The following is a 71311-nucleotide window of genomic DNA, read 5'->3' as shown; positions in this document are numbered from 1 at the left end:
GAGGAAACTGAGGCACAGAGAGAGCAAGGAACCTGCCCATGTCACAGGGCTCGTCGGAGGAGGAACGTTGATCCCCAAGGCTCATGGCATAACTTTTGCATTCAGTGCCAGGTCACGGAAGGTGTGCTGTGCCTGTAGAAGGGGCAAGGTTTGAGCCTAATCCTTTGAGAGTGGCAACTCAAGGAAGGGTTTGTGACTGATGACAGCTGCGATGACTCCTTTGACATTCTATATTTTGGGTGGATGCTAGGTTTGGGGCCCACAGGGTTGTAAGACCAACAATAGCTCAGGTGAGAGGTGACAAGGGCTGGAATGGGGCAGTGGCAGGGGTAGGAGGTGCAAGGTCCTTCAGGAGGGGTATTAGGACATGAAGTAGTAGCAAGTGAGGCTTGGAGATCAGCAGGTGTGAAGGAGAGAGGGGTTACCCATGAGCCCCTGTTTCTGGCCTGAGTGATAGGGAGCATGGTGGTGTCACTGCTGGGGCAAGGCACACAAAAGAATGAGCAGGTCAGGGACAGAAGCTGGGGGAAATGTTGTATTGTATTTTGACATGTTGGATTTCAGGAGCCTGAGGAAAGTCCAGGTGGAGACAGTGTTTCTGTAGGTCTGAGGCTCAGGGGTTGATGTCAGGGTCAGTGATGCAATTAGGAAACCTAAGCATACCCTTGGTGGTTCAGACCCAAGGACAGCAATGACCATAACCAGTGGATAGGGTGGGAGTTGCATGTGGATGGGAACAGGAGAAAATGCTTGACTCCTGAATAGAGAAAGGAAAAAACCCACAAAAGAGTATGTATCAATCAGCTTTTGCTATGTAACAAACCACTCCCAAACTCAGTGGCTTAAAACAAGTATGGTTTCTTATTAGAGCTCACACATCTGTGGGTCAGCTGAGGCTTGGCTGATCTTGGTCGGCTCACTCATAGGTCTCTGGGTGGCCTGGGAGCTCACCTCCAGCCTGGGCTTGGCTGGGGCACCTTACAAGCTCTGCTGCACCTGGCTCACCCCCTCTTCCTGTGATCAGCAAGCTGTAAGGGGCATTCCCTTCTCATGGTGATGGTTGAAGGAAAAGAAAATAAGCAGAAATACATATACAAGGTGTATTGGATAGGTAAGCCCAGATTCAAGGGGTGGGGAAATACAGGGAAGGGTAAAGCAATGGCACCAGTGATGCAGTCAACTACTGAGTCCAAGAAGGAGAGATGGGAAAGGTAAATCAGGTGAGGATGGCCTCAGCAAAGGAAGAGAGTTTCAAGAATGGGGGATGGTAAGCACTGTTAAATGTCACCTGAAAATCCAGCAAGATGAAGACCGGGGCATATGGCAACTCAGGAGTCACCAGGGACCTTGGGGAAACAGCTTTAGAGGAGGGGAGTTTGGTAAGGATACCACCAGATCGTGGAGGGCTAAGAAATGAATGGGAGTGGAGAAGATAGAAGGAGTGTACATCCATTCATCTGACAGACGAATCCAGCTGAGGACCCACTACATGTCAGTCACTGTTCTAGGTGCTGTGGAGAGAGCCACGAAAAAAGGAAGGGTCTTCTCTCACGGAGCTCACATTCTAGTGGGAAGAGAGACAGTAGACAAAGCAACCAATAAATAAGTAAGATGAATTGAAGTGGTGCAATGGGCTACAAGGAAATGGGAATGGGCTCAGGTGATGGAGAGGGACGGGGATTTGGAGAGGGGGAGTGCAGTGGTTGTGAAGAAGATGGACAGAGAAAGCATCTCTGAGGAGGTGATGGTTGAGCTGAGACTTAAATGATGAAAAGAAGCTGATCTTGTCTTGGGAAAAGGAAGGGTAAGTTGAAAAATCCTGGGTCAGGGAGGATCTTAGCAGCTGGTTCAGGGAACAGAAAGAAGGTTGTGTGGCTGGAGCTCATGGGCAAGTGGAAGGGGGAGAAAGGAAGGGGGTCTGCAGGCAGGAAGGTCCCAGACCGTGGAGGCCTGAGGATACCATGGGAAGCTGAGGTTGGGTGGGAGCTTTAAGCAGAAGAATGATGCAATCTGATGTGCATTTTCAAAGATCACTTTAGCAGCAATATGCAGGATAGGTTGGACAGTGTAATGGGGGATTCAGGACTCAAATTAGGAGACTGTTCCAAGATTCCAGGCAAGACATGGTTGATGATGTGCTGGTAAATATTTAACAACTGGCTCTCGGGTGCAGATGGGGATGAGGGCACTCCCTGATTTACAGCATCTGCCAATTTCTGTGGTGTAAATATTCCCATCAGAGCCAATTGATTTCAAGCTATGGAGTCATTGAAGGCAAAGATGGGAAGAAATTTGCAGTAGCACACCACTGTCTACTATTTCTACCATAAAAATATGAGAGACACAAATCATTCCAAGAGTATAGATAATAGTAAAATGTAGTAATTAGGAAGTGATGGTTTTGAGTATTTATTACCTTTGTTTTAATATGATCTATTTCATTTTAAGTTTATATAATTTAATTTTTAATAATGACCATGTTTAACCAACTGCTGGAAAAATTCCTAAAAATGTAACAATCAGCTGTCATAAGCAGGCTGGCTCTACCATACCACTAAATACAATAGTCATGTGGATCAGAGTGGAATGTGTGTGTGTGTGTATCTGTGTGTGTGTGTGTGTGTGTGCATGCACACATGCATGCCTGAGTGCACGAGAAAGAGAGAGACCCAGCAGGATTTTTAAATGTTAGAAAAATGAGATGTGCATGTTCATGCTGGCATTTCTGCACACATATCATCTCCCTGTCTGAACTGTGGATTCATTAGGGTCAGTGGCTCTACTCAATGTTTAATTATGAACACCTAGTCCAATGCCTTTGTCCTGGTAAGAATTCGCCCTACCTAGTTTAGATCTCCCCAGAAGCAGACCCTGAGAAAAAGGGTTGGAGTGAAAGCAGTTGGAAGGTGATCCCAAGAATCACCAGTAGAGAAGTGGGGAAGAAAGACAGGGAATGTAAGAAAGTCAGTGAACAGTGCATCAACAGCAAGTTACCACTGTGAACAGCTGACGTGTAATCCCATTGAGGAACTCTCTTGCTTCCAAACTGAGAAGCAAGGAAGCAGAGTACTTATTCACCAATTCCTATTCATCACTGGTTGAAGGCTGCTCCTGGAGGCATTAGCTCTCTGGTATTTCCAGCCCACACCTCAGAGAAAGCACTTAGGAAGAAGGTTGCTGGTGTTTGCAATCACAGGCTGTTGATATGCACAAGAATGGCAGAGGGGATGTGGGCAAGGTGCCAACAGTGTCCGCTCCAAAACTCATAAATATTTATTTAATGAATGAACAAATAAATGAATGAGTGTAGGACCGTTTGAGCTTCTTTAAACACTGACTTAGAGTTTTAAAACAGAATGGAGGCTGGGCATGGTGACTCACCCCTGTAATCCCAGCACTTTGGGAGGTCAAGCTGGGCGGATCACCTGAGGTTAGGAGCTCCAGACCGGCCTGGCCAATATGGTGAAACCCCCTCTCTACTAAAAATACAGAAAATTAGCTAGGCATTGTGGCGGGAGCCTGTAGTCTCAGCTACTCAGGAGGCTGAGGCAGGAGAATAACTTGAACTCGGGAGGCAGAGGTTGCAGTGATCTGAGATCGCACCATTGTACTCCAGCCTGGGCAACAGAGTAAGACTCCGTCTAAAAAAAACCAAAAAGCAAAAAACAGAATGGAGAGCCTTCCATTCCATAGTCAGCACATGTATCATGCACTTTTGCAAAATTTAGATCAGAGGACCTATGTGATATCCCAGACAATTAAAATTCTGCAATAGTTTTACTCAAAACCGGAGCAATGTAGTTACACAACAAAAATCTCTATAGACTATAGTAATTGTTAAAACAAAAATAAAGTATACACAAAGGAAATAGATGTAAGTGTGAACCCAAGTTGCCAATTTTTGTGGCTGAAAGTGGTAGTAAAAGAGAACTTGGGAGAAGAATATTTGGTTTGTTCTGTGAGTGATGTTAGAAGTGAGCTTACAGATAGGAGTTTTTGCAAAAAATGACAATGATTGACTTAGTGGCTGGTGGTGAGTCCCCAGAGAAAACAAGAAAACTCAAAATAATAGATGAATGATATTTATCTGACACTTTTCTGTTTGTAAAGTGCTTTGTAATAATTGTTACTATAACTGTTATTATTATTATCCTCACTTCACAGGTGAGGAGTTGAGGTTTAGAGAAGTACAGTTGCTTGCTGAAGCCTTCACATTGATAGATAACAAAGTTAAATAAGCCCTGAAGACTCCAGAAATGGCACCTTTGTAGGATACATCTCTCTGCCTGTCCCACAGAAATGCCAATGGAAAAATGAGCAGGTATAACAGACCCTACGTGAGTTAACGAAACCTTTCTCCTTTCTATTGTCCTTCTAGGACGCCATGCATCTTCCCTTCAGTGCACTCATTGGATAGTAGCAAGCACTTAGTAAGCTGTCAAAAATGTTTTCATTGAACCAATGACACTGTCTAGCTGTGCTGTCCAGCTATGGTGCCTTAAGAATTCTGGATTCACAACTCCCTATCTCAGATGGGAAGTACCAGTTGGAAGAAACATTTCATGGCCCTGAGGTGTGCCTGGCTTGACTAGGTGCCTCACATTGGACATCTTGGGATAAAATCCAAGGTCCACTGAGTTGGAAGGCACAATAGGGCTTCATCTATCCATCCCTGAGCAGAAGGCATTCTTAACTAGTCCAGCTAGTTAGACAACTTGGCTCTTCTCTAAGATTACCAGAGATGAAGAGCTCAGAACTTCGACGTGTAGTCTAGAACTTCATCTACCATTCCTGGTTTAGTAAACACATTCATTCAATAAATATTTATAGAGCACTGCTGCACACTACAGTCTATATGAGCTGCTAAGAATTCAGCAGAGAACAAGACAAATAGGACCCCTACCCTCAGTGGGTTGATAGTCTAGTGGTGATGGGGGATGGGAGGAGGCAATCAGTATTTCAATAGATGGATGCTTAATTTGTGGTAAGCGCTCCAAAGTAAATTCACAGGGTGAAGTGGTATATGGAAACTGTGAAGGACCCAGCTGTCTTTTTCCCCCCTGCTTTCTCTTTCCAATCCATCCTGCTCACATTTAGGAAACTTAACATTCCAAAACCACTACTTCTGTCTATTCTTGTCTCCCCTTCAGGAGCCTAAAATTGTACCCACCATGTCAAGTCTCTGTTTCTCTGCCTGACTTTTGTGGACCTCCATATACCAGTGCCCCTGACATTCACCAAGCTCCTCCTCTTCCCGTTTGTACCCCATGTGCCTCTGCCCAAAGCACACTCCCTGTAGCCTTGCATGCCATTCTTGCCCTCTCATCTTTCAAGAGCTGTCTTTGGTCATTCATCCTGTAGTTGGTGCTAAGTTTGCCAGGTTTTAAAACAGAATGGAGACCCTCTTGTTGATAGGGGTGCAAAGTTGGATTGAACTTGGTTATTCTCTGCCCTTGAAGAGCCTATGGAGCTGATTCCTCCACAGGACTCCTGAATACATAGCTACCACTCTTTTCCTCTGCCCCACCAACTCCCTTTGGAGACCACCACAACACAACTGGGCACCTGAGTTCACTGCTAGATTCTGTACATAGCAATCCTGACTCTTCAGCAAAAAAGCTTATAAAAGGCCTGAGTCATACTTGTTTTTTCCTTCTGAACTCCCTGTGATTTCAGTTCTGCAATGAGTTAGTTTTAGCTTCAGGAAGTCCTTTCTTATGTCTACCTTAAATCACTTCTACATCACTGTGCACTTATTTCTTAAAGTCTTATTCTTCGTGGCTTTAGGGCAGAGCTTTGGCACTCTGCTCAATGCTGGGTCTCTGCTAAGTGTTCACAAAGTGCCTGTCACTTGATTAGTAAGTGCCTGGTACTTAAAAATCATTATTTGATTCCCTTCTCCAGGTTCTTCCCTCCAGACTTAAAAACTGCAGCTTCTTAAACCTTTCTTCCCCAGCCACTTAATCATCATGTGACACTTCTCAAATTCTGTTAATCAGCATTTTTTTCTTTATTTTTAAATGATTAGTGAGAGTTTTAAAGAAGGCCCTTAAACCAGAGGCAAAAAAAGAAAATATAGTAGAATTCAGAAAGGGTCTACCAGGGCAATTGAGTTCAGCTCCCTGTCTTTAGCCCTGCAGGCCCTTCTGCCAGCTAATAGATCAGGCCCACTGTCCCAGCTCAGCACAATCGTCCCAGCCTCTGATCTGAATGTGCACTGCAGAAAAACTAGATTTGGAGAGATGAGAGCATAGCCTGCAGCCCCATTGGTATTCTTCTTCAGAATGCTACTCATCACTGTGGTCAGAAAACTCCAGGCCAGGGCAAAACTTACTTAGGTGGTTGAATTTAGGCAACTTTTCATTCTTCCTTCCAGTGCCATTTCCTGGTGAATCCGCAGATTCTCATGAAATTTTAGGTGCTGTGTGTGTGTGTTTCTGTGTGTGTGTGTGTGTGTGAGAGAGAGAGAGAGAGAGATTACCTCAGATAGACTAATTTGCACTAAAGTTTTACTGACTTACCATGCAATGCCTTTCAAGCATTTTTGCCATAATACCTCTAATGTCACACAAGGGTGAATGTGGACACCAAGAAGGGGCGTGGCCTTTAAGCCGTCTGTCCAAGAAGACGTTGAAGTTACCATTAAACACCCATATGATTTTTTTCCCTTTTTCTGAGACACAGTTTCACTGTGGCCCAGCGTGGAGTGCAGTGGTGCGATCTCAGCTCACTGCAACCTCTGCTTCCTGGATTCAAGCAATTCTTGTGCCTCAGCCTCCCGAGTAGCTGGGATTACAGGGATGCGCCACCACGCCCTGCTAACTTTTGTATTATTAGTAGAGGCGGGGTTTCACCATGTTGGCTGGGCTGGCCTCAAACTCCTGACTTCAAGTGATCACCCGCCTCAGCCTCCCAAAGTGCTGGGATTAGAGGTGTGAGCCACTGGGCCCGGCCCTATGTGATTTTTTACTCTTCTTCAAGCTATTTCCACATAAGCTGGTTTTCTAAAAATGGACATAGTATCACTGTTTTTTTATGACATAAGAGTAATACATTTGAATGCATAATACAGATAATACAGGGCAAGATATCAAGAATAATGTAAAAATCACCAGAAGTCCCAACCCCCTGATGTCATAGTTTAATTTTTTTCCCTTCTACACTATTTTCTAAGACACATTCCTTGTTTTAATATAAAAAAAGTTTTAAATTACTTACCACTGCATGAAGAGATTCTGGCTTATCTTTGTGGTAGCATCAGGTCCAGGCCCTGGGGAGTTGGCCCAGCCTGATTTCCACTTGGAAAAGCTGGCACTCAGGTGTGATCTCTCCAGGAACCATGGACATTTCAGAAGAGGGGGAAGAGACAGAGCAGAAGAACTTTCTGGAAATGTACTGGATGGGCACTTTTGAGAGGAGTGGGTGCTTTCCTGCCTTTGCTCAAGTCACCCACAGGCAGCGGGCAGTCATTGGCGTGGACAAGGTCTTTTGCAGTGTGCTGGTGTTTCCCTGAATGACCTACCTACAAACCTAGATTAATCTTCCTTGCAGGGAGGCTTCACCCTGCTTCAGCAGAGCGCTAAACACGCCAATTTCTAAAGAAGTGTTTTCTTTCTTTCAGGCACGAAAATTAATGAGCTCCGTCTTTGGCATGGGCTAGAAAATTCCACTGTGACATTGGCAGGGTTTATGCAGCACCAGAACTTTAAAGCAACCCTGCACTGAACGCTGCGAGGAACAAAAGTAAGGCAGATTGGTCTGACTTCCTTGCTTACAGTGGGGAAGAGACGGGGCGGGGGGCGGGGGGCGGTGGGGGGTAGTGGGGGAAGGAGGCAAGGACAAATCACCTGGCTAGGAGAGGTGTGTCCAGTTGGAGGAGGTGCTTTCCCGAATTCTGAATTCTTTTCGGAACGTGTCTCTGCAGGCAGCACAATGCCCTCCTTATTCACCCATCTTCACACCATGGTGGCTGACTTGCAGCCTGACGGGCAGTGGCAAGCGTTCAGATCTGTGGCCGACGGGCACGTCTTGGATGGATTCCTTCAGCCACTGGGGTGGGAACAAGCAGCGTTTGCCTCACAGTCTCTCCTTGTTGCAATGAATTGGCAGATTGAACTGAATACATACAACGTGTGGCCTAATTGTCAATAAGTACTTGTTCGTTCATTCGGTAAATGATTTTTGAGCACCTACTGTGCTCCAGGGGGCTGGACATACAGCAGTGAACAAAGCCAGTGCAAACCCTCTCCACAAGGAGGTATGGGATGGGAGATGGACAGTCAGCACAAAACCAAGACAATTTCAAGCACTCATAAAACAGAGTGACGGGACAGAGTGGGAGGAGGCTATTTTGGGATGGTTAGGTAAAGCCCCAAGAGACACTGGAGCTGAAATCTGAATCACCTGAGGGAACCAGCTGTTGAAGATGCGGGAGCAGAGGTCTTCTAGGTGCAGGGATCAGCATGTGCAAAGGCCCTGAGGCAGGAGGGTGTTCGACAATCTTAGGAACTGAGTGGAAGCTGGTGAGGAAGTAGTGCTCATGAGCAAGGAGTTAAGAGGTCAGAAACAAGGGTAAGGCCTGGATTTATTAATATATTGTGTGAAACATTACATCTAACATTGTAGTGTTTTGCAGTTAGCAGAGGGCTATTTTTCTTTTCTTTCTTTTTTTTTTTTTTTTTTTGAGACAGGGTCTTGCTTTGTTGCCCAGGCTGGAGTGCAGTCATGCCATCACAGCTCACTGTAGCCTTGACTTCCCAGGCTCAAGTGATTCTCCTCCCTTAGACTCCCAAGTAGCTAGAAATAGAGGTTCGTGCCACCAGGCCTGGATAATTTTTTAAAATTTTTCTGTAGAGACAGGGTCTCACTTGGTTGTCCAGGTCGGTCTTGAACTCCTGGACTCAAGCAATCTTCCTGCCTCAGCCTCCCAAAGTGCTGGGCTTATAGGTATGAGCCACCACACCCTGCCTGCAGAGGGCTTTGAACATACACTATCCTAATTCAATCATCCCAACAAACCGATTATATAGATAAGAAAACTGAGGCTCAGGAAGTAACTTCCTTTAGGTCATAAAACAAGGAAGTAGTGGGACAGGGACTTTGACCAAGGACTCTGTTTGCACAACTCCAGAGTTGTTATAGACCACCATAAGCGCTTGCCTTTAGCAGCTTGAAATTTTAAAAAAATGAACATTTTTCATTCTGTTATTTAAAAAGTAAGGCTGGGTGTGGTGGTGTAATGCCAGCACTTTGGGAGGCTGAGACCAGAAGATTGCTTGAGCCCAGGGGTTTGAGACCAGCCTGGTCAACAAAGGGAAGACCCCATCTCTACAAACAATAATTAAAAAAAAAATTAGCTGGGCATGGTGGTGCGTGCCTGTAATTACTTGGGAGGCTGAGGCAGGAGGATTGCTTGAGCCTGGGAGGTCAAGGCTGCAGTAAGCCATGTTCATAACCCTGCACTCCAGCCTGGGGTACAGAGCAAGACCCTGTCTCAAAAAAAAAAAAAAAAAAAAAAGTAGAATCGCATAGGTAAAATTTTGGTGAATTTAAGAAGATACAAAAATTACCTATAATCTCATCTGTGAAACATAACAACTTGCGCATTTTAGTGTATTCTTTCTGGTTTTTTCCCCTAGAAAAACCTAGGGTGTGTGTGTGTGTGTGTGTGTGTGTGTGTATTACACATTACATATACACACACCACACATACATATATGTGTATATAGTCACCTTTATTTAGGTGTAATTTACATTCTCTAAAATTCACACATTAAGTGTACAAGTTGATGAATTTTGACAAATGTATACACTCGAGTAATCATTGCCATGATGGAGATCTGGAATATTCCCTTCATCCCACGGAGTCACCTGTGCCGTTTAACCTGTTCCCCCATCCCCCACTCCAGGCAATCATTGACCTTATCTCTGTAGCCTCAGATCAGTTTTGTCTATTCCAGGACTTCATGTAACGGGAACCATGTGTGTACTCTTTTATGTCTGGCCTCTGTTGCTCAGCATAATGTTTTCAAGGTTTATCATGTTATCATATATGCATCAATAGTTTGTCCTTTCGTTGCTGATTAATATTTCATTATAAGAATATACATTCGCCTGTTAATAGACATTCACCTGTTAATGGATATTTGGGTGTTTTTGGTTTGGGGCTATGATGAGTAAAGTGGTTATGACCATTCCTGCACAAATCTTTTTGTGGACATGTTTTCTTTTTTCTTATTTATTGTAGAGATAGGGTCTTTCTATATTGCCCAGGCTGGTCTTGAGCTCCTGGCCTCAAATGATCCTCCTACTTTGGCCTCCCAAAGTACAGAGATTACAGGCATGAGCCACCACACCCAGCTTGTAGACGTGTTTTCATTTGTCTTGGGTAAATACCCAGGAGTAGAATCCTAGCTCATAGGGTGGGTCTTTATGTTTAATTTTACAGGAAACTACCAGACAATTTTCCAAAGTGGTTATATTATATTACATTATGTGAGAGTTCCAGTTGCCCCACATCTTTCTCAACAGTTAGTATTGTTGATCTTTTTAATATTAGCCATTCTGGTGGGCATGTAGAGGTTTTAATTTGCATTTCCCTTATCGCTAATAATGTCGAACATTTTTTCACAGGTAAGTGTTTTTATAGTTGTAATTCTTTGTCTGGAGGCAGAGCTAAAGACTGTTTGAGGATATTTTTTGAGTCCTGGGTAATGCTGAAAATATCGATATTGTTATTGATGCAATGCTCTGGTACAGTAGGCTTCATTCTTCCTCTAGCCAAGTTGAAATGTGGAGGAAAATAACTCTGGGTGCCATGTTGCCCAAGAATGATTTGTGCGACTGACCAGCCAAGCCGCGATTGGATCTTTTCAGTGGCAATTCCAGAATTTTAGTACATGCCGTGTCTGATTGGAAGAATGAGAACTGGACTTGAAGAGTACTTTCTCGCCATATGGTGTTTTCATTTGGATTGTAGTGTGTTAGCAGGATCTCTAAGAGATCTGATGGTGATGATGATGATGGTGATGATGACGATGATGGGGAGGAGAATGTGGAAGGAGTTAGGGTGGAAACTAAGGCCCCCTGCAAAAGCAATGGCAGAGTTGGATTAATCCTACCATAGTGCAGGTGTGAGGCTGGGCATAGCATAGTATTGAGCAGAGCACCTAGGAGAGCATATTAATCCTAACAGGCCAGGAGATATCCCTAGCAAGCCTTCTCTAAGCACCTGAAACTCCCCCAAAAGCATGAACAAGAGCCATATTCTATATGGTGCTAACTCCACCTCCATATTCTTATTCTAGGAGGAATTTTCCAGGGAGGTGGAAAGCAGGTGGAATTTGTATAGCAAATCAGTCCCCTGGGGGTAGCACATTCAGGCCTCCCTGTGCAGAAGAAAAGACCTTTGGGCCAGGTTGCCAGGCCTCCCCCTGAGCATATCAGTTCATGTGTTTCCTCAAGACATTCCTAATGATACTCCAAAGGCCAACCAGCAGAACACCTCCATCTGCCCTGAGACCTGACACTCACCAGTTCTCAGACATTCTGAATTGTACCAAGCCAATTTATGTAGTTTCTCCATCTAAGTGTGAACTTATAAAGAACAGACACCATTTCTTATTTATAAAGTCTTAGTTTGGGATCCCCCTGAAGCAGACCCTGAAACAAGGATTTGAGTGGAGGTAGTTTATTTGCAATTTGATCCCAGGAAACATAGGGAGGGGACTGGGGAAGTGAGGCAGGGGATGGGGGCAGCAATGTGGGGTATGTTAGCAAGCCAGTTGCCACTGTGGGCATTGATATGGTTTGAATATTCGTCCCCTCCAAATCTCACATAGAAAAGTGATTGCAATGTTGGAAGTGGGGCCTGGTGGGCAGTGTTTGGGTCCTGGGGGCAGATCCCTCGTGAATATCTTGGTGTTGTACTCATGATAGTGAGTTATTGTGAGAACTGGTTGTTTAAAAGTGTGTGGTACCCGGCCGGGTATGGTGGCTTATGCCTGTAATCCCAGCACTTTGGGAGGCTGGGATGGGCGGATCATCTGAGGTCAGGAGTTTGAGACCAACCTGGCCAAAAAAGTGAAACCCCATCTCTACTAAAAATACAAAAAAAATTAGCTGGGAGTGGTGTTGGGTGCCTGTAATCCCAGTTACTTTGGAGGTTGAGGCAGGAAAATTGCTTGAACCCGGGAGGCAGAGGTTGCAGTGAGCCGAGATCACGCCATCGAATTCTAACCTGGGCAACAAGAGTGAGACTCTGTCTCAAAAATAAAAAAAATAAATAAAAAAAGTGTGTGGTACCTCCCTTGCCTTGTTCCCACTCTTGCCATGTAATACACTGGCTCCCTGTCTGCCTTCAGACATAATCGTCAGCTCCTTAAGGCCTCACTGGAAGCAAAGCAGGTGCTGGCACCATGCTTCTTGAACAGCCTGCAGAACTGTGAGCCAGTTAAACATCTTTTCTTTGGAAATTACCCAGGCTCAGATATTTCTTTATAGCAAGAGAATGGCCTAGCATAGGTACCTACGGGTGGGTCCTGTGGGTCCTCTGGGACATGGTACAGAACATGACTCCAAGTTATTCCACCTGAGCAGGGAGGGAGCTGGGGTATTTATCTACCAACTGATAATAGTCATTGAATGAGGACATTCTGGAACTTGCAGCTGCCCGCTTGTAGGCAGGGTGGACTCCAGCAGCCGGCAAAAGCCCCCAAGCAAAGATATGCAGGTGCTGGCAGCTGAGAGTCAGACTACCTTTGTCCAATGAAGTTGTAAGGCCAAGAGGCTATGGGCAGGGCACTGACAATGTCAGTTGTGCTTCCCCAAAACATGGCTCAGTTCTGGCAATGAATAGATCCTCAATAAAGCGTGCTGGTTGAACCCAGAGAGCTCAGCCAGCTTTGGCCCAAAGCTACAGCTCCTGTTTATTCTCCAGCAACCCCTGAATACTGCCAGCAGCTGGCAATACTATTTCAGGATCAAACCTAAGATGCCAGCACCCTTACATGTTCTTAAAGTGTGTAGTCTCAAAGCAAGCAGCCTCAAAGTCATGTGGGAACGTGTAAGAAATGTGAATTATTGGGTTCTCCCCCAGACCTACTGAGTCAGAAACTCTGGGAGTGGGGCCCAGGAATCTGTAGTTTAACAAGTCTTCCAGGTCATTCTAATGCAACCTAAAGTTTAAGACCCACTGTTTTGGACTCTAAAATTTAGGGCCACCCAACAGTTTCCAAAGCGAAGCTGTTTGCTCTTGGTTAGAACTCCTCCACCCCCAATCCCAAGCACCAGCAGCAAAAGGGAATGGAACCTCCAGAAACATTTTACACTTTGCCCCCTTTTTTGAGTTTTTCTTTTCTTTCTAGGCTTAGTAAATATATATTGTACCAAGTTACCAATTACTAACAACGGAAAGTAGCCCAGGCATATATGCTATAGAAGATAACCTAAAAGACACCTGTGTTGAATTTAACTTGAAGGTGGGAGGATTTATATTTCTGCTTGTTTTCCTGAGCTAATATTTAAGTTACTTCTCTTTCCTTGAGTCCCTACCAGGTGGGCAGTAGGGGGAAAGTCACGGGTATACCAGTAGAAGAAAAAGCTGCTCTGGAATTTTAAGTCCACCACAGAAGATGTGCAAGGAGCTGGGGATACCCACGGAAGTCACTTTGTGCAGGAAAACTGTATGAAGGATGGACCTGGTTTAACTGAATTGACCCAGGCCAGATGAGAATAAGAACCGTGGCAGCAAGTGGCATCAGGTGGATTCATAAGCAGTCTTCCAGGCTGATGTTTTCTGTACAGCAGACATCCCTCACTCCTTCCCAGCAACCCCAGCTGAGAACAGCACCTAGACATGCCGATTTCTTCTGGAGAGGCCTGAGGCTCTTGCTCCTGCCCTGCCCTGTGCCCTGATGCCAGCAGCCACTGCAGCCCTTTCTGTGCTCACCCCCGACCTGTGGTGTGACATCACAATATAGTCCATTCAGGATCTTGAGACTGATTTGCCCCATGGGCCTAAGACAGAAGCTGAACCTCTGGCCTGCAGCTCCAGATCCAAGGTGACTGAGACAAACTGCCAGCTGCCACTGGCTTATCAGGAGCACCTGGTGAGTATTCAGAACTTCCCCAAGCAGCATGGAAGGAGATACAGCCAACAGCTGGCTGTCTTAGCACTTTAGGGTCTCATTCTCACACAGGTTTAAATGGGCCAAACCGGTGGACAGGAGTTCACCAGGTAAGCCCCAAACTCTTCCTAGGAAAGCTGACTCACCTGATGCACACACCCCTTCCCAGCCTCTTCCTGCTGTGTCACCATCTGTGGGAGGTGGTACTCTAGTCTCCCCTAAGACTCGGCTTGCCACCTGCACCAGCTCCCTGGGCAAAGGTCACCTGTGTTCTTAATAGACAGAGCAGAGAGGCCAGGCTTTCAGATGGCAAATTCACTAGAGCATCACTTCTAGCCCTAATTGAGGTCAGGGACAGCCATTGGCCAAATGACACACCACATAGCAGGATGAGCAGAGGTAGCTGACACAGCCACCTCCCATCCAAAATGTGTACGACGGTCCTTCCTTTCTGTAAGAGGCCTTCCTGCTTTGGCTGTTTTTAAATCCACCTCCTGGTGACCTGCTGGTATATCAAATCGCTTCCTTTCCTTTTGGGACAGTAAGAGAGCTTTAGGATGGTGACGGGAAATGAGAAGATGGATTAGAACACCAGGAAAGTGGGCAAAATCTAAGGTAGGGGGGATGGGGACAGAGGCCAAAGCCATCTCTCAAAGAGGATGCTGGCTCTTTCCATACGGGCCACCTGCACTCGGTCGAGGGTGGTTTGAGACCCAAGGCCTTCTACAACAAACAGTGGGGACCCGTTCTGGACCCCAGGAGGCACAGCCGCCTTCCCTACCATGGCCCATTTGTGTTTTCCCACAGTCTGTCCACGGTCCATTCACTATCTGTGAGTGCCAACACGTCCACACAGCTGCAGCTGCGTCCCTTCTCCCATGAAGGAGTGACTTCTATAGGGACCCCATGATTTTGAGAAGGCTCCTGGCTCTCCCTGACTGTGTAAGGTAGAAAGGGAGGTCGTGGGGGGTGGATCAGAGAAATATTTTACCCTTAGACTTTGCCGTCCCTCCTTAGTTTTATATGTGATGGGCTGAAGCCAACCTCTGCTTCACACACAAGTCCAAGACGCCAATGGTTCACCAAGCATGCTAAGAACATTTTAGCCCATGTTAGGCCCCACTGGAAAAGGAAAAAAGACAGTAGAGGGGCCAGCGCTAGAGCAACCTGTGGTCCCCGTGCTGCAGCAGGTTTAATTTGGAGAGGAGAAAGGGAGCAAACGCTGAACCTCCCCGTGCCAGACCCGCCACCTATGTTATTGCTCTTAATTCTGACCTCTGTGAAGCAGGTGTTCTCAGGTTCATTCTATAGACACAGAAACTGAAGACTGTTCTATGCTGGTGCCACGTCTAAAGAGGGCCATTAACCTGGAGCGTGCATTCACTCTCTATCGACTATCCTCAACATTAGAGCTCTCTGAAAAGAGAATGGGCTGCTTTGCAAGGCAGCAAGAGTGTGCAGGCCATGGCTCTTCCGTCAGCATGGAAGGAAACAGGATTCTTGTGATCAGCTGGGAGCTGGACCAAAAGATCTTTAAAGGCTGTTTCCAAATCCAAGATTGTAGGATTCTGGGTCTTAGTACTTTGCCCACCCTCTGTGATTGAACTCAGATGGGTCACGCCTTAAGGGCGGCGGCAAACTTTCTGTTAGGCAAGGAGAACTCGGAAGAACCATAGAGATCAGCTACGGGCCCCAGGTAGGAAAGAGGAACCCAGGCTGGTTGAGGGAGATTTCCTTTTTCTTTTTTTTTTGAGACGGAGTCTTGCTGTGTTGCCCAGGCTGGAGTGCAGTGGCGCAATCTCGGCTCACTGCAAGCTCCGCCTCCCGGGTTCACGCCATTCTCCTGCCTCAGCCTCTCCGAGTAGCTGGGACTACAGGCGCCCGCCACCATGCCTGGCTAATTTTTTTGTATTTTTAGTAGAGACGGGGTTTCACCGTGGTCTCGATCTCCTGACCTCGTGATCTGCCCGCCTCGGCCTCCCAAAGTGCTGGGATTACAAGCGTGAGCCACCGCGCCCGGCCGGTTGAGGGAGTTTTCCAAGGCTCCAGAGCCAATTTGCAGAGTTAACCTGTGTTGACTGAACAAATGGAGGAGCCAGTTCTGAGTGCTGATCCAACGTCTCCATGCCCATCTCTCTCGTTCACCTGGTTCTTTCCTATCAAGATAATGATTCAGCCACCATTTACAGAATGCCTGCCACATGCCAAGTGTGTTTCCAGAAATTATTTCACCTTCTCCTCTCCAACTCCACGAGGTGGGTGTCATCGGCCCCGTTTCTCAGATGAGCATGGTTAGGTAACCACCCCAGAGGTTCAGGTACTTGTGGAGATGTCATAAATACTAAATGACGAAGCAGGTCTTTCTAACCCCAAGGAAAACTTATGCCTCCATCTGCCGCCTCCCAGCTTGTGTGAGGAAGCAGGGTCTCCTTTCTTAGCTTTTCCCTAAGACAAACTGCCATCGATGTGTCAAGTTCTGCAGTGCCTATTTCCAGCCCCTCTTGGACTTTGCCCTGATGGATGCTGAACTCCCTGTGGGCCCACCTGTTTCACTGGCCCGGCCACTCGCTCTAACGGAGCAAGATGGAGCGATGTCTGTACACGGACAGATGTTATGCGCCAAGGAAGAAAATCTGCTAATCGAAAGCAGCTTCAGCTAATTGTGGCAACTTCCCTTCTGCGTGGTGCCCTGAAATAGTAGCCATGCTGTGTTCTTTTTTCACATCAGGGAGCCCCAATTGGCAACTTAAATGAGGTTGCAAAGAAGTCAGTTACACAGACCTCTGCTGCCAGTTTCCGTGGATGAGGCCTTGCTGATGCTCCTTGGATAGGACCCATGTGCAACTGTTTGTGGACTTGGCTTCTTGCTGTGGATAATTTGGACTCACTATTGGGCTGGAAAAGCCTCATTTAACCCTGGGGAAAACTGGAACCTTCAGAAATTTAATGGAATACTAAGCCCAAGAACACATGGTCTGACCTTGAACTCTGGTTCTGATGTGCTTCTGAGTTATTCTGTAGCCATCTCAGCCAACAGAACCATCATGGGAATATTCTATCTCTGTGTTGTCTGATATGATAGCCACTAGCCACACAGGGCCACTGGGCACTTGCGATGTGGCCAGTGGGACTGAGGAGCTGCGCTTGTTGTTTAAATGGAAGCTTAGATTACATAGCCGTGGGTAGCTGGTGGCTGGTGTGCTAGATGCTGCTGCTCTGGCCCCTGCTGACTTTTGTGACTTCATCTCTGATCTCATTCCCCTCTCCTGGCTTTCCCTTTCCCTCTGCCTTCACTCCCAGACCTCCTGCACTTTTTGATTTTTGCATTTGCTGTTCTCTCTGCCAGCATCACCTTTTCCTGTGATCATGTTATGGTTTGCCCCTGTTCAACAGGGGGGCCGCAGATCAAGTGTGTGTCTTCAGAAAGGCCTTCCCTATTCTATCTAATTGTGTCCCCAGCCCCATTCCAATTGCTCCTTATCTCTCTGAAGTTACGTTTGTGTGTTTTCTTGTCTACTGCCCTCTCCCTGGATAAAAATCCCAGTTTCACCAGAGCAGGGATGTGGTCTGCCCTCTCCCACTCCATCTCTGTGCCTGGAACAGCGCCTGACAGGCAGAAAGTGCTCAGTGTGGTGTTGAGAGTGCGTGAACATTCTGCAGGACAGCCCCCTCCTTCAGTGAGGAGGAAAGGCAGTCATGGCCCCAGTAACTTCTGCTGTGTGACAAAATAACATGAGCATAGTGGCCTAGAACAGCAAAGATTTGTATTTCTTCCAATTATCTGGGTCTGGAATGTGAGCAGGACTCAGTTCCACATTTGTCAGTGAGGGTCACTTAGCTGGGGACTAGGCTGGACAGGGTGGCCTAAGAAGGCCTCACTCACACAGCTGGGACTTTTGGGCTCTCCAGGAAACATCTCTATGCGGTTTGTCTGGATTTTCTTACAGCATGGAGGTGTCAGGGCAAGTAAGCTGATTTTTTTTTTTTTTCAGACAGTGTCTTGCTCTGTTGCCCAGGCTGGAGTGCCGTGATGAAATCTTGGCTCACTGCAACCTCCGCCTCCCAATCCTGGGTTCAAGCAGTTCTCCTGCCTCAGCCTCCTGAGTAGCTGGGATTGCAGGTGGCTGCCACAATGCCCAGCTAGTTTTTGTGTTTGTAGTAGAGATGGGATTTCACCGTGTTGGCCAGGCTGATCTCGAACTCCTGACCTCAAGCCTCTGCCTCGGCCTCACAAAGTGCTGGGATTACAGGTGTGAGCCACCGTACCCAGCTGGCTTCTGAGAGAGGAAGCAGAGGCTGCCAGGCCCAGAACTGGCAGCACCATTTTCATCACCTTCTACCCGGCTAACTAAGCCATAGGGCGAGAGCCCAGTTAAAAGGGGAGGGGAAACTGTCTACTTCCTGGTGGGCGGGCAGGATGTTCATACCAGCAGGAAGGGATCTATGGACACGCTACACAGTCACTTCAACAATGCTGTGGTGGTGCTTCTCAACTTTCATCATGCACATGGGCCATCTGGGGTCTGGTTAAGATGCAGATTTAGTAGGTCTGGAGTGGAGCCTGAGATTCTGCATTCCTAACAAACTCCAAGAGACGTCAAAGCTGCAGGCCCAAGGCTGCACGTGGAGTAGCAAGGCTGTGTTAGAACGCATCCTATCAGGACTGAGCCTGTGCTTAGATTTGACATTGCAGGGCCCTCAATTCCACTTCTAGAGTGGACATGACTTCTTTGGGTTAAGCATTACCCACTGTTGCTGAGGTCTACATGATCGGTCCCTTCTTCCCTGGCATCTGGGCTTGTGCCCACATGGGGTAACTGTCCCATCCTACCTCCCAAGCACTTCTCATGCATTGCTTTATCAGCCTTTAAGGCCCCTTCCTTCTTTGACATTTAATTATCATTGTGTCCCTTGTAAAATTGGTGGAATGGGGCTCTTTCGGTTAGGATTAGAAACTAAACTCAAACTAGTTAAAAGGCAAAGGATTGATTGGAGCACGTATGGCTTCAGGACTAGCTGTATCTAGGCCCTCAAATGATGTTGTCAAGAAACTATTTGTCACCATCTCCAGTTCTGCATCGCCAGGATCTCTCTGACAGGATCCCCCACAAGTGGAAGAAGAGACGAACTCTCACTTAGCAACCCCAGCAAGAAGGGGGCACCACTTCTTGCCTAATCTTTCTGGCAAAAGTGCCAGGATTCTCTCTGGCTGGTCCAGCTGAGGTCGTGTGTCCACAATGATGCAGTCACTGTGGCCAGGAGGACGTGTTACCTCATTGGCCAGGCCTGGTCATGTGTGTTGTTACCTCATTGGCCAGGCCTGGTCATGTGTGTGTCCCTGGAGCCAGGTGGGAGACTGGCCTCACCCAAGCCACATTGGATGAAAGCAGGAAGAGGTGATTCTCCATGTAAAATTGGAGAGAAGGGAGAGCAGTTAGGAAGCTAAAAAATTGTCCCAATTGATCATGAGAACGGGTGTTGGAGTCCTTGTGTGATGGCTGAGAAAACAGAGGGCAGGAGCCTCATGAATTCCAGAGGGCCCACAGCTAACCAGGCCTCCCAACCCCTAGCACAGACTCAGAGGCTGTCGAATTAAAGATCTTTAGCACCAGAAGAATCTTGAAAATTAGCCAACGCATGTGCCACAGAACACTGGTTCAAGGGAAGCTAAACGATGTTACTTGAAAGGCTGTCTGGTCTAGGAAAGGTAAAAGATAATGGGCTAGGCCAGGTCAGCAGTTTCCTTGCTTTACAGGACTTTTCAAAGCCGTAAATAGGCTGGTGTACATTGTGAATCCCCGAGAATGGGGGGAGGCCTAGGAACTATTGTTTGGAAAACTAGTAACCTAACTCTGTTCCTCCTCATTTCATAGATGAAGCAACTAAGGCCAAGAAGGGAAAGTGATTTGGGCAAGGTTATGCAACTAGTTCATGCTGGGATTACCCCAGATGCTGTGTTGAGACATACTTCATGCTGTGCAGAAGCATCTCTTTGTACCTCAGGGTAGCCCTGTCCTCCTGGTTGTGTTCCTGCTGTCTGGAGTCTGTGCATAAGGGTTTATGGGCTTCTATGGCACTGCTCCTGTGAGGGCCCATGGGCACCCAGAGTGCCCAACCCCTGCCTGGGACATGCCCCTCATTGCTGCATGCCTGAGGGAACTATTGAGAGGTGCAGAAAACCATGGGTCTGTACTTAGGAAAACACAGCCACCCAACTGGCAAGGTGATGGCATAGATGAGGTTGAAGGGGCTTGAAGGTTGGCCAAATCCGGAGAGTCAGCACAGACAGACACCAAGTGTGCCAGGCTGAAGGGTGAAGGGAAAGGAAGGTTCCTAGAGCCAAGTACACACTTTAAATCCAAGGAGAGATTGTGGGTCAGGGCTGGGGTGTGCTGACGTGAGGGCGACTGTTATAGCAACATCACCTTTGAGACCCTCGTTCATCTGGGCACTTCATATGAGCTCATTCTAAGCCACTCAGTGATCCGGCTTGGGGATTATCATGACCCATATAGATCAAGAAGAAAAAAGTAGCTGTTGGTTGGTTGACTGAACTCACAGGTATGAGGTTAACATGAAGGATTCAAGCTCTGGCTCTTCTCCTCGCCAAGCATATGATCTTGGGCATGTTACTAAACTGTCTAAGCCTCCATTGCCTCATCTGGCAAATGGGGCTCAGATACATTCCCACATCATAGCTTTGTCGTGAGGATTAAATAAGATGTCTGTGAATTAGCAAGACACTTAGCCCATCCGTAGTAGGGGATCCTTAAGTGATGGCGGGAATGGAGAGGTAGGAACAGATCCACCAAGTAAAGGGTAAAGCCAAGATCAAACACAGGTCCAGCCAGCTGTGGCTCCTTCTGCCTCTTCACTGCCACTAAGAGAGGGTTAGCATTCGATGAGCAGATGGCAGTGGCTCAGAGTGCAGATCAGTGCAAAGGGCTTTCTCGTCTTCTCTGCAAAGAAGGAGGGATGGCATATGTGTATCTTTGGTCATTTCCAGGTGACTCTATCCAAAGTCCGTGCAGGAAAGTAGAGGCTGTGAGCAGGATGGAATATACAGATCCAAACCTCTAGAGCAGAGCCAGGGCTAGGCATGACTTGATCAACATCTAAATGCCACCAACACCCAAGGGCCGTGAAGAGGGAAGAGACCAGAAACCACATCTTGGCACTTTCAGATGGGTTTGCAAGCACTGGAAATCAAAGCTTCACCAGGGATACTTTAAAGATGAAAATCCTGGCCAGGCACAGTGGCTCACGCCTGTAATCCCAGCACTTTGGGAGGCCGAGGTGGGCGGATCACGAGGTCAGGAGATTGAGACCATCCTGGCTAACATGGTGAAACCCTGTCTCTAATAAAAAAAAAAATACAAAAAATTAACCGGGCATGGTGGCGGGCGCAGTCCCAGCTACTGAGGCTGAGGCAGGAGAATGGTGTGAACCCAGGAGGCGGAGCTTGCAGTGAGCCAAGATTGCATCATTGCACTCTAGCCTGGGCAACAGAGCGAGACTCTGTCTCAAAAAAAAAAAAAAAAAAAAGATGAAAATCCCAGTAGGGATTTAAGGGAAGATGCTGGGAGTAGCATGTGGCCCCTGAGTAGGAAGATGGAAGTACAGCAGAGGCAAGAATGGCAGTCCCTGTTTGTAGATATTTTTCACAGGGAAGGTCAGAACATGTCCCAGGGAAACCACATCCAAGATTCAGGATGAGAATGACCTGATCCTGTATATATATATATATATACGTATATATATATATATATATACGTATATATATATATATATATATACATATATATATTTTTTTTTTTTTGAGATGGAGTTTTGCTCTTATTGCCCAGGCTGGAGTGCAATGGCATGATCTCGGCTCACTGCCACATCCACCTCCTGGGTTTCAGTGATTCTCCTGCCTCAGCTTCCCGAGTAGCTGGGATTACAGGCATGCGCCACCACACCCAGCTAATGTTTTTGTATTTAGTAGAGATTAAGTTTCACCATGTTGGTCAGGCTGGTCTCGAACTTCTGACCTCAGATGATCCACCCACCTTGGCCTCCCAAAGTGCTGGGATTATAGGCGTGTGCCACTGCACCCAGCCCCAGCCAAGATTGTTTTCTAAGAATCAAAACTTGACTACAGGCTGGACATGGTGTCTCATGCCTGTAATCCTAGCATTTTGGGAAGCCAAGACAGGTGGATCACTTGAGGTCAGGAGTTTGAGACCAGCCTGGCCAACATGGTGAAACCCTGTCTCTACTAAAAATACAAAAAAAAAAAAAAAAGAATTAGCCAGGTGTTGCGGTGCATGCCTGTAATCCCAGCTACTCGGGAGGCTGAGACACAAGAATCACTTGAACCCAGGATGCGGAGGTTGTGGTGAGCTGAGATCATGCCACTGCACTCCAGCCTGGGCAACAAAATGATATGTCTCGAAAAAAAACAAAAACAAACAGAAAAAAACCTGAGATCCCTGATCCACAAAAGCCTGAAATATGATGTCAAATTGTATTTATATGTGCACGGGGGCATTTTTCTTGAAGGAAGGTCCATAGCAGGAGAGGCAAACTGTGGCATGGCTTTGTTTTGTTGGGTCCACATAGCATTATGAATATTTGAATGATTTCCCAACATTCAAAAATTGGGTACTAGTACATAAAAATCTTAATGTTGGGCTTCTCTTGAAAAGACTCACAAGATCCAGTCACATGGGACCCACATTCCAGAAAGAGGTGGCCTCCTTTAGATGGGGTATGGGACCCCAGTCAGCTACACAGTCCATAGCACTTTTGTGACCTCCCCAGTGGATGTCCAATGTTGGTCCTCTTTCGTCAGCACCCTTGCACTGTTTTCTTCACTGCTTTATTTTTTTAATTTGCCTTGTCCCTCTGGCTTTTTCATTTGCAACCCGTGATTTGAACTTTTAATAGATGCTCAAAGGGTGGCTGATTTTAAGAAGATCATTGAAACTGAGATCTTTTTTCCAGCTTAAACTCTTTCCCAACAATCCAGTGTTGAAACTGACCCTCAGTAGAGGCAGAATACCACCCTTCCCAGGCCCAGAAACAGATTCTTTTCCTCCTAAGGAATGCGTGTATGCTGTTTGTCCAAGGGCATGTTTACAAATGGCAAGCTTATCTGCTGATGTTATAAAACACCAAAAGCTATTTAGAAATTACTGAAACTCCTATCTATAGTCTCTGCAAGATACTGCTCAGGTGATAATGCAATCAATGAAAGCAATGACAATCTGGGAAATCCTTTCTTTATAACCTTGAGAATTTGGCTTTGAATGGAGACAAATCAAACAGATAGAACTCTTGCTCAGGCCCCTTTTCTGAAGCCAGAGCCAGCAAGCCTAGTGATTTTCTTTTGAAAGGGTCTTAAGTAGGTCTTTGTATTTGGGAAGACCAGGCAAGTCACTTAGAGCCTATTTCTGAACTGAGACTCACAGATGCACATACTCACACCCTCGTATCCGGAGACATGCGGACTTGGAGGGCTGGAGGAACTCAGACGCCTTGGTGCTTAGAAGGATCCAGAACCACCGTGCTGAGGCCTAGCAGGCAAGGGCAGGACACACAAAATGTGAGAGCAGAGGAACGAAGGAAAATTAAATCTTGGATGAGGCATTCTGTCCAGCAAAGAACGGGAGGTAAATACATGGCACGTGGGCCTTCAATATCCTATGAGTAGAATGAAGGCAATGCTTAAAACACTGCACCACTGCACAGCTACACCTGTACACAAGATGCCCCCTTGTTTTGGGGCAGCCAACTGCTGCATCTCCTGTTTATATTTGCACCCAAGCAGGGGAAGTCAGTCCAAAGCTAGAAGGAGAGAAAATGATTGCCCAGAAGCTCAATGGAAGCCTTGCTTAATACCTCAGTTGTTGAGAACACAGATATTAGGCTGAGGCCCACTCGGTTTGAGGCCTGGCAATGTCATAGGTCAGTTAATTTATCTTATCTGTGAAACGGGATAATCATAGAACCTATCTCATCCCAAAGGCGGGTGGGCGGATGAAATGAGATGATCTTGGTGCGGAGCTTAGCACGGTCGGTGCCTTGGGAAGCCTGGATAAGCATGAGCTGCTGTCTTGGGTGGGTTTCCCAGCTGCTGACCTGATCATATAATTGCAGTGCAAGTAGTTGATATGGAAAGGGTTCCTGGTCCCATGAGGAAGGGAGTGAGGATGTGAGACCGGAAGGGAAGGTGGCCTTGAGCAGTTACTGCCATGAGCACTGGGGGCTCCCTCCCACTAGAGATGTCTGGATATCACCTAATGTGGGACAGGCCCCAGAGCTGTGCCACCTGAGGGGTGTGGGGCTGGATACTTACCCACCTACTCACATCCTGGCCAAGGGCTGCTCCCAGGGTGTCTCATCCCCAGCCCTGCCCACTTGCAGGGCGAAGAGCCACCATGGAAACCGTGAAGAGCCCTGGGGAGACATGGGCGGGGCAGGGACAGCATCTGCTAAAACTGTCCTTGTTGTTCTGACTCCTGTCCTGGAGAGGGAAGAGCTGGTCTTTGGAACCACCCAGACCTCAGCCTGTAGCTCATCGCTGCCTTTTACTAGATAGGTGGCCCCCTTTGCCTCTTTGGGGCTCCATTTTCACATCTCTTAAAATAGGAACAATTCTCTAATGTTGCAGAATTCGTTTTGAGGACTATGTGTGACAATGGCCATACAGAGGCAGGCACGTAGTAGGTGCTCGGCCACCATGAGCCCCCTTACTCGCCAGCTCGATTTGGTTCCATTTCTCCTGCTTGCCTGTCATCCTTATTCTGTTTCTAGTCCCGGAGTGAGCCCAGGCTGGCACCAGACCTTCTTTCCATGTGAGCAGGGACAAGCTGACATCCAGACTAGCGCTTGCCTCCGAGGTGACTTCTGAGTGACAGGCTGCTGCAGTGATCTCCCAAGCTGTGTATTATCATCTTGTTTCCCCTTTAGCTTCGAGCCTCGTCAGTCTGTGGCTTTCATCATATCCAGAGAGGGTAGAATAACTGGCCGGCCTAACGGCGGCTGAGCCAGGAGTGGAATCCCAGCAGGAAGAACTTCGGACCCTTGCAGCTCCCGCGGCAGCCCAGGGCTGGGTGTGTGGGCAGATCTGGGGGCTTCTGCTGAGTCAGACCGTGTGGGAGTGTTGGGGCGGGGGGGGGGGGGCGCCGCCAGATGAAATCAGGATGTCCAGTGAAATTTACATTTCAGATAAACAAGAAAAAGCCCCTTCTGTATAAGTACAGTCTGTGAAATACTTGGGCCATACTTATACTAAAAAGTTATGTAGTGTTTATCTGAAATTCAAATTTCACTGGGCCTCTGACATTTTTATTACCCAAATGTGGCAACCCTACTCTGGTGGGAATGGAGAACAAACCTCCTGGGAGGTCTGGGTTAGAGATGAGCACAGCAATCCTCCTGCAGGCAAAGGCCAGTGTGGAGCCACTGCCTGCCCCCAGATGGCCTCCCCCGGGGCCCCCTCCAGGGCCTGTAAAGCCCTCATGAGAGTCACTTTTGCCTGAAGACATTGTTTAACTACACAGTGGAGTCAGTTACAGATTCACTTTCACCACACTTACCCGTATAAAGAAAATACGATTCTTTATTCTTAGACATCTCCACACAATGTGGTAAGAACAGAGTAGCTGCAAATTGTGTATGTGTTGGGTGGGGTTCCCTGGAAGCAGAGCCTGAGACCCGGGTTCCGGTGCCCCTGACCTGGTGAAGGAAGCAGGAGAGGGCAGGGGAGGAGCTGAGAGGCGTGCACCAGGGGCACTCAGCTTCTACCTGACCCCCTGGGGGGCTCTGGAGCAGGAATGGTACCAGGGAGTTGGCTCCACCTTGAGACAAGGGGGTTAGGGTTTTGTGCTTCCGCATCCTCAGGCCATTAGTTGCCCTCAGGCAGAGGGCTGGGCCTTGCAACCTCCCAGGTGTCTCCAGGTGTAGCAGCTTCCATGGCAGAGGTGACAGTCCAGAGAAAGCCATGACCACGCACTGAAGTTCCCTGCAACACTTGTAGCAGCTGGGTGCACCAGCTGGTCAAGGAGGCCTGGGAATGGCACCAACGGCACCTACTATGCTCTGTCTCCTCGCAATGGAATAGTCAGATTCTCTCCAGGCCGTGTTAGAGAATCCCTGTTGGGAGGTGCGGTCTCCTTAGGGACTGCTCTGCCCCTCCTCCGTCCTTCCTAAAGAGTGATGGCTGCCAGGTGTGTGTGGAGACAGGTGCTGACTGTGTCTTCAAGGCAGTGGGGAGAGGGGACTTTGAATACCCATGGAATCTGCGGGATGATGGCCTGAGCCTGTGGCAGTGTGGCTGCTGGAATCTGCTCCTTGCCGTGGAGGGGTGACCAGCCCCATTTTGTCTTTTAGGGCTATCTTAGTTTCCACTGCTGCAGCCTGTGGCCTGGACATTTGCCCATGGTTGTGAGGTCCCCATGCAGGGGACTTCTTCCTCCTGACTCCAGGCTTCAGTTCACCCATCAGGCCTTAAAGCATCTTCTGCCCTATCCTGCCCTGAACTTTTTGCTGCAAAAAGCCAAGGGCACTGCCTCAAGCTTATCTTCCCAGCCACTGTTTACTGCTGCTACACTGTTGCCCAAGACACTTCAGAAGTGACCGTTATTGTCATCTCTGGCCAAGTCCTGGAAGGCAAGCCACCAAGTCCCATGCACCATTCCCACAGCCTGACAACCTTCCTGGAATCTAAAGAGTCTGCCCACTTCTGGATGTTTGTTCAGGTAGGGAAGTTCAAGCCCCGTGCCCATGAACCTTCATCTTTCTTTTCTCTTCCACCTTCCCTGGGAGGGTAGTGCGGATAATGAGGTGAGCCTTCTTCCTCTTTCTAGAATCCATGGGGCGGAGAAGGTAGATTCTCCCTTCCTGTCTTCTGGGGAAACTCCTTCTCCCTCCCGAGACAACATTGCTTTCCCCTTCTCTGTGGGGTAGTAATGGCAGAGAGAGGTGGTATCAAAATGCTCTACTTATAAGGGGGTGTACATTGAGAGGTTTAGAAATATGTTACGGTGCCCCTATGTTTATAGCAGCATTAGTCACAATGGCCAGACGGTGGAAGCAACCCAGGTTCCCATGATGGATGAATGGAGGAGCAAAATGTAGTGTATACAGTGGAATGTTGTTTAGTCTTAGAAAGAGGAAAAATCCTGGCCGGGCACGGTGGCTTATGCCTGTAATCCTAATATTTTGGGAGATCAAGGAGGGAGGATTTCTTGAGGAAAGGAGTTCAAGACCAGCCTGGCAACTTAGGGAGACCCCCAATCTCTACAAAAAAATTTAAAAATTAGCTGAACATGGTGGTGCACATCTGTAGACCCAGCTATTCAGGAGGCTGAGGCGGGAGGATGGAGGATCACTTGACCCCGGAGTTCAAGGCTGCAGTGAGCTATGATTGCACTCCAGCCTGGTGACAAGCAAGACTCCATTTTAAAAAGAAAAAATGAGAGAGGGAGAGAGAGAGAGAGATCCTGTTGCATGGATGCACCTCAAGGACATCAAGCTGAGTAAAATAGGCCAGTCACCAAAAGACAACTCCTGTGTGATTCCACTTCCATGAGGCATCTAGAGTAGTCAGCTTCATAAAGACAGAAAGTAGAATGGTGTTTGTCAGGGGCTCTGAGGGGGGGGAAATGAGGAGGGGGAAATTAGGAGTTGTTTATTGGGTATGAGAATATTCTGAAGATTGGCACGACAACGTGAATATATTGAACACTACTGCACCGTACACTTACAGATGACTAACATAGTCCAGGCGCAGTGGCTTATGGCTGTAATAATCTCAGCACTTTGGAAGGCAGAGGCAGGAAGATTGCTTGAGGCTAGGAGTTTGAGACCAGCCTGGGCAACATAGCAAGACCTCATCTTTACAAAAATATTAAAAAATTACCCAGGTGTGGTGGCTTGTGCCTGTAGTCCCAGCTACTCACCAGGCTGAAGCAACAGGATTGCTTGAACCTGGGAGTTCGAGACTGCAGTGAGCTGCAATCAGGCCACTGCACTCCAGCCTGGGTGACAGAGTGAGATTCCATCTCAAAAATAAGTAAGTAAGTAAATAAATAAATAAATAAATAAATGTTAAGATGGTAAAAATTTAAGTTGTGTATTTTACCACAATTAAGAATAAAAAGCAGTCTGGGCGCAGTGGCTCATGCCTGTAATCCCAACATTTTGGGAGGCCGAGGCAGGCAGATCACCTGAGGTCAGGAGTTCAAGACCAGCCTGGCCAACATGGTGAAACCCCGTCTCTACCAAAAATACAAAAATTAGCCAGGCATGGTGACAGGTGCCTATAATCCTAGCTACTCGGGAGGCTTAGGTACAAGTACCCGAGAGGCAGAGATTGTAGTGAGCCGAGATTGTACCACTGCACTCCAGCAGCCTGGGTGACAGAGTGAGACTCTGTCAAAAAAAAAAAAAGAAAAAAAAAAAAAGAAAGAAAAAAGAGGAATAAAAGGTGAAAAAAATACATCTATTACAAATGCAAATATCTCATTCATGGAGGGTGAACTAATATGCTTGTCCATTCTTTATTCCATTTCATCAGCTCCTGATCCTTTGCAGATAATAGGACCCCAAAGGGAAGGGAATATTTTCATGAAGGAAAAATGCAACCAGAAATAGTCCTAGCTAGAACCACTATCAGACAATTATGTCCAGCTTACATGGAATTTTATAGACAAGGGACAATTCTATTCGCAAAGGTTGGGAGACAGAGTCATGGGACAAGAAAAGTGGAGGCTGGACAAGCTGGGAGACAAGCTGGCTTCTTCATGGATCCTTGCAGTTTGCCTTGGCTGCAGGCATGGTGATCTTAGCACACATCCATGAAACCTTACTTAGAATTGCTGGGGCCGGAAGTTCTAGGGAATTCAAAATTTTTTTTTAAAAAATGGGCAATGTAATGCCTCTTTTGTATATTACAGAACATTCCTAGTGGAGCCTGGCTCAGCACCCTGTAAACCCATTAATATTCCTGTGGTGGAGTGTATAAATATTCACACTAACTGGGATAATAAAGACTATAAATAGCCTCATGTCAGTTCAGGCCAGCATTTGCTGCCAAGTAAGTCTCCCTGCCCTGTGCCCCCAAAAAGAATTTCTGGATTTCAGAGCCATTTGGATATGAAAATGGTAGCTTAGGGATTGTGGACCTGTATGAATTTTATACCATCTAGAGACTGTAAATGAACAGAGACAAAACATAGGAAGGAACCAGAAGGATGAGGTCAGTGAATTTAATGCTGATCTTATAAATAAGTAATGGAGGTGACAGGCCCAATGTTGCTCTGCTGGTCATTGGTGGAGCTAAGGTCAGGCAAGGATCTCCTACCCTCAGCCCAGCTCCTCCAGCAGGAGTTAACAGGAACCTCCAGACCCAGAGTCCATGAAGCTGAGCCGCCCCCTCCTTCCTAGTTCCCTGAAAAGGTGAGCCCTACCTTTGGGAATGCCTCCTTATGGGTAGTACACCGTGTGTGGTGTGCCCTGCCGTGTGCTGGTTCTGTTTTCTCTGGGAGAGGTATCTGCAGAAGACATCGTCCTGAGGGTTCATGCACTTAGCTCAGGGCCTTGCATACAGATGGCACTCAGTGAATGTCTGAGGAACTGTTGAATGTATTTGGTTATTCATCACCTGTAGACCCATCAAGATAAGGATGTATAATCAAAGGGCCACATGTAAGACAGCCAACAAAGAGCAGAGAAAGAAAAGATCTTGCTCCCCATTGCAGAATCGGAACTAACGGCAATGAAGGCAAATATTACTTTATTTTTGAACAACGAGCATTAATGGTCATTAGAAACTGATTTCTTTCATTCCTGATGCCTAAGCCATGGGTCTGACCCCGCCCCAGCCCTCTAGGTGGAACGAGGAGGCCTTTGTGCCCAGCACAGTGCTCAGTACACAAAGGGTGCGCCACAAACACTTGTTGGATGAGTGAGTGAGTGAATGAGTATCGGGGTCATCAGTTAGAACTCTGTTACAAAAGGCACAATTCTAACTTAAACTGAAGTAAGCAAAAATGCCTATTTTGTTTATTTTTGCCTGACATAATTGAAAATTCCAAGGGTAGGCACCTTCAGGCATGTCTAAATCCAGGCCTGCAAATGATTATTGGGGAATCTGTCTCTTCCCTTCTCTCAGAGCTGCTTTCCTCCACCCTGGCTTCTTTCTCAGGTGAGCTCTCCACAAGTGTGGTGACCATGACCACAGCAGGCTCAGGTCCCACCCGCCGAGCAGCCCTCACAGAAAGTGACTCATGTGGCCCAAGAAGGTGAGGGGTGGTCACTTGCCCGCCCCAGGATACTGTGGTGAGCGTGTTACACCCTGGAAAGTAGTTCCTGAGTGGACTGTACAAAATGGAGCCCTGTGGAAGCTCTTGAGGCCATGAGCTTCCATCCAAAATGGAGGCATTTCTCCGTCCATTGTATGAGTGCAGCCTGACAGGGTCTCCTCAGACCCTTAACAGCCTAGGTGGGAGAGGGCTCCTCAGAGTCTGACCTTTAGTGTTATAGGAAGGTTACCCCCCTTCTTTTCTTTTCTTTTTTGAGACAGGGTCTCCCCCAGGCTGGAGTGCAGTGGTACGATCACGGCTCACTGCAGCCTCGACTTCTCCAGGCCCAAGCAATTCTCCCACCTCAGCCGCCCAAGTAGCTGGGACCACAGGTGTGTGCCACCATTCCTGGCTAATTTTTGTAAAGACAAGGTTGTGGCATGTTGCCCAGGCTCACCCGTCTTTCCTTTCTTTTTTTTTTTTTAAAGAAAGAGACAGGTCAGGTGCAGTGGCTCACACCTGTAATCCCAGCACTTTGGGAGGCCGAGGAGGGTGGATCACTCGAGCTCAGGAGGTCAAGGTCAGCCTGGGCAACATGGTGAAACCCTGTCTCTACCAAAAATTAGCCAGGTGGTGTGGCACGCATCTGTGGTCCCAGCTCTTCAAGAGGCTGAGGCGGGAGAATCTCTTGAGCCCAGGAGGCAGATGTTGCAGTGAGCCAAGATTGCGACACTGCACTTCAGCTTGAGCGACAGAGCAAGACCCCATCTCAAAAAAAAAAAAAAAAAGAAAGAAAAAAGAAGAAGAAAAGAGAGACGGGGTCTCACTCGGTTGCCCAGGCTGGTCTTGAACTCCTGGCCTCAAGTGATCATCCTCCTGCCTTGGCCTCCCAAATTGTTGGGATTACAGGAGTGAGTGACAGCACCAGGCCAGCCACCCTCATTTTCATTCTTTCTCTATGAAACACTGGTCATTTGAAGGGAGAAACTGCAACTCTGGGGAGTGTGGGTAGAGGTACAGAGAGCCAGGAAGCAGCATTGACAGTATTCCCTCAGATTCTGAGGGGTGAGCATCCGGGCTCCCTCGGGCTCGACTCCATCAGTGCGGAGGTCCCATCATCCTCTCACTGTAGGCCGAAGGCACAGCAGGCCTCCAAGGAACAACCCTGGGGTCATTCTCACCTTCATGCCCTCCCCGCTGCTTGGTGCTACAAGACTGGAATGTTCTCAGGGCATAGGGGTGGATGCTCTGTTTTCCTATAAATCTGCTTGGCTTGGGAGATACTTATATTCTCCATATCTGTGAGGTGTTAACTATGTAATAAAGTAGCTTTTAACGAAGGATGTCAGTGCTTTGAATATACGAATCTACATTTTAAAATAAAAGTAGAAACAGAAAATGAAGGCACTGAGCAAAAGAAGCAAATTTAACTACAAAGTGAAAGAGCTATTCATCTAGGCTAGTTTCCCTATACGGTCATTAGGGTTAGCTCAGAGCTTCCTAGTAGGCCAAGTAAAAAAGGAAACAAGATCTTTACAAATTCTTTTTCTCATAAAGGTAGAAATATACCAATTTTGAAAGGCATACTTTTTTCTTGGCATTAAGTTCCAAAAGAAATATATCATGTGGGCTAATTGATAAAACAAAATGTGAGCAGCAACAGTCTCAACCATGTTCCCACAGATGCAGATTCCCCTGCCCAACCCCTGTAATATACCTTGTGACTACCCTCTATAATAGGTGAGGGAAAAACACTAATTTTAAGTATGAACATCCCACTTCCCTGGGGTAGGCAATATCACATGTGTCTAAATATAAAGCAAACATGGAAAATAAGATAATTTCAGTTTCTCAGCAAGAAAATTCCAAAAATGCTTTTTGGCCACTTGAATATATAAACTTTTAGGGATATAGATAAAATAGTCTTACAGGTACCATTTGATTTCATAATTTAATTACATACAATTGAAATCACATATTACATAAAATAATATTTATAAATATTCATGTAGCAATCTGTTAATGGCAAAATAATACATGAAAACATCGCACTTTTCCCACTGACCTTTTGCAAAAACAATGGTATTCTAATGGGAGTCACTTTTTGTGTCGTAGAGGTTTTTGTTTGTTCGTTTTTGTTTTTTTTTTTTGAGGTGGAGTCTTGCTCTGTTGCCCAGGCTGAAGTGCAATGGTGAGATCTCAGCTCACTGCAACCTCTGCCTCCCAGGTTCAAGCAGTTCTCCTGCCTCAGCCTCCCGAGTAGCTGGGATTACAGACGCCCGCCACCATGCCTGGCTAATTTTTGTATTTTTAGTAGAGGCAGGGCTGCTGACCTCAGGTGATCCACCCGCCTCAGCCTCCCGAAGTGCTGGGATTACAGGCATGAGCTACCGTGCCCGGCCTGCATTGTAGAATTTTTAGAGAATAACAACTTCACTTCCAGCCAATAGTGGAAGAGATGTCCCTTTTTGAATCCATGTATAGTGTCCCCACCGGAAATTGTATCCCAAGCCCCGAATAGCCATTTGTATGGCATTGGAGCAGTTCCCCATCCTCACCCCATTTATCTGATAGAGGGGGCATATTTGTGATCACCTCCTTATGAAGACCTGTCATACAGCTTTTAAAAATAACCTTAAAGGATGTCAAACATTTGCAACTGGGAGGTCATTCCTTTGGGAAGTGAGATTAAATTCTACTGATTCCTTTATTCCTTATTTAAAAAGGTGACGCTCTAAGCATCTAAAACCAGAATTGTTTGTGGTCATTCCCTGCATTGTGTCCTCCCCAAACAGGACTTTGTGGTTCAAAATACAGTAGGGTCATTGACAGAACACCCTGTAATACAAAGACTTTTACAGGGCAGGATTATGTTGAGGCATCTGCTTAGTTCTGTTGTATGATGGCCAAGTGCTTAAGCTGTCCATAATGGACCCAATGCTGCAGCTCGCCCGGCGTTACAAGAGGGATGCCTTAGAAGAAGGGCGGTCCCCTGGAAGATGGAGAGCTGGTGTGCTTTGCCAGGTGCATGGTTGTTGTTGTTGTTCTGTTTTGTTTTGTTTTTTGAGATGGAGTTTCACTCTTGTCACCCAGGCTGGAGTGCAATGGCTTGATCTCAGCTCACTGCAACCTCCGCCTCCCAGGTTCAAGTGAGTCTCCCATCTCAGCCTTCCGAGTAGCTGGAATTACAGGTGCCCACCCCCACGCCCAGCTAATTTTTTTTTTTTTTTTGTATTTTTAGTAGAGACGGGGTTTCACCATGTTGGCCAGGCTGATCTCGAACTCCTGACCTCAGGTGATCTGCCTGCCTCAGCCTCCCAAAGTGCTGGGATTATAGGTGTGAGCCACCACACCTGGGCCAGGTGCATCGTCTTGAGCAGGTCACTTATATTCTTGGGCCTTGGTTTTCTTGTGGGAGAAATGAGGGGTTTAGGCTAGATTAGAGAAGGATTTCGGGCAGCCCAAGAAGGGCATGGGGATGGCATCATGTATTGGGGGGCTCTGGTGTCCTCTTCTCATTCCCAAGCCAACAGAGAGTAATTCTGCTTTGATCTATTTTATATAAAGGAATTCCAGGTAAAATTTCCTTTGAAGTAAAGATCCTTTTTTTTAATTAAAAAAAAAAAAAAGAGGAGCAGCTTGTTATTGAGGTCTGTCTGCTCTGAAGTTCTCTGACTTCAAAGCCATTGGGGTCATAGTTGTCTTCCTATTGATGGCTAATGAGGACACGGTGCGCCTGGTGATTTGGGGGTAGACGCTGCCTGGGAGCTGCGAGAGTGCACCATATGGCAGCACAGACGCTGCAGATCCCACCACAACGGTCCATTTAGCTGGAACCCCATCATCCCAGCAAATCTGCTTGGAATTTTATCAGATAGAAGCAAAGGACAAGACGTGGTTCTCCAATTTTGCAACATACTTGAGTCACTTGGTGAGTTTTTAAGACTTCTATGTCCAGGGCATACCCTATGCTAATGAAATCAAACTCTGGAGGTGGGATCCAAGCATCGGTAATTTGTAACTCGCCCCATGTGAGGCCTAATGTGCTGTCAAGTTTAAGAATAAGTGCCACTGGTACAGCCGCTTGGAAAACAGTATGGCGATTCCTCAAAAAATTAAAAATAGAATTACCATATGATCCAGCAATTTCACTTCTGGGTATATACCCAAAAGAATTGAATGCACGTTCTCAAAGAGATATTTGTGTACCCATGTTCATAGCAGTGTTATTCACAATAGCCATAAGGTGGGAGCAACCCAAACGTCTATCAATAGATGAAGAATAAACAGAATGTGTTGTGTACATACAGTAGAATATAGTTCAGCCTTAAAGAGGCAGGACATTCCGAGACATGCTGCAGCACGGATAAACCTTGAGAACATTATGCTAAGTGAAATAAGCCAGACACAAAAAGACAGATATTATATAATTCCACTTAAAATTTTTTTTTTTTTAGATTCTCTGCAAGGCAAGTTCTACACAGTTCCACTTATATGTAACTTCCACTTACATGAGGTATCTAGAGAAGTCATTTTAATAGAAACAGAAAGTAGAATAGTGGTTGCCAGGGGTTGCAGGGAAAGATGGAGACTTGCTGTTCAATGGGTATGGAGTTTCAATTTTGCAAGTTGAAAAGAGTTCTGGAGATAGGTTGCACAACAATGGGAATGCACTTAACATTACTGAACCATGCACTTAAAAATGATTGAAATGGGACACTTTATGTTAGGTATATTTTACCACAATTAATGCAATAACATAAAAAGAGTAAGTGGCATCATGAATGTCTTGCTGGTAGAAGTGAGGTCTGTGGGCCAGCAGCGTCACATCTGCTTGGAGCTGGTCACTCATGCAGTATCTGAGGCCCGTCCCAGACCTGCTGAGTCAGCACCTGCATTTTTTAACAAAAAACCCCCAGGTGGTTCGTGCACTCACTCAACTTTGAGAAGTGCTAGTTGTATGACCCAAACATTAGACCAGAGTTTAGAAGGTCAGAAGGTGTAGCAGACATTGTTGTTTGCCTACCCAGCATTCATTTCCTCTCTTCCTTCCTTCTTACAGAAACTGACATTCTCTGAGTAGCCTCATGTTTCAGAGGGGGCTCATCTCATCCACACCCCCATAGCCCCATAGTGGTCCCACTCCCCTGGCCAGTGGCTGCTTTACAGGTTGGCATGTTGCCTGGTTCTGGCCAATGAAACTAAAGGAAGTTCCGCTGGAGAGTTTCTGCGGGAGGTTGCCTCCCTTAAGGACACCCAAGAAGAAAAGGCCTCTCCTTCGTTTGGAAGTTTTTCTTTTTCTTTTCTTTCCTTTTCTTTTTTTTTTTTTTTTTTTTTTTTTTGAGATGGAGTCTTGCTCTGTTGCCCAGGCTGGAGTGCAGTGGTGCAATCTTGGCTCACTTCAACCTCCACCTCCCAGGTTCAAGCAATTCTCCTGCCTCAGCCTCCCGAGTAGTTGGGATTACAGGTGCACGCCACTACACCTGGCTAATTTTTGTGTTTTTAGTAGAGACAAGGTTTCACCATGTTGGCCAGGCTGGTCTCCAACTCCTGACCTCAAGTGATCTGCCTGCCTCAGCCTCCCAAAGTGCTGCGATTACAGGTGTGAGCCACCACACCCGGCACCTTTGGAAGTGTGCACTTTGGAATAGGACCCGAGCAAATTCTGGACCCTTGTTCACACAGAGTCATTGACTGATAAGATCCTGGGTCCACCTCATCAAAGGATTTCTTGTTATATGAGATTAGAAATGTATTTATTGTTTCAGACCACATGAGGCAGGATTTTTCATTACTTATAGCCCAGGGTTTCTTAACCTCGATGCTATTGACACCTAGGGCCAGATAATTCTTTGCTGTGGGGCAGTCGTGTGCATGGCAGGATGCTTAGCAGTGTCTCTGGCCTCTGCCCACTAGAGCCAATGGTCCTTCCCCCTCTCCCAGGTGTGACAACTTGAGTGTCTCTGGACATTACCAGTGTTCCCCGGGGAGGGGGGCCAATGGCCCCCAGTTGAGCACCACTGTTGCAGCCAAAGGTGTCGTAAAGAATGTGAAGACCTTTTTATTCTGACCTCCGACGTTGCTGGAGAGCCCCAGGAGGGCAAAAATCACTGCCTATGTCCCCGCCCCAGGGGTGTTGCAAGGATCAAAGTGAGCTCAGGTGTGTGAGAAAAGCAAACACACACAAGGTGTTACTAACCATTACCCGTCTTTGATGCTGCTGATGCATTGATAGCAATGTTGTAGTTTCCATTTATTCTTAGATTTCATAGGCAGAGATGTTTAACTTAACAGATGGCCAGCATGGATAGTGAATGGAATTTTCCCTCAGCAAAGGCAGAGCGGCTCATGAGACTTTCAGGCTTTTCCTTGCTCAGAAATTCTGGATTCTCACCCAATTCATCAATCTCAATTCTCAATCCCAATTCATCATCCCATAAAGCTATGGGTGCTGAGGCGTTCTCCTGTTAACACCTGCATTAAACACCATCTTGTACTTACGAAACATATTTTCACAGATGAAGAGTGAGATTCCTATTTAGCTGCTAAAGAGAGGTCGATGCCCTCAGCTCACACATCTGTGGATATAAGAGCCACAGAGTCAGGGGACCCTGAACAACCTCTCATGTCTTTTGCTCCCCTTCCTAGAATCTGCTAACACATCAAGGCCACTTTTCTTAGGAGCCTCCTGACTTCCCAAATCAGTGCCTTTGGATTCATCTCTTCCAGGAGAGTTCAGTGTCTTCTGAAGTGTTACAAAACGTCCTTCGGGGCAAGAAGGCGGACACGCAGAGCTCAACTTTATAGAAAGGTCTGGAGGAGAATGGGGACGATGGGGACAGGAGAGGGGATGGGGCTGTGAAAGGGAGGCGTTGGATGCACCTGATCATTTACGTCATCGAATGCTTACCATGTCCTCGGCAGAGGGACTGGTGTGGGGTGGGGAGCAAAGGCCATTAGGAGGCAGCTGCAGCCCCTTCGGGGCCTCATGATCTACTGGGGAATGTGTGGAGGACATTGGGTCATTCCTGTAACATAGTCCCATATGGTAAGGGGTAACTATCTCCAGGAACAGGGTAACTATCTTGATTTTGGTCCCCCCAGCCCCACCCCTGCAGCCCATGGGCTTTGAGGGATACTGACTTCCTTGCTGAGTCCAGAGGTAGAACACACATATCAGGCCATAATTTTTGTTTTAGGGGTTGGCATATTACAGTTTGAACCAGAGAGGGCATTTGTTGGGGGCCTCTAGGAAAAGGCAGCTTTGTGTTTCTTTGGGGGAGAGGGCTGTGGCTTGCAAAAGCAATGCTGCAGCCCAGTTCTTCCACGAAGGAGTTAAGCTGAGGATTGAGCCCATTCACAAAGAAAGACTGAGTCGACAGAGCTGCCAGGAAATCAAGCTGAAGCCTTGCTCAACCTGCGTCTGATCTACCTCTGGACTTTTCAGCAGCATGTGCTAATAACACCTCCTTATTGTGTAAACTGATTTACACTGAGTTTTCTGTTACTTTCATCATAAACTGTCCAAACTGGCATAGAATTTTGTACCAGGAAGGGAATGCTACAATGAACAAACCTTAAATGTGGATTGGTTGAGAAGAGACATTCAGGCGGAGAGCAGCAAAGATGTCTCTATCAAACTTGGAAGATGGCGGCCGGGCGCAGCGGCTCATGCCTGTAATCCCAGCACTTTGGGAGACTGAGGTGGGTGGATCACTTGAGATCAGGAGTTCAGGACCAGCCTGGTCAACATGGTGAAACCTCATCTCTACTAAAAATACAAAAATTAGCTTGGCATGATGGCGTACACCTGTAATCCCAGCTACTCGGGAGGCTGAGGCAGGAGAATCGCTTGAACCCAGGAGGCAGTGGTTGCAGTGAGCTGAGATCATGCCATTGCACTCCAGCCTGGGCAACAAGAGCGAAACTTCATCACAAAAACAAAACAAAACAAAACAAAAAACTGGAAGATGGCAACCCTCATTTAACAAAATGGCCAGTTTTGCTGGGATGCAGACCTAATGCTTATGGAGCCCATGATATTTCGAGATCTTCCAGGAAATATTCAGGATGTTGGCTACCTCTGGCAGTCTTCATTAAGGTCCTAGGAGACCCAACTCCTGGGAGATGGTGGTTCATTTAAAAGTGGAGAGGGATGAAAATAGTTCTGCTAAGAGAGAGTCTTTTTGCCTGGGGCCTGCAATCTAAAGTTGCAGGAAATTGATGAGCAAGTCCTGCTGTTTGGGAAAGCTGATTTATCTGGCTAAAGTTGGAGCACAGGCAACAAATGAGGTGACTTAAGCAAAAGCCACCTTCTCTTCCTTCTTTTGAGGTGGAGTTGGTGAGGCCGACGAGTGCTGGAGCAGCCCTTTCACCACCGTGAGGGAAGCCAAGCAAGAATAAAGCCAACACAAGGAGGGAAAGCTGGACAATCCCCAAGGAATGGCGCTGTGACCCATTCCCACCTGCAAGCTTTGGATTTCTATAATGTGTTCTTTATGATTTGAGCCAGTTTGAAGGGTTTCTAGAGAGTTTACACTATTATACAGTGTGATGAACACTGAAATAAAAGTATGACTAAAGTGTTGGGTGGTTAAGAGAGAAGGTGGGTTAATTAGCTAAGAGAAGTAAGTTGTTGCTTTAGGCATTTAGAATGGGGTGAGTTGGAAAGAACCCACTGCAGTTCTTAATATTAAGCACACTATTTTCGTGGAAATTTATTCGACTCATCTGTGGTCGTGGAAATTTATTCGACTCATCTGTGGCCATCATTAGGCTTCTCTTGGTCCATCCAGGTAGGAATGGATGTGTGAAGGCCTTAGTGGAGGCCAGTGCACCTGCATTTAGCAGACCCCAGGAAATTCTGGATGATGGAAGGAATTCTGGCATCTGTTGCCCCAGTCCCTTCGTGGGCTGAGGGAGTTCCCCAGTGTCCATGCCCACTGGGAGCAGTCAGATATCTGCTAATCCTCCTCTCTCCCCACTGCTGTCACAGGAGATGGACCACATGTCTCCCAGGCTGAGAGCCTTCCTCTCCGAACCCATTGGAGAAAAGGATGTCTGCTGGGTGGATGGCGTCAGCCATGAGCTCGCGATCAATTTGGCCACCAAAGGTATCAACAAGGTAATTCATTTTTTCTTACTTCTCTGACTTCTCTTCCCTACCTTTCTTCCCCCAGTCCTGCCAGATGGCAGTTCCTGCCACGTGTCCCTGTGAAGGGCCATCAGAGAGCAAAGCTGCCACTTGGCGGGGTGCCACATGCTTTTGTGCTATTGACCCCACGTGCTCAGGCAGCCTCAAGGGCCTGCAGATGATGGGCACATACATGTGGAATGGCTTCAGTTCAGAGCAGCTGGGCTGGGCATGATTTACTTGGTGTTCAAACACTCAGCGGTCAACAGAAGTAGCTCAGCCGCCGGGGTCTGAGAGGAGCTGTCAGGATGGATGATTTAGGTGCACTCCACGCCCCCATGAAGGGACCCATGGCATCTCGCTTGCCACTGCCAGGGCACCAGCCTGGCAATGGCAGGTGAAGAAACAGGAGCCTGGGGTCTACACCAGAGCGAGTTATTCTATGATGTCACTCTCAGCCCAAGAATGACCTCAAGGATATCCAGTGGAGTTGGAATATTCTTTTCTATGTCATCGTTTGTTTTTATGGGGCTTTTGAAAAGCTGCTTAGGGCCTCAGGAGGGGATGAGATAGTCCCAAAGACAACGCAAAGACAGTGAGCACAGACAAGGCAGACTGTGAGCTCACAGAACATGGCATGCCCAGTCAGGAGAGGCACCAGCTAGAGCTGCTGCTGTTCATTCTCCTCAGTGCCCCAAGTCAGTCTACCAGGCGAGACAGTGTTACAGAAACACCCAAAGAGGCTGGGAGCTGCTGCACACATGGCTGATGACTAGTTTGGCTTGCACCTACATCTGAACCATGAGAGCCGTGGTTTTCTGATTACCCCATTGCTCTGCACTAGCCGGTAAATATTCGGAATAACACCCCAATCTGTGAGCCAGTTTAATGTCTGGTAGATGTATCGTCAGAAACAGAAGCGCCCCATTGGGTAGATTGGATTCTTTCCTCCCAGACGAAGGAGGGAGAACCATTCTCTAGGGAACAAATTTTAAATGAAAAAATTTTTGTACTTTTATTATTTATTTATTTATTTATTTATTTATTTGAGACAGGGTCTCACTCTGTTGCTCAGGCTGGAGTGCAGTGGTGCCATCTCGGCTCACTGCAACCTCTGCCTCCCAGGCTCAAGCGATCCTCTCACCTCAGCCTCCCATGTAGCTGGGACTACAGGTGTATGCCACCACGCCTGGTTAATTTTTCATATTTTTTGTAGAGACAGGGTTTTGGCATGTTGCTTAGGATGGTCTCAAACTCCTGGACTCAAGTGATCCACGTACCTCAGCCTCCCAAAGTGCTGGGATTATAGGTGCGAGCCATCACACCTGACAAAAAATTCCTTTTTTAAAAAAAGAAATCATTCTTCCTTTTACTTTCCTATTGTGATGTAACATACCTAGGAGAATATGTGTTGATATAAAGGGTACAGATCAATGAATTTTTACACACATATGTACACCTATGTACCCACTACCCAGATCCAGCAATCAGATGTCTCCAAAATTCCAAATGGTTCTCTTGTGTCTCTTCTTGGCCAAGACTATCCCCTACCCTTAGGGGTAACCACTCTCCTGACGTCGAACACCATTGATTAAATGTGTCCATAATTGTGGGGTTTTGTGGTTGTTGTTCAGCTATACTCATTATTTTAAAAATGTTTTTATTAAGGTATAATTGACATACATACAGTAAATTTCACCCTTTTTAGTACGTAGTTCTATGAGTTTTGACACATGCATGCAGTGATGCAGCCGCTACCATAGTCAAGCCACAGAGCAATCCCATTACTCAAAATATGTCCTTGTGCTCTTCATATTCACCAGCCTCAGTCCCTGGCAACCACTGATTTATTTTCTGTCTCTGTAGTGTTGCCTTTTCCAGTTTAAGTCTGTGTGTTTGAACAGCTTAACTGTGTTTTAAATGAGGATTATAGGTGGGTGGGTTTTAGAACAAAAAATGAATGAATAATGGAAAAATGTCAGGCATCTGAAAACTTGCCTGTTGAGTCAGGGCTGTGGGGACGGTTTGTCTGTGTGCAGCCAGGTCCCTGTAGATGTGCTCCTCTTGTGTCCATGACCTCCTGGCCAGTGCAGTGAGCACTTTCCTAGAGCTGCTAATTTTAGGCACTGGCACTGGGGCTGTCACCTGTATCCTTTGCTTTGAGCCGCCCACACTTGTGATTGAGATGAGGGTCACTCTCTCCACTTTACCAATGAGGAGACAAGGGCTCCGAGGAGTAGTGCCTTGTCCGCTCCCAGGTGAGGACTGGAGCAGCCGTGGATTGTACTGTCACAAATTGCACAAGAAGATCTATGGCCAGGCGGTTATGCCCGGCAGGGAGGAGGCTTAGGCTAAATTTGGCGGTGAGACCCTGTATCAGGGTCTGGAGTCTGGCTGGGCCTGTAGTGAGACCCAGGAGGAGACCCAGATGCGGCCTCTCCAAGATGGGCAAGTGCTTCAGGGTGACGACCCATCTGAAGTCAGGGTCAGCAGTGACAGCATCCCGGGCGGGCAGATCCTGGCAGGACAGGGTTCTCAGATTTAGCCAATAAAGATGCTGACTCTTGGTGGTTTTTATTTTGTTTTGTTTTTGGTTTTGTTTTTGTTTTAAGACAGTCTCATCATATTGCCCAGGTTGGGGTGCAGTGACATGATCTCAGCTCACTGCAACCTCCTCATCCTGGGCGCAGCCTCCACCTCAGCCTCCCGAGTAGCTAGGACCAGAGGCATGCACCAACTATGCCCTCTAATCTTTTGTGTTTTTTTGTAGAGACACGGTTTTGCCATGTTGTCCAGGCTGGTCTCAGCTCCTGGGCTCAAGTGATCCTCCCAAAGTGCTGGGATTACAGGCATGAGCCACCACGCCAGCCTCTTGTATTTTCATACCTTGCCTGCAGGATGCCTAATCCTGGCACAGGGAGGGACATCTTTCTGGACCTCATGCGACCTGCTGTCTTTGCTGGCTTCTGCCAAGGTGCAGCCATCACCCTCCCCTGCTCCCTGTCCCACCCCAGGCTGGGGCTCAGCTTCAGTTTCTTTGCTGTGCACAAAGCCACGTTGGGTTCCACCCTTGCTTGTGACAGCGTTCCTGGCCTCGTCCCATGGGCTCTGCTCTCTCAGCCCTTTCTGCACCCTCTCTGTGCACCTGCTGGAATGCAGGCCCGTGGGCCACCCTCACACTTACCTCCCTGGGCTCCGCACTCAGCCATCGGCTCTCGCTATAGAGACTCCAGGGTGCTGGATGCCCTGGGGGAGATGAGACACCCCGCCGATTTATCTGGATGTCCTATTACCTCTCTGGGAGTCCCCTTCTCAAACTCTTACCAGCCCCTACATCGAGTACCTTCGCCTCCATTCCTCCTCTCACACAGGTCTTTCAGCTTTTTTTAACGGAAGATGTGGGGTGCTGGGAGGGGATTGTTCTTACTGCCTGTCCCCATTTTCCCCAGAGCTTTGGCTTTTGGCATGAACTGGTCTCCGGCTCCTGGTTTAAGTCAGGACTTTCAAAACAATTGATTCTGCCATGGATCTGCCTAAGTCTCTGCGGGAGCTTAAAAGCCATATGTGATAGCCGTCTTCTGGGTGTTTTGTATCTGCCCTTCCCAGGAGCAATCAGCGTCAGCTGTGGCCTGAGGATCTAGATCCAGACAGCGGCCGCAGGTACCTGTGCCCTTGTCCGAACTGAGACGTACTAGAAATATAAAACACACCCTGCAGTGTTAAAGACTTAGCCCAAAAAAGGAACGTAAAATAGCTCATCCGTAATTATTTTATTGATTACATGTTGAAATGATAATATTTTGGAAATATGAGATAAAATATATTATTAGAATGAATTTCACCTGTTTCCTTCCCCCTTTTTTACTGTGGCTACTAGGAAAATCAAAATCACATATGTGGCTAGCTCACTTATTTCTGCTGGACAGCACTGGTCTAGATGTAAGGGCGAAAGAGCTGTAAGGGAGAAAGGAACTGTGGAAACAGAAAATTCATGGTGCACATGCCAGTGAGGCTCTCTGTGCTTCGCTCTAGCTCTGTCTTGTCTTCTCTGACCCCCCGCCCCATCCCTGACCCCTATACTACAGCCAGACTGTCCGAGAACTACCCTCCTGCCAACCTGGAGCCTCTCTTGAAACGAGTTTTGATCCCCCTTCAAGACCCTACTCACAGCCCACCTCCCCTGGGAAGCCTTCTTTCTGCCACCCCACCCAACAGGCTCCTTTTTCTGAGCAGTTCGGGTTTTTGGTGGGAGCCCCGTGTTGTGATATCTGACAAAAGGTCGACTCTAGCTGGACATGGTGGCTCACGCCTGTAATCCCAGCACTTTGGAGGCCAAGTCCGGCAGATCACTTGAGGTTAGGAGTTCGAGACCAGCCTGGCCAAGGTGGTGAAACCCCATCTCCACTAAAACTACAGAAATTAACTGGGTGTGGTGGTACATGCCTGTAGTCCCAGCTACTTGGGAGGCTGAGGTGGGAGGATCACTTGAACCCGGGACGCAGAGGTTGCAGTGAGCCGAGATTGCACCACTGAACTCCAGTCTGGGTGATAGAAGGAGACTCCGTCTCAAAAAAAAAAAAAAAAAGGTCGACTCTAGTTTTTCTGCACGTGCCCCAGGAGTCCACACTCACAATGTTAGACGCACGGCATGCCTGTGCTTTTCTCCCTAAGTTGCTTGGAGGCAGGGGATAGGTCTGTGTTCTTTGTTCTTCTCTTCTCCCTGTGAAAACCCCGCCTAGTGGTAGGTGAATTTCCAGACATTCCCTGAATGCAGAACTGTGGGGCAGGGCCCTGTGGGGTGGGTGTGCTTGAGTTCTCCCACAGTGCAAAAGTAAGTTTAGCATTGCAGAGAATCTGGTTCGGTTCAATGCCCATTGCAGATGCCATAAAGCCATATCCTTAAGCCTAAATATTCCTCCTAAGAGCTGCCTGGAGGATAGGACTGGAGGAAACAGAAGCAACACTTGGCATTTGCTTCATGTGAAGCACCTCTAAGTGCATTACGTATATTTATCTCATTTAATTGTAAAACACAGTCCTACAAAGTACACTATTTCATTTCCATTTTCCTGATTGGAAAGTGGAGGCTCATAGAGACCACGTGTGGATTGCTCAAGATCACGTGGGGTGACAGAGATGAAATTTGAATCTGGGCGGATAGGCTGCAGGGTCTGGAAACTAAGCCACGTGCCGTCTGCCCCTAAAACTGAAGCTGTGAGGAAGGTGCTTCTCGCGTGGCTGCTCTTACCTCCTGCTCTCTCTCGCCCTCACCTCCTTACCGCGAGGTTCTGCTCCCTCCTTACAGGCGCGGCTCTGCTCTCTCTCGCGTGTCTGCCTGCAGCCAACCATAGCCCTACCTCTAGACTCTCCATGCCCGGGGCTTCCCATCTCCTCCCTCCGTTACTTCGTGGCCATTGGTGGACAGGAGCGAGACTGAGTTCAGGACCAGAAGGCCCCAGTGTGGCCAGGCCCTGCCTCCATCATGTCCCCAGGTCTCCACCGCGAAGCCTCTGAAGGCTCCGACTCGTCTCTGTCCACTCTGCTGGGTGGGCGGTGAGACGCTGCGCTCCACTGCCTGATGTCCGAGCCCCACAAGGGGCCAATCACCTAAGTTTGGGGTTTTTCTGCCTAGGGTTGCCAGATCACAATTTACGTTTCAGATAAGCAAATAATTTTCTTAGTGTAAAATTAAAAGACAGGGAGGAGGAAGAAAGGGTAAACATTCCCTGAAGTGAGGATTCACACCAAACACACAGAGTTTAAGCCGGGCGTGGTAGCTCTTGCCTGTAATCCCAGCACTTTGGGAGGATCACTTGAGGTCAGGAGTTCAAGACCAGCCTGGCCAACATGGTGAAATCTCGTCTGTACAGAAAATACAAAAATTAGCCAGGCATGGTGGTGCATGCTGTAATCCCAGCTACTTGGGAGGCTGAGGCAGGAGAATCACTTGAACCCGGAAGGTGGAGGTTGCAGTGAGCTGCAATTGTGCCACTGCACTCCAGCCTGGGCTATAGAGTAAGACTCCGTCTCAAAAAGAAGAAGAAGAAGAAAAAAAAAAAACCACAAGTTTAAATCTGAAATGACATGAAGACTTAGGCAACTGGCGAGAGAGAATCAAAGAAAGTCGTGTCACTGCACCACGGAGTCTTGTGGTGTTTGAAGTCCGTTCAGCACAGGTGCTCAGGACCTGCAGACTTGGGCAGAGAGCACTGTAAGCAGCCGGAGAATAAGAGAGGGCCGAGACAGCTTATCTCTGCTTTACAAGGCCTGGCATTATGGTGAGGACTGAGCATTTTAATGAGGGTGGATCTCAGCCAGCTATTTAATTTTGGGGGCCCACTGTAAAAGGAAAATGCGAGACCTCTAGTTCAAATTTATTAGGGGGTGTGATGGCACGAGCTTGTAGTTCCAGCTACTCGGGAGGCTGAGGTGGGAGGATCATTTGAGCCCAGGAATTTATGGTTGCAAAGAGCTACTGCCTGCTACTGAACTCTAGCCTGGGTGACGGAATGAGATCCCGTCTCTTAGAAAAAAATTAAAAAGTAGGCCGGGTGCAGTGGCTCATGCCTGTAATCCCAGCACTTTGGGAGGCCGAGGCGGGCAGATCACGAGGTCAGGGGATCGAGACTATGCTGGCTAACATGGTGAAACCCTGTCCCTACAAAAAATTATCCAAGTGTAGTGGCACGCACCCGTAGTCCCAGCTACTTGGGAGGCTGAGGCAGGAGAATCGCCTGAACCTGGGAGGCAGAGGTTGCAGTGAGCCAAGACCGTGCCACTGCACTCCAGCCTGGGCGACAGAGGGAGATGTCGTCAAAAAAAAAGAAAAAAAGAAAAAGTAATAAAAAAATAAAAGAAATTTAGTAAGACTTTCCAGATGACAAGAGCCGAGTGTTAAACCAGCTCAGGGTGCTCTTAGCACCAGGCACTGTGTGAAAACACGGCTCAGATGCAAGGGAACCCAACCCTGGCATAGGCTCAAACTGCTGCTGTTTAGCACAAGAAGTGGGCACCGCAAACTGGAGGGTGATTCCTCCCCTGCTTGGGGGCCGGCCCCTGGAGGAACCTCACTGTTTGCACTTGGAGTTGAGGGGCATTCTGCCCTTGAGCCCCCATCGTTTTATTTGTTTGTTTGTTTTGAGACAGAATCTCACTCTGTTGCCCAGGCTGGAGTGCAGTGGCACAATCTCGGCTCACTGCAACCTCCACCTCCTGAGTTCTCCTGCCTCAGCCTCCCAGGTAGCTGGGATTACAGGCGCCTGCCACCATACCAGGCTAATTTTTGTATTTTTAGTAGAGACGGGGTTTCACTATGTTGGCCAGGCTGGTCTCGAACTCCTGACCTCAGGTGATCTGCCCGCTCAGCCTCCCAAAGTGCTGGGATTACAGGCGTGAGCCACCACACCTGGCCGAGCCCCCCTCTTACTACTGCAGGAAGGAATGTAATTCCCTGGCTTGGCCATGGCCATGGCCACAGCTACAGCCACTGTCCAGGGTGGTAGGAGGACAGGGACATCTGCTCAGGGTTTCTGTGTTTCTGTGTCAGCCCTCCCACCCCAGTAGCTGAATTCTGGGGAGCTCTGGCCCAAGGAGGGAAAGGGGCAGCATCTTTTCTCCTTGATTAGGGGGCTTTCTGGAGCCGGGGGAGAAACCAAGCAGGCATCTGGCAGGGCCGTGATGGGATCCCACGACTTCAGCTTCCCTGGGGAGCAGGGTGAAGTGCTCAGGGATGAAGGGAGAAGGGAAGCCAACTTTCCCTCCTGGAAGATGCCACAGGGAGACAGGAGGGAAAACTGAGGAGGGAGTGTCAGGTTGCCACTTGGCTCCAGAGGCTGCAAGATGGGGCTTCCTGTAGCATTCCTGGAAAGTTTGCCCAGGGTCCACATGTTCCCAGGCATCCTGGCTGCTGAGCCTGTGGGTATGTGGAGGCTTTCACTAACAGGCCAGCTGATGCTGGCAATGCCACTTCTAAAACAGGCAGGGGATGTATTAGCCTCCAGGCCAGACTGCAGACAGTTGGGACGTGCAGGAATAGTGCAGAGGAAAACAGGAGACTTAGTACCTCCACCTGGGGAACGGGAGGGGTGAGTACATGTGAGGATCAGGTGGATTAAAACGTGTCAGGTGTCTAGCAGCACGTGGCCAACAGAAGTGCTAAAAAGTGCTACTTAGCATTAATCATTATTATTAAGTATTATCATGAACATTTCTCTTTATGGAGAAAGCTTTGTGTAAGCCACTTACTATTAATTATTGTTAATTATTATTAATGTTCTCTCTCCTTGGACACAGCTCTGTGTCTCTTGTTTCTGTTACCTTCACCTTGGCACCTCCCACACCTACGTCTACTGGCTCAATTAACACTTAATAAATGTTATTTTTCAAAAACATTAATTTAAATACATCTCAGTAAAATCCACCATTCAAAATGGGAAGATACTGATAAAGTAAGATGAGATCACACCAAGCAACTAAATTGCTTTTTTAAAAAAAGATTAAAGTAGCAGTTCAATATCACCACAAAATCCTGGCTTTTTTCTCTTGTCAACAACTGGACCATAACTAAAAATAAAACCCCCAAAATTCAATGCTTGGGTATATTTTATGACTGGGATTCAGCTTTTATTTGATTTCTCTTCTTAAAAAGTATGCTGTCTTTGGTTAAGATGAAGTTTGCTTTATTTTACATAACTAAAAGTAAACAGACACCATCAGGTTTTCCTGGAAAGGGCCCAGAACTCGAGGCATGGGTGGATGCTGGTTCTTGTTGGTTCCAGGCTGGAGAGCCCCCAAAACCAGCCCTGAGAGATGGGCGTTTAATGTGACCTGAGATCTCCAGCCTCCACCATTTAGTGGCTTGGCTAGTTTCTGGCTATGTGGCCTTGGGAATTCCCTCCCTCGATGTAGTCCTTGTGCCTTGTCAATAATGGTGTAATAAAACTATGAACGATGAATTAAAAGCCTCGAGGCAAGTATTAATAGCTAGAAAGCTTGAGAATGCCATAGAAATATAAATCATGGTGCACTGAGTGCTTATCTTCCATGTATTTTTTATCCACAGAGACTGAGGAAGGGGAATGTGGACAAGGTTTAGCATGTTTTAAACCTTCTATGCTCCTCCTACAGGACTACAGCTCCCAGTATGAGAGAGGAATTTACATTTTTTGAATGCCTTCCCACTTAATTCACTTAATTTAATTTGCAGAGCACACCATGTGCCTTAGGAAGGTGCAGAAACTGAGATCCAGGTTCTGTGGGTTCTTACTTCAGGTTACATGAGTTGCCTGAGATCACACGGGTGATTTGCAAGAACAAATAAATGCTAAGATGCCATTTATCTGTCAGCCCCATGTGCAGTGGTTCTCAGCCCAGGGAGATTTTGCCCCCAAGGGGACATTTGGCTACGTTTGGAGATGGTTATGATTGTCACTGCTTGGGTCGGGGAGGGAGGGTGCCACTGGCATGGGTAGAGATCAGGGGTGCTGCTGAACATCCTGCAATGTGCAGGACAGCCCCCCATAACATTTCAAGCATTGTCCAAAATATCAATAGTGCCGAGGTTTAGAAACCCCGTGCTATGGGCACAGTGGCTCACGCCTGTAATCCCAGCACTTTGGGAGGCCAAGGCAGGTGGATCACCCGAGGTCAGGAGTTCGAGACCAGCCTGGACAACATGGCAAAACCCCATCTCTACTAAAAATATGAAAATTAGCCGGGCATGGTGGCAGGCACCTGTAATCCCAGCTACTTGGGAAGCTGAGGCAGGAGAATCGCTTGAGGCGGAGGTTGCAGTGAGCCGAGATCACGCCATTGCACTCCAGCCTGGGCGACAGAGCAAGATTCTGTCTCAAAAAATAAATAAATAAAAGAAAGAAAAGAAAAGAAAAGAAAAGAGAAGAAAAGAAAAATCCCGTGCTACAACAATTGCAGAAGTAGTGAGGCGGGAATGTCTCTTACTCTGTCTGGGCTATGTGTGTGTTTCCAAGAGAAATGCTTCACTGGAGGTCTGAAGCGAGCTTCAGGAGTGTGCTAGGCCCCGGCTACTCAAACTGTTGTCCTGGATCAGCAGCAGCCGGTAGCATGTTAGAAATGCAGGCCTCTCCCTGGACTTAGACTTTCAGAACCTGCATTTTAACAAGCTCCCACATGATTCATGTGCTTGTTAAAGTTTGAAGAGGGCAGGGTCTGATTCATTCCAGGGTGGATGGCCCTCAAACCAGCCCTGAGAGATGGGCTTTTAACTTGGCCTTAGCTCTCACCAGGTCTAAGACCCATGTCAGGTCTTCAAGGACTGACAGGCTCCCTTGAATCGGCTCTGCTCCCCCTCCTTTGATTGTCACGTGAGCCCTGGTGGTTGGGGAGGAAGAGCGCATCTGAGCTGGCTTATGATAACCTTTCCCACTTTCCTCCCTGTCTCATCCCCTCCCCAGGCCTACATCCTGCTGGGACAGTTCCTTCTGATGCACAAGAATGAAGCCGAGTTTCAGAGGTGGCTCATTTGCTGTTTTGGTGCCACTGAGTGTGAGGCCCAGCAGAGTTCTCACTGCCTGAAGGAGTGGTGTGCCTGCTTCCTGTAGACACAAACCTCATCGCTGCCCCCCACCCCCTGGGGAAAATGACACCCTCTCCACCTATGCCCAGGCTCCGAGTCCTCATTTGTGTTTTTAATTTTAACGATACACGCCCATTATAAACAGCAGTTCAAGAACATAAAACAGGACAAACACAAGAGAAATGACTCCCAAACCCACCACCCAGAAACCATAGTCACTCCCCTTAGATGAATACCATGTCAAATATCTCTCAGCAAACAATTTATATGAAAGAATGGATAATTTTATTTAAAAACAGGAATTGAATTTTAAGTCAGTGTATTAGTGATCTATTGCTGCATAACAAATAGTCCCAACATGTAGCAGCTTCTCAAAACAAACAATGATGCTATCTCACAGGGTTTCTGAGGGTCAGGAACCTGAGAGTTGTTTAGCCAGCTGGTTCTGTCTCAGGGTCTCTCATGAGATTACTCACTGTTGGCCCAGCAGCAGTCATCTGAAGGCTGGACCAGGGCTGGAGGCCCCACCTCCAAGATGGCTGCCTCACATGGCTGCTGGCAAGACACCTTGGTTCCTCACCACATGGGCCTTCCCATTGGGCTGCTTGTGGCATGGCATCTGGCTTCCCCCAAAGCTGGTGACCCTAGAGAGAGCAAGCAAGCAGGAAGCCACGGTGCCTTTTATGACCTCATCTCTGACACATGCAATATCACTTCTGCCTTACTCTATTTGTTAGAAGCAAGTCACTAAGTTCTCAAGGGAGGATAACGAAATATTCTTGAAATGATATGCATACACATTTTAAAAATCACAGTCAGTTTCTTGAGGCCTGATTTACATATAGTAAAACTTACCCTTTTCAGGTGTACATTCTATAAATTTTGACAAATTCACCAGCATAATCAAGATGTAAGACACTTTCATTACCCCAGGGAGTTCCCTCATGCATCTCTGTAGTCATCACTTCTGCCTTCCCAACCCCTGGCAACCATGAATCTGTTTTCCATCCTTATAGGTTAGATTTTTCCAGAAAGTCATGTAAATGGAATCGTATAATATGTAGCCTTTTCAGGTGGGCTTCTTTCACTTAGCATAATTCATCTGAGATTAGTCTATTATACAGGCTTTTTAAACTCAAAAAAAGGTTTATTAGATGTTATTGGTGCCCAGCCCACATCCTGTCGGTATTTGCTTTTCTAGTAGAGCCCAGTGACTTCTCCTAGCAAACACTTGAATGTCTTCTGCCTGAGGGTCTCTCTGGCTACAAGAGTGGGATCAGCCCACACATAGGGCAGAGGGGAAGTGGCAAGCAGTTAATGCCTATTAGGGCCCACAGTGATGGGTGAACAGTGATGGATAAATGTCCTAGCTTACCCTGCAGATAGGACAAACTCTGAGACAGTCTGTTTGAGCTCCCTAGTGGTATTCAGCCCTAGTTTCCCACAGTGGTCACCTGCTCTTGAACAGCTCGTACTTCTCCCCTTCCTTGTCTTGTTTCCCCACTCCACTACCAGTGTTTCCTGGGATCATCCCCCTACTCCTACTCCCTAGAAAATACTCCAATTTTAGATTCAGGTTCTGCTTCTGGGAGAACCCAACCTAAGACATAAGTGTTGGAATTTAGTTTTATTTTAATGAAAGAAAAAATTGAAATGTAAAGAATTGCTGAAATTTGATGAATTTTTTCTTCATCTCTGGATATAGCCATAAATTATTAATTCAATTTCCTCTGAATTTCAGAATAATATGGAGGAAAAGAGTAAGAGGTTAATATCGTTAGGTTTATTTTAAACTCAGGTTTTCAGTGAAAGATGGTGTGATGGCTAATACTGAGTGTCAACTTGATTGGATTGAAGAGTGCAAAGTATTGATCCTGTGTGTGTCTGTGAGGGCGTTGCCAAAGGAAATTACATTTGAGTCAGTGGGCTGGGAAAGGCAGACCCACCCTTAATTTGGGTGGGCACCATCTAATCAGCTGCCAGTGCAGCTAGAATATAAAGCAGGCAGAAAAACGTGAAAAGGCTAGACTGGCTTAGGCTCCCAGCCTACATCTTTCTCCCATGCTGGCTTCCTGCCCTCGAACATCGGATTCCAAGTTCTTCAGTTTTGGGACTCAGACTGACTCTCCTTGCTCCTCAGCTTGCAGACAGTTTATTGTGGGACCTTGTGATGATGTGAGTTAATACTTAATAAACTCCCCTTTCTGTCCCTCTAGAGAACCCTGACTAATACAGATAGTATGAATTCCTGCTATAAAACTAAAAAGAAATTGATATTCATGATTCTTCTCTACTTCCCTCCCACTTTTATTGGCTTTATTATTTTAATTTGTCAAGGTTTATAGCATTTACATTCTTCCCACAATTGGTTAGTCCTAGTTGTGTATCTAAGAGCTTATCACTAATCCTTGTTAGTATCATTATTTTAAAGATCATATATTTGTCATTCCTGAATTATTTATTTTGATAATGTCTTTATTGGTTGACTTGCATCAGTGTATCTATCTGTCAGAATAGGCCAGGTTCTGCTTCTGTAACAAACATCCCCCCCACATCTCAGTGATTTATCCAACACAGATTGACTTCTCTGTCATGCTACGTGTCCAGTACATGTCATCAGGGAGCTATGTCTCTTGTAGTCACTCTGAGGTTTTGGTTAATGGAGATACCCTCTCAACACACACTTCCATGATTACCACGATGGTGGGAAGGAGCCATGCTGAATTACATACTGTCTGTAAAAGCCTCTTTCTCAAAGTAATACATTCTATTTGCACTCACATTTCATTGGTCAAAGGAAATCATATGGCCACACCTAACTCCAAATGGGCAAGGTCCCTTCTGAATGCAGGAGAAGTGGGAACATTTAGTGGCAGCACTAATCAAGACCACTGTCATCAATTAAGTTTATAACTTTTTTACTTGCTAATGTTTTCTTGAAAAAACAGAAACCAACCAAAGTTTATTATTTTTCCCCTGAAAGCCTTGCAGATATTATGTTTAAGGTGATGAATATTTCCTAAATTCGTAAAGTGATTGGAATATTTCTGCTGGAGTCTGTTAGCTCTTTCTAGCTCTGCTTTTCTTGCTCTCTCCAAGGAGAAACCAAAGAATCAAGAATTCCAGGAGAGCCAGTGGGTTGGCCCAAAGATTTAAATAGCTTCATCTTCTGAGAGCTCCAGGGCTCAATAGCCAGAAGCTTTCCTTTCCTCCCTCTTGCATGGCCCACCCTTGGACTAATTCTTCACTGAAACAGTCATGGTATTTAGAGATAACTAATTTTCTAAGACAGGAGCTGGATGGCTCTAGGGAAAGGAAAGAGAGAGGTACCTTCATCTCTCAGTCTGTTTCCACATGCCTCCAACATTGTTGAAATTCATCCTTCTAGCTGGGTTGATGTCCAGGATCATGTAGGAGGGCCAGGGAGCTGAGAAACCTGGAAGACATGGGGCCCCCAAGACTGAAAAGCCTTTATAAGAGGGACCCTATCACAGATATTGAAGACAAGAGTAGCTGTTCCCTATTTAGTGTAAAAATCTTCCCAAAGGCACTAGGAACTTTCCCCATCAGTCATTCATTCCCTGGTGTTGATTTTTGTCATCCTTGTAGATAAAATTATTGGTCTAAATTTTTCCCTTCTCCGTGCATTCCCCATGTTTGTCATGTGACTTTGCAGTTCCTCCCACTAGAGGCAGAGTGTAATTCCCAGCTCCTTGACTTAGACTTGGCCATAGGACTTGCTTTGGCCAATGGTATGTGGCCAAAGTGAAAGTGTGCTAGTTCTGAGCCACATCACTCATTTCTACTTGCTCTCTTGTGCCTCCAAGAGGAGAGCTACTCCCTTGTATAACTGCTGCCCCTTCAGCCTGGGCTTCAGAATGAAACCGGGTGAAACTGACCTGAGCCAACCTGCTGCCGGGACCCAAGGCCGGCCAGCCCTGCAGCTTGATGCAAAGCCGCCCAACTGAGCCCAGCCTACATCAGCCAACCCCCAGCCAACTCATAGGTTTGTGAAGGAGAACAAAGGATTGCTATTTAAAGCCACTGATGTCTGGGACAGTTGGTTATGCAACAATATCTAACTGATACATTCTTTGTAGTCTAAAATGTCCTTACCCTGCCAAAGTGTGCCACAATGAAGGCCAACCCACCTTTAGATGGAGAAGCAGCCTAGGGTGGGGTGAAAAACTTTGCTGCTGGAGCCAGCCAGGCATGGGTGTGAATTCCAATTCTGCCAGTCCCTACCTTATCCCGGGTGAGCTACTTCAACCTTGCTGAGCCTCTGTCTTCTCATCTGTAAAATGAGTCAAGAAGGTAACAACCCTGCCTTGCAGGGTGGATCAATGAAAATGCACATGTAGGCTGGGCACAGTGGCTCACACCTATAATCCCAGCACTTCGGGAGGCCGAGGCGGGTGAATCACTTGAGGCCAGGAGTTCGAGACCAGCCTGGCCAATGTGGCAAAACCCTGTCTCTACTAAAAATACAAAAATTAGCTGAGTGTGGTGGCACATGCCTGTAATCCCAGCTACTCAGGAGGCTGAGGCAGGAGAATCGCTTAAACTCAGGAGATGGAGGTTGCAGGGAGCCGAAATCATGCCACTGCATTCCAGCCTGGGTGACAAAGCAAGACTCTGTCTCAAAAAAAAAAAAAAAAAAGAAGTAAAGAAAGAAAGAAAGAGAGAGAGAGAGAAAAGAAGAAAGAAAGAGAAGAAAGAAAGAAAGAAAGAAAGAAAGAAAGAAAGAAAGAAAGAAAGAAAGAGAAAGAAAGCACATGTAAAGGATGAGGTGAATAGGAACATGATGAATGGCCACTGATGGCTGTTTTCTTAGAGCTCTCCTTCCAGTCCTTGCCTCTTGCACTCTTGGTCCTCTCATGGCCCTTGGGAGAGAATTCACAGCTGTGAGTTGAAAGGGAGCCGAGATATCAACTTATCCAAACTAGTCCAATTTTGTCCCACCATATGAGTACTGGACACTGTATAACTTAGGGATTACACACTCTTTAACGGGTAGGTAAGAAATAACAGATGAAAATCAAGTTATCTCAGATTTTGACTGTGGTCTTGTAGGGTCCCACTAGCCCACTGATCCCCAAATACATTTTAAAGTGTGCACAAGAGGAGTGGGCTTGCATGTACACCCCCAGTCCTGCAGTGGCACCTCTTCTGCTTCTCAGGGCCATCGATTATTTGGGAAAGGGTTAGTGCCTGAAAACATTTCTTGATTGTCACAGATTTGACCAGCTTCTTAAACTATAGATGAAATGTCTACAAGGAAGAGGGATTGGGTGCCTCTTCCTGGTCTGCTATCTGTAGTTCTGAGGTATCCATGAATCAATAAATGATTTTGATTAGGATTTATGGAATATGTAAGTATCCACAGGTGCTGTGGGAGAGGGAGGGGTAATAAGTATGAGTCTCTGGCTTCCAGGGGTGATTGATTGTGAGAATGCAGGGTCACATGGCAAAGGTGTTGAGGGGTGTGTCTTCCTTTGGGCTTTCCCAGAAGCAGACCCTGAGACAAAGGTCTGAGTGAAGGTGGTTGATTTGGGAGCTGCTTCCAGGAAAGGGCAGGCAGGGGAGCATGGCAGAGAGGGGAGGCAGCCAAGAAAGGTGATATCACCGCTCATCACAGCAGGCAACTGGCGCCCAGTCCTGCTGGCAGTCCTGGGAGCCAGTATAGAACAAGCATTTGAAGCTACCCCACCCTTGGGTGTCTAAGCACCAGTCTTATCAGTCATTTGTGGAAGGGTGCTCCTGCAGGAAGTTCATTCCTCAGCTCCTGAGCCTACTACCTGGGAAATGAACCTGTGAGCAAGTGCTCAGGCAAAGAAATGCAGGCCCTGGCAGTGGAAGGTGGACCGGCCCCTGTCCTGAAGTAGCAAGGGGCTCTGAGGGACGGGGCAGGCACTGCCAGCCCTTGCCACAGATGGGTTTTGGAATAGGACAGGCCTGGCTTTGAAAACAGAATCCACCCCTTCCCTCCCATTATAAGACCTTTGGAAAGCCACCTTCTCAGCCCAGCTACGCAACTGTAGAATGGTTATAATAGTTCCTGCTCAAGGGTTAGGCAGATTAAAATCCTTGCACCAGTAAAATCTTTATGCACAGTATATCTAAAAACCTATGTATTAAGGCCGGGCGCGGTGGCTCACGCCTGTAATCCCAGCACTTTGGGAGGCCGAGGCGGGCGGATCACAAGGTCAGGAGATCGAGACCATCCTGGCTAACACGGTGAAACCCCGTCTCTACTAAAAATACAAAAAATTAGCCGGGCGAGGTGGCAGGCGCCTGTAGTCCCAGCTACAAGGGAGGCTGAGGCAGGAGAATGGCGTGAACCCCGGGGGGCGGAGCCTGCAGTGAGCCGAGATTGCGCCACTGCACTCCAGCCTGGGTGAAAGAGCGAGACTCCGTCTCAAAAAAAAAAAAAAAACAAAAAAAAAAAAAAAAAAAAAAACCTATGTATTAAAAGGTGACACACTACTTTTAGCCAAATATGGGACCAACTTGAGTGCCCGTTAGTGGATGAATGGAGAAAACGTGGTATAGATACACCATGAAATATTATTCAGTCATCAAAAAGGATGAAATCCTGTCACTGCAGCAACATGGATGGAAACGGAGGTCATTATGCTAAGTGAAATAAGCCAAGCACAGAATGACAAATATTGCACATTCTCACTCATATGTGGGAGCTAAGAACATGGATCTCATAAAGGGGGAGAATAGAATGATGGTTACCAGAGGCTGGGAAAGGGATGGGGGGCGGTGGGGTTGAAAAGAGGTTGATGCATGAGTACAAAAATACAGTTAGAAGGAATGAGACCTAAGTCAGCAGAGTGAATACAGTAAACAATAATCTTCTGTATATTTCAAAGTAGCTGGTAGTGAATAATTCAAATGTTCCCAGCATAGAAAAAGACAAATGTTTAAGGATATTTCAATTAAATGTTTAAGGATATTTCAATTAAGGGTAATCAATCAGGGGATTTGATTATTATACATTATATGAATGTATCAAAATATCACATATGCCCTGAAAATATGTATGTCTATTATGTGTCAATAAAAAATAATCTTTAAAAATGTGCGGCACTGATTGTGTATTGTTATTTAAAGAAAGGAGAGGTTGATGCAGACCAGAGTGGTCGGGGAGGCTCCTTGTTGGAAGTGACATTTAAGCTTGCTGTTAAAAGGGGAGCTCAGGGGCCGGGTGACGGCTCATGCCTGTAATGCCAGCACTATGGGAGGCCAAGGCAGGGTTATTGCTTAAGGCCAGGAATTTGAGACCAGCCTAGGCAACATAGCAAGGAGAGGTCAGGGTTGAATAAGCTGCAGATAGAGAAGAAGGAGGGGGAGAAGGGACAGAGAAGGGTCTGTGAGAGGGAAGACAAACCCAACGGGCCTAGAGGGAGTGAGTTGTGGGAACCAAGGAACAGGTTAGGGGTGGGGCTGAATCCTGTAGGGCCAAGAGGCTTCCTCCCACTTCCCCCTGACAGAAGTGGCAGGTGAGCTGGTAGCCAGCCCAGTCTGAGAAGTCAGTCATTGCAGGATTGCCATCCTGGGGAAACGTTCGTGTTCTGTAGCTATCAGCTGTCAGAAGGGATCAGAGATTCCATCTGTGCTGACAACCCAGAACATGGCAGACCTGCTCCTCGTGCCTGAGAAAGATCCTGTAGTAACGGATCCTAAAAATACAATCCTTCAATCCTCCTTGACCACACCCTTTACCCAACTTCTCAGCTCCTCAAGCCAAGAAGTGGAGTCTAACTCCCTACTATTGAATCTGGGAGTCTAACTCCTTATTATTGAACCTGGACTAACCTTGCAACTTGCTTTGTCCAAAAGAATATGGCGGGTGAGATGCTATGACAGTTGTCAAACTGGTGTCCTGCTTGTGCTCTTGTACCCCTGCAACCACCATGTGAACAAGCCGGGGCCAGCTTGCTGGAGGATGGGAGACACATAGCCCAGTTGTCTCCATGGCCTGTGTCAGCAGTTAGCCAACCTCCAGATACGTGAGTGAGGACATTCTAGACTAGCCAACACATCAGCTGACCTCAGACCCATGAAAGAACCCAGCCAAGATCAGCCATACCTGGCTCAGACCAGAAAAACCATCTAACCCACATACTCATACACGAACCAATGTTTTAAGCCACTACATTTTGGGGGTGTTTTGTTATACAGCTAGAGCTAACTGATACAAGTCCCATGTGAAGTCTTAGAGTGTGGAGTATCTCCTGATATCAAAAGGAACCTCCTATTTTATCTTTTAGAGAGCACCCTGAGTGGTATCCAGGCATATGATAATAGAAGGATCACCACCACTCACATGCAGAAACCAAGTGACTATAATGGGCATGGAGTGGGGGGAGCAATAAAAGCTAAGCACTGAACAGAGTCATTTTTAAAAAGCGCAACTCTGAGAAGAAGGAGGTAGGACAAAACCGTGACTGAATCTCAGAAGGTGACACAAGACTTATCAATGGTGTGACCAGCTGTGGGTGGCCTGGGTGATTTATTCCTGGAAACCTCGGAAAGAAAGCTGGCTCATGGAGATAAACCTTTAGCAAGTGTGTCTGGAAATAGATATATAAGTTTTCAATGTTTGGTGTTCTACATGAATGTGAATGTTTTATTCTGCACCATGGTTAATTCACTTTAGCCCCAGGAGGCTTTGGGGGTGCTAACACTTTACTAACACCCCCAAAGCCTCCCAGGACTGAGAAGAGGGGTATTTTCTCTGTCTCAAAAGCGGAGAAACTTAACCAAAGAGATTAACACAGCCACGATGATTTGGCTGGTGATTTCACTCTAAGTCTGTCTGGCACTGAAGCTGTGCCTGCTGTCTGCAGAACCCCCATTGGTGGTGGGGAGCGGATCTGGTGATTCTGAGATGCTCTCAGGATCTCGAAGGGAGCACTGACCAAGGACAGACAGGCATCACAAGGGATGAGGAAGACTCGTGGAATGGTCATGGAAAGAGGACCATGATGCATTAAGGGGGAAGCAGTTCACTAAAAAAGAATCAATCTACAAATGTTTACTGAGCACGTACTATGCACCTGGCACAGTTCTAGGTGCAACAGAGAACAGGGCAGACAAAACCATCATTCCTTAGGAGCTGACATTCTATGGATGAGGCAGAAAAGAAGGGTTAAATAAAATAAGTATTAATATGAATCATGAAATTGGCACTTTTTTGGTTGAAAGTAGCTGAATAGGGCCGGGTCTGGTGGCTCATGCCTGTAATCCCAACACTTTGGGAGGCCAAGGCAGGCGGATTACCTGAGGTCTGAAGTTCAAGACCAGCCTGACCAACATGGAGAAACCCCATCTCTACTAAAAATACAAAATTAGCTGGGTGTGGTGGTGCATGCCTGTAATCCCAGCTACTAGGGAGGCTGAGGCATGAGAATCGCTTGAACCCGGGAGGTGGAGGTTGTGGTGAGCCGAGATCACGCCGTTGCACTCTAGCCTGGGCAACAAGACCGAAACTCCATCTCAAAAAAAAAAAAAAAAGGAAAATGGCTGAATATAGGCAATTTCATATGGTTCAACATGATACTATGTTAGTTTCATGAAGGGTGCTATGAGGAAAATAAAGCAAAGCAAGGAGGTCAAGAAGGCTAAGGAGAGTGGGGATTTTAAGTAGAGTAGTCACAGAAGGCCTCACTGCAAGGGTTAATTAGAGTCAAGTAAGCAGTGAGGCTGAGAGCAGTGGGGCAGCTGGGAGAAGACCATTCCAGGCTGAGCGAGCAGCTCACACGAAGGCTCTGGGGTGGGATGGGCCCAAGGAGTGGAGTGAGCCAGTTGAAGAGAAAATGAGTGGGATCGGATTGCGTGGGGCCTTGAGGGTCATTGACAAGACATTGGCTTTTACTCCAGCTGAGCCTGAAATCCACTGGAGGGCCACAAGGTCAGACACTCATTTTTGAAGTATTACTCTATGGTGTTTAGAACACTCTGGAGGAGCAAGCATGAGAAGAGAGACCAGTTAGGAGGCTACAGCATGAACCCAGGGCAGAGGTGAGGCTGGGTTAGGCCAGGATGAGAGTGATGTCCTGGTGAAGGTCCTCAGATTCTGCATCTATTTTGAAGGTAGGGCCCTGGAGTGAGTGTAGGAAGAAAAAAGTAGAGGTCAAGGCCTGAGTCCTGCACATACCAATGTTTAGAAGGCAGAGAGATGGCCGAGGAGGAGCGGGGGTTCCTAAACGCCGTGCGAAGAAGGTGTTTCCAGGAGGAGGGAGTGAGCAACTGTGTCAAATGCTGCCGATGGGTCAGATGAGGGGAGGACTGAGAATCGATGAAGGACAGTGTTTTTGGATGCTGTGCAAAAGATCCCAGGGTGGGGGTGGGGGGAGTGAGGAGGGGAACTTTGGAGATGTGGGAGAGAGACGGAAGAGCTGCTGCAGCGTGTCCTCGAGTAGACAACAGGTTTGGGATCCAAACAGAAGGAAAGACTGGCATTGACTAGGAGGACACCCACAGTGGGCCATAGGAGGGAAGACAGAGCAGGCAGCCCTGACGCAGAGAAGAAGGTGTTGTGGTAGTGGGAGTTTAAGGAATTTCTCTTCTGGTGGCTTCTGTTTTCTCAGTGCAACAGGAAGCAAGATGGCAGGCTATGAATGTGAATAGGGAGTAAAGATGAAGTGTGAGCTAGTTGTCTAGGACAGTGGAAAGGTGGATGCATTTTTATAAAGAGAAGGTATAACAATATAGACATATATATATATACTATAACAGTATAGTATAAATAATATAGATTAGCCAAGTAGATAAATAGATGATAGATAGATAGATAGATAGATAGATAGATAGATAGATAGATAGATAATAGATAGATAGATAGATGACAGATATAGATGGATTGGATGATAGATGGATAGACAGATAGATATCCATTATCCATAGCATAGATCCTGGCTATTCTATGATACATGCATAGAAAAAAACTGTGGAAAGAGAGATACTGAACTGTCAGCAGTGGTTATCCTTGAGGGATGTGATTAAAGGGCCCTTTCACGCTCCACTCTATGCAGTAGTCCAGCATTTAAATTTTTGCAATAAGTATTACTTTTACAGATCAGAAAAAAGCAAGACAGACATTTCCATTTTGGAACACAAAGCATTGGAGCTGTAGAGAGCAGGGGGACGAGGTCCTGGGACAGCGTTCTGTGGGCCCACACCCACCCTTCTCCCTCTGTGTCGCTGTCTCATATCAGGAGCTCTCTTTCTAAGCCGAAGAGAGCGCCTTCTACATTTCTCTGTCTTGGAGACTTTTGGATCTCCTTACACCTTCCAATTTTAATTCTCTGCTTACTTTCCCAAGGCCAAGGTCACCTTGGAGAAATGCAGGGTGGCTGTCTTTCTTTCTTGACTCATTTCTTTGTGCCTGTTTCTAGCAGATTCTTCATAGCTGTGCACTGGTGCCCCCTTAATAGTAAAGTCTCTGGTTTATTTTAAGGATAATCTTTAACTGCATAAACTATGCTGCTTTAGTGCTTGGCCTGGTGATTGATTCTTCTTGGACCAGATTGAGAAGCCACTGTAGCCAGGGCACTGGGCAGAAAGTTAGAGGGCCGGATAATGCCACTAAGTGGGTGGGGGCAAAAACAAAACACTTAATTTGCCTGAGTTGCTGTTTCTTGGACTGTTAAATGAGAAAAATATCTGATTTTCTTACCTCCTAGCTTTGTTTTGAAGAAAGCTCAAAAGTAGACAGGAAGACATTTTAAATAGAAAAGGAAATGAGGTGGCCAAGTCCTGTGGCTCACACCTGTAATCCCAGCACTTTGAGAGGCTTAGGTGGGTGGATCACAAGGTCAGGAGTTCAAGACCAGCCTGACCAACAGGTGAAACCCCATCTCTACTAAAAAGACAAAAATTAGCTGGGCATGGTGGCACGTGCCTGTAATCCCAGCTATTCAGGAGGCTGAGGCAGGATAATTGCTTGAATCCAGGAGGAAGAGGTTGCAGTGAGCCAAGATCGCATCACCGTACTCCAGCCTGGATGACAGAGCAAGACTCTGTCTCAAAACAAAACAAAACAACAACAACAAAAAAGCAAAGGAAGTGAGGTGCTGTGCAGCAATGGAATATGCAGTTATTGATATATTTTACTTTGGACAGCAGCTGCAGATGACTAACATCGGTGGCAGCTCCTCAGACCTCACTGTCTGTGTGCATGAGACAGTGCAGGCTACGCTGTGCTGTGATAGCAACAACCACCCCCAGGAGCTCAGTGGCTTAGGACAGCAAAGCTTTCTATCTCATGCCCATTCCGTGCCCATCTCAGTTCTGCTGGGACAGCTTTGTGTTGTCCTGTCTCCACAACCTTAGCTGACACAGCAACCTCATCTTGAATGTATGCAGGATACTTCAGCAGAAGGAAGTGTCTCACACTAGCCATTAAATGCTCTGGCTCAGAAGTGACATGTCACTTTCACTAACAAACGACTGGTCAGCACCAGTCAAATGGCCCCATCCAGCCCCAAGGGGACCAGGTAGTGCTGTCTGCTGGGAGAGGAGAGAATGGAAAATTGGGGTGAACATCACAAATCACTACCATGTGAACCTATCTTGGGAGTGGGGGTGAGAGTCACAGGAAGTCCCTGAGAAGGCTCTGTTATAGGCAATGTTTGCCCCTTTTTTGTCTTTTTACAGATTTACAACAATGACTGAGTTTCTTAACCAATGTGTGTGGGTATGATGAATAAATAGTGGATTTACATTGTGAAAACTTTGGAAAATATAGGGGAATGTATAGAAGAAAATGAGTAAGTTAGGAAATAAACCCTACCATCTAATATTTTAGGGGATTTCTTTCCAGGCTTTTTTCAATTGCCTATAGGAACATTTTTAAATAATAGCTTTATTTCAATAAAATTTGTATACCATAAAATTTATTCTTCTAAAGTGTACAACTTGGTGGTTTTTAGTATATTCACAGAGTCGATACAGCTCTCTCCACTATTTGATTTTAGAATATTTTCATCACCCCAAAAAGATATCCCCCTAGCAGTTGCTCCCCTCCCCCAGCCCCACCCAGCCCCTGGCGATCACAAATCAACTTTGTGTTTCTATGGATTTGCCTGTTCTGGACCTTTCATGTAAATGGAATCACATGCTGTGTAGTCTTTTGTGACTGGCTTCTTTCACTTAGCATCATGTTTTCAAGGCAAATCAATGTCACATATATGCTGTATATTTTCAAAAGCAAATTGAGAGGCTGGGCGCGGTGGCTCATGCCTGTAATCCCAACACTTGGGAGGCCAAGGCGGGCAGATCACTTGAAGCTAGGAGTTCGAGACCAGCCTGGCCAACATGGTGAAATCTTGTCTCTACTAAAAAATGCAAAAAAAAATTAGCTGGGCATGGTGGCTCATGCCTGTAATCCCAGCTGTTTAGGAGGCTGAGGCAGGAGAATCACATGAACCCAGGAGGCCGGAGGATGCAGTGAGCCAAGATCACGCATCCCTGCCAGGACCTGCCAGGGATCAAACTCTCATGCCCAAACAAGGACAGCAGCCCCCTGGTGCTCCTGAAAGCAGGCAGTTTCCTGAACAGTCACAATGTGACCCAGGCAAAGGGGCGGGAGAGGAAGAAACACTGGAAGCACTCCAGCCTGGGGGACAGAGAGATGTCTCAAAAAAATAATTTAATAAATAAATAAAATTTTAAAATTTTAAAAATGATCATATCAAACATAAGTTATCCTGTTTCTTTCATTTGTATGCTTTAAACATTTTCCCTCATCATTAAATCTTTTTGGAAAAAAGGTGTTTTGTTTTGTTTTGTTCTGTTTTTAAGATGGAGTCTCCCTCTGTCACCCAGGCTGGAGTGCAGTGGCCTAATCTCGGCTCACTGCAACTTCTGCCTCCAGAGTTCAAGTGATACTCCTGCCTCAGCTTCCCGAGTAGCTGGGACTTCAGGCACACACCACCATGCCAGGCTTATTTTTGTATTTTTAGTATAGACGAGGTTTCACCATTTGGCCAGGCTGGTCTTGAACTCCTGACCTCAGGTGATCTGCCCACCTCGGCCTCCCAAAGTGCTGGGATTACAGGCATGAGCCACCTCACCCAGCCTGAAAAATGGTTTTTAACAGCTATATGTATAACAATCCATCAAATTTGCGTGCAATAATGGGTTGATTTGTGCCTTCTATTTTTGACTTTTAGGCTTTCAGTTTTTTCACCATTACAATCAAAGCTTTTATGAGCCGCTATATATGTATTCTTTAAAATATGAATGAATGAATTCTTAAATAGAAATCTTTGCAATATTTCCCATTCTTCTTTTAAGGAAGATGCCTAAGAATGCATTTAACTGAATAAAAAGGCAGAGACATTTTTAAGACTTTTGATTCTTACTGCAGCTGGTTTTTCTAGTCACCAACCTGGGGACTGGCTTCATGTTAGTCTGATGACATCCTACCCCATCTCAGAGTAAAACCAAATTTCTTAAGATGGCCTGGAAGACCCTGCACAATCTGGGCCTATTCCTTCTCTCATCTCCTCTCCAGCCTGGCCATACCGGCCCCTTGTTGGTCCTTAACCACACCAGACCCGCTTGTTGGCAGGGAGGCCTCCCAGCCTCTGCACGGCTCCTCCTGTGCCTGGAACAGCCTTCCCCAGCCTCCATCCAGCTCACTCACCTCTTTAAGACCCTGCTTACACTTTCTCAGGAGGCCCTCTCATTAAAAACACCACCCCTATCTCCTCTACCAGCTTTATTTTTGTTTTTTTCTTCACAGTAGCCCTTATCATCTTCTAATATAATTTTAAAATGTAGTTATTTCATTATGTCAACCCATTCATATTAATCAGTAGGGCCTGGCCCTGTGCCTAGTATGAGTAGGCACCCAGTAAGTAAGTGTTGAATCAAGCCAATGGCCAGCACTGAGAGCTGGGGGCCTCTACTGCCCAGCCGTCCGACGCTCTTCCCCGGCCATCAGTGGGAGCTCTGGTCTTCTACTAAGTCCTCATCAGCTGTTCTTTCTTGACTCAGCTCTGGAGCAAACTAGAAAGACAACTGCCTCAAGGGTTGTTTGTTCTGCCTTGTGGTGAAACCTGGAAGAGGTTGACCCTGAGAGAAAAATTCGCTCGTGACTAGGGTGAGCAAAAGTTTGTTTCTGGGAGGCGTGCAAAGCTTCCCAGGGCTCACATAGAGTGGAGCCCTCCGGGGACCCCCAGTGGCCCACCCAACTTCCAGACCCTGACTGCCCATGGGACAGACTCAGGTGCTGTGACCTCACCAGGACCTGCCAGGGATCAAACTCTCATGCCCAAACAAGGACAGCAGCCCCCTGGCGCTCCTGAAAGCAGGCAGTTTCCTGAACAGCCACAATGTGACCCAGGCAACGGGGCGGGAGAGGAAGAACCCACGGGAAGCAGGGAAATCCCTTGGCTGGCTGAGTCTGGCAAAGCCGCGGGGACCTCTCAGGAACCTCCCCATTGTGTAACACTTCCGGCCTGTCTCCTTGGGCTTCCAGGGCAGGCACAGGATCAAAATTCCCAAACCTAATACAGTGATGCTTTTAAAGTGTCCATAAGTCAATGGACAAACAATGCCCCATAACTAATGGCCTCAGGGTTGGGCCCTCAGCAAAGGAAGCAAAATCAGAGCTGCTCTGGGTCACCTGCAGGCAAGCAGGCCCCTCCTTAGAGCCAAAGGGCTTCTCTCTCATTCCCCATAAGGATGTTGTCCACCCAGTCCCCTGGGGGACCCAGCCACTGCTGAGGTTACCCACTCCTGGCTCAGAACATTCTGGAATTCCTCCTTTGGAATGGCCACTAGAGCCCCAAGTGGTTCTCTATACTATTCTCAACATAGTGACGACCCATTTGATCCATTCTCAACAAGTCTTCTGAAGATCCATTTGAGTGACTGAGTTATGGAATATGGTCTCTTACAAAACTCTGTTGAAGTGTAACACCCACAGGAAGATGCACAAATTATTGGCGAACAGTGCGATCAATTTTCAGAAGTGAACACACCCACTTAATTACCACCCAGGTAAAGAACAGGACATTACTGGCAGGCCCCTCATGCCCCGTCTCAGACAGGTCCACCTTCCCACAGCTGACATCTAGCAGCAGAGACTGTTTAGTCTATTTTTGAACTTTATATAAATGGGTGCGTAAAATATGTGCAGTTCTGTGTCTGGCTCCTTTCAGTGTTGTGTTGGTGTGATTCATCCATGATAGTGTGTGCAGTAATAATTCATTCTTTCTCGTGGCTGCATAGTATTCCATTGTATGAATAGACTACTTATTGGCTAGGACAGATAGTGCTGCTAAGCATATTCTTGTATGTGTCTTTTGGTAAACGTATGCTCTCGTTTCTCTTGGGCGTACTTCAAAGTGGGATTACTGGGTAACAAAGCATATGTATGTTAATTTTATTGGACACTGCCAAACAGATGCCCAATATGGTTGGACCAATTTATACTCCTGCCAGCCATGTACGGGAAGTCTGCTTGCCCCAACTCGCCGACACTTGGTGGGTCAGTTTTTTAGTCTTATCAATTCTGGGGGAGGTGTAGTAGCATTAAATTTTTCAGTATTTTTAAAGTTACATTTTAATGTTTTTAGAGGCAGAGTCTTGCTCTGTGACCCCAGGCTCAGTGATGCAATCATGGCTCACTGCAGCTTCAAACTCCTGGGCTCAAGCGATCCTTCCGCCTCAGCCTCTAGAGTAGCCGGGATTATAGGTGTGTGCCACCACACCCACATTTTTCAGTTTTAATTTGCATTTAGAAATACGGTCTTCATTATTAAAAATCTTAACGTGTGGTTGTAAAAGAAGGAAAGGGACGTCCGCATTGTAACTAAAAGGCTGGTGGCACAGTCGCTTGCTGCCTGCAGAGTCCACTGAATAAAAGCGAGGTCCGCTATAAAGAAATTGATTCATTTTCAAAGCTAGCTTATGGGAAGAAGCGCTGGTGTCCACCTTGCCTTTGAATGTATCACTTCATTTTTGGAGCAGAAAGTGGGCACTTTTAAAAGGCAGGGGAGGGGCTGGGCATGGTGGCTCACACCTGTAATCCCAGCACTTTGGGAGGCCGAAGCAGCCAGATTGCTTGAGCTCAGGAGTTTGAGACCAGCCTGGGCAACATGATGAAACCCCATCTCTACAAAAAATACAAAAAATTAGCCGAGTGTGGTGGTGTGCACCTGTAGTCCCAGCTATTTGCAAGGTTGAGGTTGCAAGATTGCTTGACCTAGGAGGTGGAGGTTGCAGTAAGTGGAGATTGCACCAGGGCACTCCAGCCTGGGTGACAGAGTGAGACCCTGTCTCCAAAAAAAAAAAAAAAAATTATTTTAAAGGCAGAGGAGGAAGCAGGCAAGGTGAGGGGTCCGAGTGTTAGCTTGGTGTCTAGGTGGTTGAGCTGGTGGTGGTACCAGGTGGTTGAGCTGGTGACTGCTGGTGCCCTAATGGGCAGGCTGTTCTCTTTTGAGGCAACCTCCTGGAGGGTGAGAGTTTCTTAAGGGGCATGCTTTGGTTTGTAAATTGACTGTTAACTCTCAAGAGTTCTGTCTTGGAGCATGTAGATGAATTTGCCCGGTAGGGAGTCTGGTGAAGGGGAGGAAAAAGGATATATTTGCATTTCTAAAGGGCTAAGTAGGAAGTGGGGAACCAGGGGAATGAGAAAAGACAGAGAAAAAAAATACTTAAGCCATCTCTTAGAAAAATGGGGGTACTTACTTACCATGTTGGGTTTGTAATGGGGCTCTGAAGATAGCCCCAGTATCTGGAATCAGGGCAGCACTATGCCAGTAAGTGCCCAACTGGTCCACTCACCTGGGAGCAGAAGGTCTGATATCACTACTAATACATCAGTCCTGTACCATCTAAGCTTGCTTCAAAAATTCCAATCATCCAGGGGCTTTCAGAGACATACAAAAAAAGGACAATTCTGAGGTCTGTTGAAGTTCCCTTTCCCAGGATTTGCAGACACCTGGGCTGCAGAAAGCAGTGCTTCTCCAGGGGCTGGGGACTGGAGAGGGACCATGGAGTACTCTGCTCACGCAGGCACACAGAATCCCCAGAAATAGTCTCTCACACTACCTATCTCTCCCTCAAACTCAAGAATCTGGGGTGCCCGTGGAGAGAAGCTTGGCCCCTGTTCCAAAAAGTCTGTGTGATGGTGAGGGTGCTGCCTCCCCAGGAAGGTCTCAAGGCACTGTCCTAATATCCCAGGCAGGCCATGGAGGATGAAGGGGTGACAAGTGACAGCCCCTTTTTGGAGAATTACCAATAGCTCAGCCCAGAAGTGATTATGTTTGTCAACCCTAAAGGTGTAGTCTCCCCTCCTCTCCCACCCATGTCCTGTTCAACATTAGTCCTGTCCACACCAACTCCAGAAGGTACCGACCATCTTCCCACTTCCATAGCTCATGCCACACACTACTTCTAGTTGGAAGAGGACAACTGTTCTCCACCAGCCCTCTTTCCACACTTTCCCTTCTATTCCCCTCCCTACCCTAGGCCTTTGGTCCGCTGCCCAGCAGCCAGAAGAATTATTTAAAAACCAAATTAGATGATGCAGTCACATGTTTAAAACTGCAATGCCCTTTCATTGCACTTGGAGTAAAATTCAAGCTCTCTGGGGCTTCCCTGGGTCCCATGTGACCTGTGCCTCTCTCTTTCTCAGACCTTGTCTTGTACGCCTGTCCCCTCATCTTCAAGACTTCTTTCTGATCCTTGAGGTAGCCAGTTAATTCCTGCCTCAGGGTCTTTGCATATTCTGTTCTCTCTACCTGCAATGCCTTTTCCACTGGCATCTGCATAAAGTTCAAATATTGTCTCTTCAGAAAGGCCCTTCCTGACCACTCAACCTCCAGTCATCTCCTCCTCTGGCTACTCTGTCATATCACCCTCTTTATTTTCTTCAAGTGCTTATCCCCCTCTAAAAAGATCTTGATTTGCTTCTAAAATGTCTGTCTCCCCATCTCCAGAACGTAAGGTGGTATATCCCCAGCACCCTTAAGTGTGGCCAGCATTCTGCAGGAAACCCATAGGTATTTGCTGGATGAATTCTAATATGCTTCCAGTAGTGGCAGGGGCTGATCCTATGGGTCTCTTCCCTTTCTCTGGTTCCAACAACTTGTGGTTGAATCCATACCATGGCTCAGAAGCCACTAGCTTTTCCTATCTCAGCTGTAGCAGTACCAGGAAGGTGAGCTGTCCCTACTCACATATTTGGGCAGCGAATTGAGGGGATCTGTTCCACTCCTGCAGAGGGTGTGGATCTGTGTCCATCACAAAGCTGAACTGCCTTTGTGTTGATATAAGCAAACTGAGGCACACACACTTTTTTTTTTTTTTTTAAATTGAGTACCTACGTGCCAGGCACAGTGCTAGGCACCAGAGTTAAAGAGAGAAAGTTCACAATCCCTATCCTGAAGATGCTCACAGTTTAGGGTTGGGGAAGAAAAATAACCAGACAAGGGCAATGCTATTGGGTTCAGAGGTTGCAAATGTGAGTGTCTGCGGGAGCCAGGCAGGTGCTGTGTCCCCTCACCCATCTCAGGGCTCGCCTGAGGATGCAGTGAACATCCTCAGACGCACTGCAGCTCTCCGCTTCTCTAAGGGCTTGCTGTACTTGCACACTTGGCATGCTGAGAGGACCAGGGATAGATGACCCCAGGGGTGGCCTGCAGCCAACAAGAGATGGCAGCTGGCGATAAATACCCCAGCCCCCCCACCCCAGTGGGACCGTTGTGAGGCATGTTCTATGATGTTTCTCAGAGGTGCCCAGTAGCATTGAGCCCCACTTGCCTATGGGGTAACTGGTCCATTAGCATCCTGTTTACGGGCTTTCTCTCCTCCCTGTCTCACTTCTCCAACCCCTCCCTTATGCTTCCTGGATTCACCTCCCAAATAAACTACTTGCAGCCAAGTTCTCATCTCAGGGTCTGGTTTGGGAGGAATTCACACTAAGGCAGTGTGAAGCAGCTGGGTGTCATACAATAGGGAATGGTGGGGACTGTGGTGAACTTCTGTGCTCCCTGAAAGGTAGCAGCTGACACTCAGCTCCTGGCTGGTGGTGGCCAGGTTGCCATCTCCTTCAGTTTTTCAAGAGTTGCATTCAGATTTTCACGTGGTATCTCTCAACTTTTTAATGTCAAAATAAATTCAAAATAAATTTAAAATACTCTACAGGGCAAAGAAAGCACATCAATAGCTATAATCTGCCATATAGACCATAAATTTGCTGCCCCTGGTGAGCTCAATCAAGATGTGTAGAGGGATCATGGTGACTCCAACCCAGACTTACCCAGCAAGAGAGTAGGTAGGGGAAGCTTCCTGAAGGGTTTGATATTTGAGTGGGGTCTTGAGAAGGAGATAGCTAGGGGAATAAGATGGGAAAGGGCAGGAAGGGAACATAGACAGGGAAGAGAAAATGGCATGAGCAACATGTGGAGAATTAAAAAGGGGCTCGGAGCTCTGAGGGATGAGGAGAGAGACCATGGATTGTCCAGAAAGATGAGAGAGATGAGTAACAGTCCACTAGATGCCAGGCATGGTATTAAGCACTTACGTGCATTTTTCATTGCATCTTCCTGACAGGAGTTGAAATTATTATTGTTCACTTTACATACGGAAAAACTGAGACATAGAGAGGTTATTTGCTCAAGGTCACACAGTCGGTCAATGGAGGAACCTGGGCTGGATCAGAGCCTTCTTATGCTTAGGCGGAATGGGGCCAGAGCATTCAACACCTCATGTATTACTCTCAGATTTTCAAATTTTATTCCAACCATGGCGGGGAGACCCTGGAGAATTTAAGCAGGGAGGGTAATGTCACTATGACCACAGCAGGGGGAAGGCAGAGGTGGGAGGCAGAATTGGGGGGCGATTTCATGAATCAAGGTCAGAAATGGTGGGGTCTCAGCTAAGTCAGTGGTGGGGAATGAAATCAAGGAGAGAGATTCAGGTGCAGGGGACGCTAATATGTTCTATCTTGGACACATCGAGCTGGAGGTAGCTCTGCAGCATCTCAGGGTCAACTCTCTGTAAGCAGATGGTTCTATGAGTCTAGAAGGCAGGAAGAGACTTGGAGTCATCAGGACACAGGCAGAAGACATGGCTGTGGGTGATGTTTCCATCAAGGAAGGTGGGAAGTGAAAAGTCGCTGAGACAGAATCCTGGGGAGTTGCAAGGTTTCAGGGTGAAAGGATGTAGAAAAATG

At 47.0% G+C, this 71311-nt stretch overlaps 1 protein-coding gene across 5 annotated transcripts; it reads left to right on the top strand.

Moving 5' to 3' along the window:
- The first annotated feature begins 13972 nt into the window (after window positions 1-13972).
- BANF2 (BANF family member 2) lies at window positions 13973-50185 on the top strand. 5 transcript variants are annotated; one of them, XM_055266726.2, is made up of 5 exons: window positions 13973-14108; window positions 26703-26872; window positions 37067-37229; window positions 39414-39542; window positions 49982-50185. In XM_055266726.2, exons 4-5 carry the CDS (start codon window positions 39417-39419, stop codon window positions 50126-50128), a joined length of 273 nt encoding a protein of 90 aa, XP_055122701.1. In that variant the 5' UTR covers window positions 13973-14108; window positions 26703-26872; window positions 37067-37229; window positions 39414-39416; the 3' UTR covers window positions 50129-50185. The 5 variants fall into 5 exon arrangements, 4 of the variants coding, with proteins under 4 accessions (XP_055122701.1, XP_055122700.1, XP_063490021.1 ...); XM_055266725.2 differs by lacking the exon at window positions 26703-26872 and having other exon boundaries at window positions 13991-14108; XM_063633951.1 differs by lacking the exon at window positions 13973-14108 and having other exon boundaries at window positions 26681-26872.
- Window positions 50186-71311: the final 21126 nt, after the last annotated feature.

Source organism: Symphalangus syndactylus, chromosome 24 (genome assembly GCF_028878055.3).
Source record: "Symphalangus syndactylus isolate Jambi chromosome 24, NHGRI_mSymSyn1-v2.1_pri, whole genome shotgun sequence".
NCBI lineage: Eukaryota > Metazoa > Chordata > Mammalia > Primates > Hylobatidae > Symphalangus > Symphalangus syndactylus.
This window is presented reverse-complemented; position numbering and strand designations above follow the sequence as displayed.

Excerpts from the sequence above, each read along its gene's own strand:
- BANF2 (XM_055266726.2), top strand. The coding sequence starts at position 39,417 with ATGGACCACATGTCTCCCAGGCTGAGAGCCTTCCTCTCCGAACCCATT. Across the intron at positions 39,543-49,981 it reads CCACCAAAGGTATCAACAAG|GCCTACATCCTGCTGGGACA; the intron begins GTAATTCATTTT and ends TCCCCTCCCCAG.